The sequence below is a fragment of the Biomphalaria glabrata genome, chromosome 4, assembly GCF_947242115.1.
Source record: "Biomphalaria glabrata chromosome 4, xgBioGlab47.1, whole genome shotgun sequence".
In the NCBI taxonomy this organism is placed as follows: domain Eukaryota; kingdom Metazoa; phylum Mollusca; class Gastropoda; family Planorbidae; genus Biomphalaria; species Biomphalaria glabrata.
In genome coordinates, this window is record NC_074714.1 from 56,022,928 (window position 1) to 56,095,016 (window position 72,089).

The following is a 72,089-nucleotide window of genomic DNA, read 5'->3' on the forward strand; positions in this document are numbered from 1 at the left end:
AGCTGGGAAGCCATTAAAAAACTAGCAAGAGACCGTGGATGTGGTGTGCTTTTACTGAGGCCCTAGGTTCCATGAGGAACGCAAAGGAAAGATGATAATGATGATAGACCATAGTATCACTTATGATCTAATGGGGTGCTTCTTCCTAGTCACGTCGTGGTTGTGTTTACATCTCACCCCGTACTTAGTTTTTGTTTGTTTATAGTGGGAATATGAAGCGTTTTATGACAATATTTAGTGGTTTTAATTTTTAATTAATTAATTAGCGCCAAACTATAATTTGTTAATATTTTAATAATAGGAAAATCTAAGATATACATCTTTTTATAATTTCACTTAAAAAGATAGTTAAACAATTGACAGATGGTTCGGAAGCGTTGGTCTATAGGTCATATAGGTCATACACTGACATTACTAAAGCTATATGCTCAGAGCATTCAGGTGATCAAACCTAGAAAAAAAAACAGTAACACTTTCACCCACACCCATCCCTTTCTGCCTTAAAATAAACAGGCTAGATCGCTAAACGGTGGAGAGTTGACCATTAGTTTGTGTTGGATTGGTCAGATAGGCCTAGTCTATCGTGTAGTCGGTGTCTCGATATGTCGACTAGTTGCTGTAACTGTAATGATGAAAAGACTGCCGTCTCCTTGTGCATAATAGGGTTGATTGTCTAGCGAATAAATAGCACATCTGAAGGTCAAGGATAATTATAGATCGACTACAACACAGGCCAAATTTGTCTTACCCCATCCTTTCATTGTTACTTGCCAAGTAGGCCTACAATGTCTTTAGATCTATTTCGTCTACGCATTTTTTAAACTTTGCTGTAACATTTCGTATAAAGTAACTTACTGAATTTCTTAAAAAAAACATAATAGGGCCTAATACATGTAGGCCTATACAACACACATTTTAATAATTCTTATTATGTCATTGATATGCATAATATATCAGGAACTATCGGTATATGAAATACATAAGTTGAACTAATAGCTGAAGTTTATAAAAAAAGGGGATAGGACCGGAAAAACACACACACACGCGCGAATATATATATATATATATATTTGTGTGTTTTGTGTGTGTGTGTGTGTGTGTAGTTTACAACCAGCCTTTTTTTTTTTATCTTGCAAGATCGTTTGTAAACATCGTATTTCTGGATTTATTGGATATAGATTTCACAAAAAATTTAAATAAATAAAATAAAATAAAAAAAAAGAACTTCCATTCAAATAGATTAACTGGGTTTAGACCAAATATGCTATCGTTTGTTGCATCAGTACTTTTGACAGAGGCTAGTTGGCTTATACTGCCTACATCTCAATGGTAAAGTGACATTGAGATATACCACAAAAAAAAAAAACTAATTTTAGCAGCAGTTGTTCCTTCTTTAATACGCTTAAAATAATTGAACTATTCATACATTTATTCAGTTGACTTTAGCATGTTATATATTATGATATTAGCAGTTGAAAAGTAATGGAAATAACAAGGCCTAGCCTCTGTAAACACGCCACAGCGTGACTTTTTGAAAAGTAGATCGAGATTCGGAACAACCCCATTACAACCAAAAATGTTTAAGATACAATTCCATTTTATTAACATGAACAAGAAGAGAAAAAAAACTAACAGAAGACTGCCAACACACTAATAACACGTGAACCCACTGAACATTTGAACAAAGGAGACTACAAGAACCCCCCCTCCCTCACCCCCAATTGCGGTAATACCATCAATTATTTTATCAAAATGCAGGGGAGGGGGAAGTCATACCGACGCACGTGTGCAGTGTGATTAGGGCTAGCCACTATTACGAAAAACCTGATAGAAATATTTCCTCACACCAAAGAAGTCCAAACCACTGGTAGGCCTATACAGCTTGGGATCAACATTAAGAGGTTTGATATAGTGTAGCGCTGTGTGCTACAAACTGCCTAATGGTCGCCTACGCCGTCTCCTTATTTTTCCACAGGGTGACCCACAAAACCTTTCCCACGTTTGGGTATAGGTGCAAGGCAGCAAAGGTTTGAGTTCTGTTTTCCGTCTGCTAGGTGGGTAGCAAACCAAGGTTAATGAAAACAGTCCCGCAGATTCAATATTTGTGCCACACGTGAAAATCAAGAAATACATAAGAAACTGCTCTTTGCGAAACCTTTTACAATGATATTTCAAGAAAATTAACTAATTAATATATAATGTTGGAAGGACTACTTCATAGAACAACAAATTCCTATATGAAACATTATATTCATAGCAACGGAGGATAAGCCTTAAAAAAAACACATTTCCAGTGTGTTTAGTGATTCCAGCAATACATATAAATTGTTTTTTTAATTGGTTTAAATTTCAATATAAATGTTTGTTTTATATGTTTCGGATGTTTCTTGAGAGTTGAAGATAATTACTTCCTAGTCCAAACCTACCGCAGGAAGACGAGGGATGGGAGTGGGCAGGGTTTGAACCCTGGACCATCGATAAATCTTGATCGACAGTCCAGCGCGCAAACCGCACGACCAGGCAGCCAGCAATAGTTCTATATGACTTCATATGTAGTTTTACAATTTTCACTCTTCAACTAACAACATTTAGAAATTATTTTTAAAAAATGTTTATGAATTTGCAAAAAAAAATTGCAAGTTAAGCAATGGATCTACCGAAAACCGAAAAAAATGGCAAGGGGTCTACGAGACAAAACAGTTTGGGAACCACTGCTTTACATCTTCTGCTTTAATCACATAAACTCACTCTCAAATGATGAATTGAATGGGAGATAGGTGTGAAATATAATCATGTGTGTGACCAGAACTACACAAATCAATGACACTTTTCTTAAATAAATAAGTTGCAAAACTTTTTTTTTTAAGTTTTATTTTCATTGTCCTCCTTTTGAAGGCTTTGTCCTTCTTTCTGTGCTCCTTGGGCTTGCATGTATAAAGTGACCCTAATCTAGCCGGACATCTTATAAAAAAGGACCAAAGTCTTACGTAACAATCTCTTATTTACTTCTACTATAATGAATTGGGTTGCTATAAGAATACTTCTTATTTTATCTTATGAATTACAGACGTTTCTCAAAAATATAATTACGTCCTTATCAAATACATGTGTTAATCTAGTTACGCATGTTAATTAGGGACAACCGCTAAACTCTTCCCACCGTCACCATATTGTAGTAACTTTAGTGGCGGACTGAAAGGGTTAATGTATGTGCGGCCTACTGACATACATTACTCATGCCAATCACACAGGTCAAGGGCTAGTGCACGCAAGTATGACCTGTGCTGAGGTCATGTGACAGATAGCCTTTACGGGGGAGAGACTCGTGTGTAAAGAAAGACAGTTGAGTCCAAGACAACAAGAGAAAGACTGTGCAGTACCTTGAGAGTCCTCTAAGATGTAGCTGTGCGAGCTAGAGAGACTTGTAGGGATTAGTTAGGCAGTTCTGTTGTGAAGAAAAGCATTTCAGTTAGTGTAGCCAATTGTGTTTATTGGCTGTTGTTGATGTAATTTGTCATTAAACCGCCACTTTGTTTATTGAAGCTTTTGTAGTCAAGTTGTTTTAGTTGTGTTGTGTTTTTGGCAGTGTTTGCAAAAGGCCTGATAGAGAAGATCGTAACAATATAAACACACACACATACACAATCCATATTAAGGCCACCAAGTGAAAAAAAAATAAGCGAAAAGTTTCGCTAAATACTCAGAACGTGCGAAGTGTTCCTTTCAGGAAAAAGTTTGGGAAACATTGCACTAGAGACACAATAGCGCTGACTTTTATCTAGGTTTTCTTTCAGTGGACAGTGACTTGAAATTCCCATCGCTTAAAAATTAATATATGAACAAGAAAATTTAAAAAAAAAATACTTTTAGAAAAAAAAAACTACAAACTTTTTGACCAGACAGACAGAGTTGATATAAGCTTTGTAAAAACAATTGGTGAAGGGGAGGGGGAGTATTTGCAAATTCCCACGACCCCCCCCCCCCAATTTGGAGGGCAACCAAATTAGTGTGTTTTTTTATATAAAAAAAAATTACGCAAAATGCGGAGGCCTCAAAGGAGGTCAAGCCCTGGGCCCCCTAACGATGAAAAATTCCTAGCTACGCCCCTGGTGGCCGCCTGTTCGAGCGATATGCACTTCAATGCTCGTCGTCAATGACGTCATCCCCCGACGTCACGCATGAGGTTTGGCCTGGAATGAATGATCTTCATTTCGAAAGAAGTGTCCGAAACTTTAAAAAAAAATTCCACATCACTTACACAATAGACCTGTTTTTTTACAAAGCGTATACCAAATCTTGTCTGTCTGGTAAAAAGTTTGAACACGTCATTTCTCCCATTCCCATTCTTGGATCAAGTTGAAACTTTAGCACAATTATTCTTTGGCGAAGAAAATACATGAATCAATAACAAAAAAAATTAACAAATTTGTACTGGGGAGGGGGGCGCGGTGGCATATTGGTTAAGCGCTCGGCTTTGTGAAGACTGGGATTTTGAATTTCGGTCCACCCAAATCTAATGGTGACCTGACTTAATTTGGGAAAGTAAAGGCGGTTGGTCGTTGTGCTGGCCACATGACACCCTGCTCGTTAAAAGTTGGCCATAGAAACAGATGACCTTAACATCATCTGCCCCATAGATCGCAAGGTCTGAAAGGGAAACTTTCCTTTTACAATATTGAAATTTATAGTTGCGAATGTCCAAAAAGTCCGTCACGCCGTTCCACAAGGGAGCCGTCATCAGTGTCTCGTTAGCTGGAGTGGCGGTCCTTGCACGGAACAGTGGCGGTTACAGTATAGGAATATGAGACAAGCTCCCCAAGTTAGCACTGTTCTCGGCCACTTGTAGCGAGTGGGGCCCAGGAACGGGGACGGTGCGCTGTGTACACGTCTAGGTCCGGTCTGGCCCAGTCAATCGATATGGCCGTCTACCGTTGGGAGCCCTCAGACCAGTGGCGTAGCTAAAGTGGGGGTAGGAGGGGGGAGCATTTCAAAATCCCCCCGGGTCCCCACTTGAGGGGGGCCCCCTAATGAGTGTTTTTTACATTGAAAGTTTAATATTAAGCAACTGCAGGGGCCCCCAAAGAGGCCAAGCCCCCCGGGCCCCCAATCGATGAAAAATTCCTAGCTACGCCCCTGCCTCAGACAGGACAGAGGTGAAGAGCCCTACGTCCAGTACTGGTAGTTAGATAAAAGCCTTTCTAACCACCAATGGGATAATGGCGCCTACGCCCTTCTGGACTTCACTGTAGGTAGACAACTAGAGCGTGACCGCTATGTCGAAGGCGCCGATTAGTCGCCGATTTTGGGTTGTTTCGTTTACGCACGCACTGCTAGTTTTTAAATAACGATTTATACCTTTACTAACTCTGACCTAGAAGAGCGATAGTGAAGCTATTTTTAGGTGCTTATCATCATCATGGCTTATGATTATCTCATCTCTATATCTTATCTTATCTTATCTTATATAATACAGCATGTTGGAATGGATTTTTTGAAAGCCTTCAAAATGAAACATATTTAGACTTATGAATAAGATTCTAATGGGAATATTAATGTTTCAGCTGTAGAATATGGATATAAATAATGATTGGGTAAGTAATTCTAGTAGTAAGTAGTGAAGTAGTAGACTAGTCACTAGACGTCTAGACGTGACTAGACTAGTGACTAGTTCTACTACTACTACTCTAGTAGACTCTACTACTAGTTACTAGTAATAAGTAGTACTACTAGTAACTAGATCTAGTTAGTAGTAGAGTTATAGAGTAGATCTAGATCTATATAATAAGTATATTACTATATAATAAATAACTCTACGAAATAAATTATAGACTATGTCATCGGCATAAGCAAGGTATTGTAGAGGTTAGCTGTATATCGTCCCTGTTGGTTGTGGACCCACAGTTGTAGATCTATTTGATCTGAAATCAGATTACTTGTCACCTAAGATTTCTTCTGAGTATTTTCCTAGCCTCTTAGTTATAAGCCTAGACAGGATCTTATAAGTCACATTTAGTAGAGAGATTCCTCTGTAATTGCAGCACTTTAGCTTGGATCCTTTTTTTGTGTATTGGGATTATAAGAGCTGTTTCCCATTCTGTTGGTATTACTTCTTCTTCCCAAATTCTTGATATTAGTCTGTGTATTTGGGAATCTAAGTGTTCTCCTCCATATTTAATTAGTTGTGCTGTAATTTGGTCAAAGTATTCAGCCCATTCCACAATCAAAGAATTCAAATAATTCAACCGTTTTACTAGAAATAGTTTTACCTTTCAGCAAAGGAAAATGTGAAAATCTGTTTTCACTTGCTTGCCTGGAAAAATGGGAAAGTTTTGTTTGAAAAGATTTAGCATGCACATACATTTCATGTGCAATACCTCCGCAGAAAAAAAAAGTTTGAGTCTTCCACTCTTCATTAGAAATATTAGTAGCAAAGTCATAGTCAATGTCCTTCAAGGAACGTAACAATTTCTTCCTTGAGATCCAATATTCTACTCAATATCTTGTCCATGTTAAGCCAGCAGACACTACTGTGGTACCGATCATTGGAATGTTTTATTTCCAAATCTTCAAGTACTTCTCCCGAGTTTCAATCTTTGACTGGATCTTTAAAATATTGCAAATAAGAATTTACGCTAGGTTTAGTTTAGGCTTTTTAGAATGATGTGTAGAGACTATTTCTTTCACCTCTTCATCATAACTGATAAGAATCAGAAATTTCAATAATTTATATAGATATTTAAAATTAGTTATTTTTTATATATTTGCATTCTTTATATGTATAATCTATGAGCTCACCTAATTTCTGTAGGTATGCGCAGGTCGCATAAAACAGTTAGGCGGGTCTCATGTGGCCTGTGGGCCGTAATTTGCACACTTCTGATCTAGCATATCCGATCCATGTCTCTTATCTATGAGTATATGATCTATTTGATTCTGGGTGTTAAATCGAGTGAGATCCAGGTTACCTTGTGAATACTCTCATGTTAAAATTTAGTGTTGCAGATAGACATTCCTTTTCCTGATGCAAAATTCACTAATCTTATGCCATTATTGTTGGACTATTCATGTAAGCTTTCTTTGCCAATTGTTGGCCTGTATGCTGGTTCTTTTCCAATTTTTGCATTAAAATCTCCTAGGATTTATTTTGATGTTATGCTTTGGTGCTTCATCATAAATTCTTTCCAGTCCATCATAGAAGGCTTCTTTTGTGTTATCATCTGCATCTTCAGTAGGGGTATGGACATTGATGAATAATATGTTGAAGAATTTTCCTCTCAAACGTAGTGAGCAGAGTCTATCACTTACAGGTTTAAGTCCAATGACATTACCTGCCATTTTCTTTTTACAGCAAAACCTGTACCTAAGTTAATGCTTCCACCACTATAAAATATAGTATACTCCTTAGTTCTGAGAATGTTTTTCCACCTGGTTTCCTGTATGGCTACAAGAGGTATCCTTTATTTCTTTAACACTTCAGTAAGTTGGGCTAGCGCACCTACTCTATAAAGGCTTTGCACGTTCCATGTTGCAAAACAAAAATCATGTCTTTTCCAGGCCAAGGCTGTTTTCCTTTGAGATCTGTCCAGGTTTTCTTGTGAGTAGAAGCTTTTAGGACAGTATTTGTTTTTTATATGACAAAGTAGTTAGCCCTGCGCACAACCTTCTGGGGGACTGCCCCTTTCATCTCTCTGGATAGCTGCCTTTATTTTCGGGTAAGGTGCCATAGCCTTTGTTGATCCCTCCACAAATTTCTCACAATTTATTGAATTAGAATTAGAATTAGAAAAAGCTGAAAAGAAAGAGAGGGATAAACTAGAAACATATATTGGGGAATAAGAGAAAGAGATGAAAGAGCAGCTCAACGAGCTCATCAAAAAGAATTAAAAGACTTAGAACTCAAACAAAAACAATTAGAAACCAAACAAAAAGAAAGTGAGGAATGGATAGAATTAGCAAAAGTAGAAGCAGTCAAAGTAAACCCTAATATATCGACCCAACAAACATCTCCAAATTCCATAACTTTAACATCAAAGAGGAAACTCTTGAAAATTACTTGGATCAATTTGAACACATAGCATCAACCTACACAATGTTTAGTGAAGAAATGGCAAAACAATTATTATTCTGTCGGGAGAATCTTCTCTCGATATTAATTGGAAAAAGGCTTAGAGTCCACTAAACTCTAATGCCTACCTTATATGGGTTGCCTAAATCAGCAAGGGAAACCAATGACTTAGCAGAGTAATCTGAGTTTAAGGCAATAAGAAACAGTCGTAATAAATATAGTTTGTTAAGATGTTGACCATTTGTCTATATTTCAAAAGAAATTGGACTGAAAACTTGATTAGTTGTAAAGAAAAAATTTAACCCAAGAAACTTAAAAATGTTTAATTCAGCTATCAGAATGCTTAACCTTATATATCTTTCTTTTTTTCAAGAATAGAGATGTAATTCTGCTGTGTCCCCGTGAGTTGGAAACCAGTAAGCAAGTCTTCTAATAGAGGTCTGATAGAGTCATGTACATCAAGCGATCAGCACTAAAAGATGTGGACCTGATGTGGTGTCAAGATGATGAAGCTTTTGCTTTCTTCTTTTGGCTGTTCGTTTAACACAAGACAAAGCACAGACTGTAAGATTTTTTTCCATTTTATGTTAGATTTTTGTTTTAAATTTCTTTTTAAGATTAACTTCATGTTTCTTCACTTAACCTCATGTAAGTAAGACTGTCTAAAACTTTGATTCCATGAGTGGTACTCAGACATTGGTCTTTGAATGAAGCTTGCAATCTCCTGGTTAACTGAAAACACAAATTGCAGTCTCACTTCGAAACTGAATGATGCATACATATTACATATATAAAGACTGTTTCTGGGGTTACTGGTTATTGCCCTGCTTGTTACAGTCCCTTATTGTGTTTATATAATTCACTAATTTCTCTTATAAAAATGTGGACCCTAGTGCTTCACATTTGCTATATGTATGTATTGTTCATTGTTTCAGCATTTAGCGTCATGTTGAAACTGGCAACAAAAAAATAAAAAATTAAAGAAGCAAATTTGTTCAAGCTATTAGCCCATAATATTTTTCTTTCTCTCTTTCTTCCACTTCTATTGAACATGCCAAATATTAAAAAAACAACTCTTTGGTTGCTGAACTCCAACATAGCAAAAAAACTGTTATTCAATCGATACCAGCTCACATACAACTAGCAGGAAATGAGAAGGCTGACACACTCGTCAAGAGTGGGAGAACAAACTCACAAGTAAACTCTGCACTCTATCCAGAAGAAATGAAGAAATTAATTGTAGACAAAATAAATGAGAAATGGACGAGCTCTCATCCAAATCACAAGAAAGATGACGATTACTATAAGCTATCCCGACAAGACCAACATATAATTTTTCAACTCAGGACCGGACACAACAGAATGCGACAACACATGTTCCGGAAGCTCAAAATTGGAACCAGTGAAATCTGCCCATGTGGAGTATCACCAGAAAATGCCGACCACGTCCTCCAAAACTGCTCTCTCTACCAAGAGGCCCGTATAAGACATTGGCCCCAAATCGCCCCAATAGAAAGAAAACTATATGGAGAGCTCCCTGATTTGGAAACCACTGCACAGTTCATCTCATGTATTGGTCTAGTCATATGAACACTCCAACATAACAATGAGAATGATGAAGAAGAACTCTTTGGTGCTTAAAACAAGAAACACTGTTTTTGTGGCTGTTCTAAAGCCTGAGCTAGATTATGTACATTAAATAAAAATAAAATTCATCAAGATTTTCTAGTTTGTATGAGACTTTATTGAGTTTCTGAAATTTTTTCAATTTTATGCTCCAGACTTGTAGCAAGAACACTAAATTATTTATGTAACTACACTTGAACCACTGAGACATGATCTGACACCATTTTCCCTTTTTACTTAGAAATATAATAAACACAAAAAGTGAATTAATAAAGGAAATTTCACAGAAGTTAATTCATCGCAGACAGAACCAATTACCACAAAATAACCAAGACTGTATGGCAGTGTAGAACAGCTAAAAAGTAAACAGCACATTTTTTTCTATGGGACAGGTAGTGGTGACTAAGTGGTAAAGCACTTGGCTTTCAAACTGAGGGGTCTCGAGTTTGAATCCGAGTGATGACTGGGTTTTTAATTTCAGGATTTTAAGGGCGCTCCTGAGTCCACAAAACTGTAATGGGTACCTGGAAATAGTTGGGGACATGTAAAGGCCATTGGTCATTGTGCTGGCCACATGATACCCTCATTAACTGTGGGCCACAGAAACAGATGACCTATACATCATCTGTCTTATAGATCACAAGGTCTAAATGAGGAAAAGTGGGCAGCTAAAGAGCCTAAAAGTCAGCAACATAAATGTGGCTTGAAGAAGAATGAATTAAAGCTCTCGTTTTATAAGGTTACATCCTGACAAGTTGATTTTATAAAGAAACAATGTTGTAATACAGAAATATAAGATCACAATATAGTTTCTCAATACATTGAGCCTCTAATAAGAAAGAAATGTAACAAGCAAAATAAAAAATAAACAGCTTATAAAATAGCTGCACATTTACAGGCACATATCTCAATACTGTTAGTTCTATTTCACTTTTCACATTCTTCTTCTTCTTCTTCTAGCCAGCTTTATTGCTGTGAGCTCTTTTGTAGACTGTGCCAAGGAAAAAAAGTGTGCCGTTTTCTTCAGTTGTTCAGCACTGCCATACAGGGTGTTGGTTATGTTGGGCTGTAGTGGAAGTAGGGTCTGCCTAAGGTGGATTAGGGAGGGGCATTCAAAGAGGAAATGGTTTACGGTTTCAAAGGGGTGGGCGCAGTGTCTGCAAAGGGGTAGTTGTATGGAGTTTATTTTGTTCAGGTGGTAATTTAATAGTGGTGTGTGTCCTGTTCTTAGTTGGAAGATTGTAGATTGTTCTTTGCGGGGGAGGAAGTTAATACTGTCCAGTTTGTTAGGCGTAGTCATTTCTCTGTACATGGCTCTCCCTGTGTTTCCTGATGCCCATTGGTTGAGCCACTCCTCTTTGTGATTGTTGACTAACATTGACCTTAGGGTGAGGTAACAGGTCTATCTGGTTGTTCTATAGATGAACCTGCCTTTGATAGCTTATCTGCCTTTTCATTTCCCATGATGTCAATGTGTCCAGGGATCCACTGTAGTGTGATATTGATATTTAATTTTGATATCATCTGGTGGATTATCACAATGAGTGTTGTCAACTCTCTTGGGATGTTTGAGGTGCTGCTGTTAAGTGCTTGCAGAGTAGATTGGGAGTCTGTAAAGACAACAATATCTGATGGTGGTTGCACTCCTTCATATAATTTGTTTTCCACTGTCTGAAGTGCTATGGTAATTGCCTCAATTTCGGCTTGGAAGTTTGAGCAGTAATCGCCACAGGGTGCGCTTATCTCAAAGTGTTTATTTTTAGGGAAGACCAGGAAGGCACCAAGACCAGCACTGATGGTAGCTTTGAAAGCCGATCCGTCTGTATAAATATGGATAGCTGTTTTTTGATAGCTTTCGATTGTTTCAAGCGTGCCTACTTTGAGCTTCAGTGGATTTAATTTTTTGTTAAGGTGTTATTTAGTAAATGTATTTTGATGGTTGGTTGTTTGTAGTTTAGTCCGGGCGTAATGTTTGAAAACCTGGTAATTTTTTCTCTGTTATTGGGTAGGTGGTGTTTTAGGGCTAGTTCATCAGTAAGTTAATTCAGAGTCTTTTGCTTTTTTGGTTGTTTTTCCTATATTTCCTCCAACCTTCTGTATCTCTCAATAGCTTCTAATGCTGCTCTGTTGCGCCTTAACTTAAGAGGTTCAATATTGGAGTCTATTTCTCAGGCTGCTGTGGGAGTAGTTCTCATACCTCCACTAATTAGCCGCAAGGCTTGGTTTTGGATTGTATCTAATGATGATTGATAGGTTTTGTTGGCAGCTACTTGAATGGAGAGACAGTTATCCATTACAGATCTGACATATCCAGTGTATAACTGTCTTAAGGTTTTCTTTTCAGCTCCCCAGGATGTTCCTTCTAGGTGTTTTATTATGTTTAATCTTAGTGATACCTTTTCTTTTAAATCTGCCATAAAGTGTTTTAGAGACAGTCTTTGGTCTAGTTTTACACCAAGATATGTTGGATTTTCTTCTTTATTTATTGGCTGAGAGTCTATTTTTAGGATGTAGTTTCTTTTTGCTGTTTTGTTGCTGTGGCTAAAGATTGAATAAACTGACTTTTCTTTGTTGATTTCCATTTTCCATAATTTTGAATATGTGGAGATAGTTGTGAGGGCTCTATTTAGTTTGGATCTAGTCAGCACTGGATATTTCTCTGTAGTCCAAATTAAAAGATCGTCTGCATAAAGTGCCTTATTGACCGAAATGAGGTCCGAAAGGTCATTCATGAAGATTAGAAAGAGAGTGCAGCTAAGGGCTGAACCTTGTGTAGTCCTTCTTCCAAACTTTTTTTACTAGAGATGGCACCTTCGAATTGGGTTTGGATGGTTCTGTTTTTTAAGAATGCCCTGATCCAGCTGTACATTTTTCCATGGATGCCCATTTTTTTCATCTTCAAAAATAGACCTTTTCTCCACGCTCTATCATAGGCTTGCTGCAAATCTATAAATACTGCTGTAGTGTGCTTGTTTTCATGAAACCCTTCTTCTGCGTCCTGGATAAAACGAAAGAGGTGATCTTCTGTTCTACTTGCTTTCCTAAAGCCAGCTTGTGCATTGTGGAGTGAGCAAGTACTTTCTAGCCACCAATAAAGTCGGTTATTGATCATTTTTTCTGCCATTTTACCAATGTTGGATGTTAGAGAAATTGGTCTATAACTTTTTGAGTCTCCAGGTGGTTTATTTTTCTTTAAAATGGGTATTATGTTTGCGGTTCTCCATTCCTGTGGTATGTCTCCAGTTTTCCATGTTTGGTTGATAAAGTTAAGTATACAGTTTTGGGCCTGTGGTCCTAGTCCCTGAATCATTTCATTTGTTATTTTATCGTTTCCAGGGGATTTTCTTGACTTGAGGCTTGAGGGCAGTATTGAGCTCATGTAGAGTGAAGGGAGTGTCAAAGATCTGACAGTTGACTGTTGGAGCTTTTTCTTCTTTCTTTAAGATATTACTGAAGGCCTGGTCCAGTTGTTTTCTTGGCTTTGACTTGTTAATGCTGGCAAAATATTTATTGAAGGTTTCAGCCTTTTTAAGGTTTTCTGTTATTATGTCGTCAGTGCCTTTTATAGGTTGGAAGTTTGTTATTTGTTTCTTTCCTGTTAACCGGTGCAGAAGGGTCCAGGCCTTTCGACCATCCTTGTTTAGATGTAGTTGTTCGCATGTTGTGGTCCACTTTTTCTTTTTTTCTGTTTTAATTTTGTATCTTATAAGCCCTGTCAATTTGTTGTATGTTGTCTTGTTCTCTCTAGTAGGTTTTTTTTCTATAGTCTTCCTGGCCATGTTTCTTTCTTTTACTAATTTATCTAATTCAGGTGTCCAAAAAGGTTTGTATTTCTTAACTTGGCCTCGAGGGATGTGTTTTTTTGCTGCTTGTAAGATGTTGGAGACTATAGTTGTGTAGATTGAATTGACGTCTGTCTCAATTATGCTTGATAGTCTTGTGTCTGTTTCTTGTGAAAAAGCTGCCCAGTTAGCTTTTTTATAGTTCCATCTAGTTGTTTTGTTGGATTGGTATCTACCTGGCATTCCAATATTGAGGAGTATAGGCCTGTGGTCACTACCTATGTCTTCAAGTACTGTTATTTTAGAAGAGTTGGTAATGTCTGTAGAGATAAAAGTTAGGTCAGGTCTGCTAGTTGTGTTGTGTGCTCTGTGGAGGAAAGTTGGAGGTGAAGTTTTGTTTTGCAGAAGTTGTAGGTTAGAGGCATTTGTTACATCCTATATTTCTTTGCCACGCTTGTTGTAGTGTGGGTAGCCTAGGGAAGGTGTGTGTGCATTGATGTTGCCAGCTATTATTGTCCTTGTGTAGTGTGGTAGTTGTATGTCTATTTCTGCTGTTGATGATGGTGGGCAATAGTAGTTTTTGATGTTGTTCCTCCTCTCCAAAGAAGTATTTCCTGCGTGTCGATGTCTGTATTGTTCTGTATTTGTTTTACTGTGGCTTGTGTGTTGTTTCTTATGATGGTCATAATTCCCTGACATTTGGTGCAAAGGAATCTGTACTGTGTGTAGCCTGTGATGTTTATTTTTTTCTTGGGCAGTAGTGTTTCTTGCAATAGCGCTATGTGTATATCATGCTTCTTGAGTATGTGTTGGAGTTCTGTTGTCTTGTTTTGTAGGCCTAAGATGTTGAGTTGCAAAAGGTTTAGGTGTTTGCTGCTAGTCTGTTTTTTATTTCCAGTAGCTGACTTATCACAGGCAGTCCTGGAAGAAACTGCCATGCGCAGACCTTTTACGAGGCGACGTCTGAGCTCTAATGGATTTTTCGTTAAATTCCTTGGCATTTAGTGTAGGCTGGCTGTTTCCTCAGGCTTTTTAAAAATCTATAAATATATATAGTCCCCGCATTTTAAGGGAGTTTTCGGTCTTGGCAATTTTCTCCAATACTGACATAAAAGGAAACATCTAGGTCTGAAGACTGTAACCGGAATATCCATGGGACAAGGTGGGGTTGGCCAATGGTCCATTCTCCGCCATCCATAGAGCTCTCCAAATGGAACTTTTCTGCAGTAGAAAGCTTAAAGTGGACTGTGCCTTGGGTATGCCCTGTGGAATCGTCACATCCTGGATCCAGGCCCCTTCACGATATCACATTCACCAGATCCAGAAAAAAAACACTTCATGATGGATTTATATCTAGTATTAGAATGTAGTGAGACAAGGACCTCTGTCTGGTGTAGTGCAATCCAGACCTCCGTCAAAAAGCACCTAGAGGGGGGGAAGGTCCACTATTATTCACTTAGTGAAATGCAAGTGGAAAGGCAGTGGGGTTATTTATTTCTCTTGGTCATTTCCAAGCCCCGATACCCACACGGGGGAGTATCGCCACAGAGTGGAGGTTTGGAGAGTTTTCCTTCTCCTAGATGGGTTGCGTTATTTAGGCTGACGTGCCCCATCAACACGAAGCTAAACTGGTTTTGAGGCGCCAGTGTTCCGCCTTTCATCCTTTCTCCTGTCAGTTTGTAACAACACATCAAAAAGGAAAGTTCCCCTTTCAGACCTTGTGGTCTATAGGACAGATGATATAAAGGTCATCTGTTTCTGTGGCCTATTGTAAGTGAGGGTGTCATGTGGCCAGCACAATGACCAACCGCCTTTACTTTTCCCCAATTAAAATTACATGTAGCCAATAATCATTTAACTCTTTGGTTAATTATGTTTTGTTAAGGACAATGAATAATAGTGCTCTGTTTCAACTTGATCTGAGTATGGGAAGTGGGAGAATAACATGTACACAATTTTTATCAAAAAGTCAGTCAGACTTGATAAAAGCTTTATAAAAAGTATATTGATATAGACTAGTTTAGGTAACCAAGTGAGCTAAAAGATAAACAAAAATTGTGATGTTTGTGACTCATGGAGTTTTTATTTGTATTTTAAGGATCGTCATACCATTTTAAGATCCTGGGATGTGAAAGACTTTGCACCGGACTGTCGTCAGTATCTTTACCTCTTCCATGCCGGCAATAAAATACATCTGAAACTTGTTGGTAAATATTTATTTTTTATTATATTGCTCTAGATCTAGATCCTAGAGGCTTTTTTTGCAGTCTGTAAATGTTTATTTTTAATTTTCAAACATTAATATAAAAATAATTTTTTGTTTTATTATAATTGCTTTGTGCTATATTATAAACAAAAAATTTATAAAAGTCTAATCAAAGCATTCTTTTCACCCCGAATGGCAAAAAAAAAATTAATTCCATCTAAACGTGGAAAATAATTAAGGATTCAAAGAGTTCTAATGGGTACCTGACTTTAGTTAGGGAATTGTAAAGGTGGTTGATCATTGTGTTGGCCACATGACACCCTCATTAACCATGGGCCACAGAAACAACATCTACCACATAGACCGCAAGGTCTGCAAGGGGAACTTAACATACATTTAATGCTTTACTTTTTGGTATAAACTTAAGTTTGTTAGCTTCAACTAAATAATGACTTAAGGGGAGACTAACGCTCTGAAAACAATAAATTGGGAAAAAAAGATTTGAATGCTGGGACAAGAAGCCCCTGGATGAGGCTGCCAAGTGATTGGTTCAAATTTCACACAGTTCAGGCCAAACTCTTAGGCCCTTACTCAAATAGAGTAATGTTATTAATATATTTACATTTTGACATCAAAGTTTGTACTTCACCGATCATATTGTGCGTAAAGATGGGTTAGGTTAGATGAGTTCAGCTTTGCCTTGTTAGCCAACAACTGTCTGTATCCTGGACTGTCCACACTTGTATTATTGCTGGTACACTTTCAGCAGTAAGTTGACTTTAAAACATTCCTAAGTTATGACTGTTTTAGTTTTCAACTTCCTTTTAAAATAACTCTAGAACAAAATGGTGACAAAATGAGCCTTATAAACTCAAGAACCCTACATATAACAAATAATTTAAAAGTTTTTAAAAACAATTTTTGAAATTGAAAAAAAAAAAAAAAGCTAAACATGTTCTCAGTGTGTTTTACAGCTCATTGCATTGCACTATTAGTTCATTCTAGATTTTTCTTTGTTTCTGGCATTCATCAAAACTGTATCTAGTTAAACTACCAACTATGTCATTTCTTTGGGCAGCTGCTGGAAAGGGTGGGTGCCTAATGTAAAGCTTGGCATTTCTTAAGATCAATAGAGAGGCAATAATGTTTGGGCAGCCCATGTTTTTAAAAAATCTAAAGCTAAGGAACTAAGCAGAAAGATGGTCAACAGATCTTTGTGGTGCCCCAATGGTCTAACATGCTAAAGGATAGGTAAATGTGATGAAGGAATGCAGCTTGGAAAAGAAATATTGTCTCTCTCAGCAGATGAAGATTAAAAAACATTTCATTCTGAAATTGATTTAACATTTGTAATGTGTCTCTCTAACACCAGAATATAAAACTCTATATAAGACTTGGAATAATCTAATTAGTTTCTTACTTCCAATGCCACACCAGGTGAGCCATGGCAGCAGACGTATAGAAGGCATGCTGGGAATGAAATTCATCACATACAGCTGCAAAAAATATTTTCATTGGTAATTATGTGGGCTGCACAAGCCTCAGCTGATGCTCACCAAAGGTCAGTGTATGCAAGTATAGTTTTGTACATTGATACAATAGATAAGCAGTTTTTATGATTGCTTTATTATATTAAGCAGATCCCTTTAAAAAAAAAGTTACTTCAAAATGTATTGGCCCATCAGTCATGTGAATAATAATGTTTTCATAGCCAAATGACATAATTATAAAAAAAAGTTCCCCTTTCAGACCATGGGGCTGATGATGTAAAGTTCATCTGTTTCTCTGGCCCATGGTTAAATAGGGTGTCATGAAGCCAGCACAACAACCAACCACTAAACCCAAAGATCCCAAAATTAGAAATTCGAGTCTTTGACAGGATTTGAACCCGGGACCCCTGGTTCAGATAGCTAAGTGCTTTACCACTCAGCTACTGCGCCTCCAATAAACAAAAGAGCGTAGTAGCAGAATCTTGTCTTGTTTTTCTAAGTACTATTCATGTGGCATTGTTCTGAATACGTTGCATCTTTTGTCATCAAGTATACCTGCTAGCACGGTGTTGCAGTAGTCAAGGCGAGAGAGTATGAATGCCACAGCGGCGTTGTTCTGAATACATTGCATCTTGGCTATTTTGTCATCAGGTATACCTTCTAGCACGGCGTTGCAGTAGTCAAGGCGAGAGAGTATGAATGCCACAGCTAGCATTTTTGTTGACTCAACACATTTGGATCTACTAGTGGACCTCTTTTAATAGTTCATTTCACATAACACTTTTTCATTAATGTGGCTGTAGAGAGATGTTCCTTTCCACATGTGTCCCAGGTTAAGGTGACATTTGGCATGCTTTTTTTTCCAGAACTGAGGCAAATCTTTTTCGCTGTCCATACCTTTCTTGGTTACCATTTCTTTACATAGTGTGTACATCTGGAACCTGTCGTGAATTGTCCATAAAAATAACACTTGGTATATGATTGTCCTGCAGGACCAAGCCAGCTCAGACGTCGTTGTCTGAGGATTGTAAAGATATTTGGAAGACCAATTTTATCAAGTAACTTTATAAATGTTATAATATCATTAGCTCTTGGAAATCCTATGCCGAACTGGGAGTCGAACACTTAGTGAGGTTGTGACTGAACGTCGCATGAGGTTTGCGGGACATGTTCTACGTCAAAATGAATTACGCACACCAAGAGTTGCGATAACATGGAAGCCAAAACAAGGAAAGCGCAAACAGGGACGTCCTCGTATTACCTGGCGACACACCTTCATGGAGGACCTCAGAACAGTGGACACCAGGTGGGAGGAGGCTTCAGACATTACCAGTGACAGATCATTATGGAGACAGCTTGCCGCCCAATGCGCCGAACGGCGCCGGAGGACCTATGTCTAAGTAAGTAAGCTCTTGATACCTCAACATCATCAGCAACTTACATCATTCTATAATTTTAGCTACATTTTGTAACTTTAGCTATTAATGTTACTAAAATATAACATTATCAGCTATTGATGTAATTATATTGAAAGTTACCTACATCATGATATCAACAGTGATGTTATAATAATACAAGATACATCAGTATCTGGTCAGCATGAAAGAGAGATGAGTGCTGATGTTGGAAAGCCCAGCAATCACACATTTTATGCGCAGATTTTTCCCCAGTAATGGAGAGGTTAGTCCATATCAAATAGAGGGCAGTAGAGCTTCTCTATTCCATTTTTAAATGATTCTTGGCCTCCTTCAGTCATAAAGACAAAGGTTCATCTCATAGAACACTTTTTCAACTTAACAGTTTTATTCCATAAATCCATGGTGTTGTTTTTTCTGCTCTATATGAAGCTTTTCAAAATCAACACCAATAGCATGGAGAAAAAAAGCAAAAGCACAGGATAGACCCTCATGGAAAGCAAACATAACAGAAATGACCTGGATCACAGTTGAATATGATGCAATGTTTAGTGATCAAAAATACCAAGCCTGTGACTGCAGATGTGTATCTAGGATTTAGGTCTGGCCTCTTAAGTCATATGAGTAGTTGCAAAGAGAAAAGATCATCTATTGAGATGTTAAAGGATGTAGACAGACAAGCTTCATCCACAACAATATTTCTTGCAACTTATAACATTTTTATCTTGCACATCTTTGTCACACTTATTATAAGATTACTCTCTAAACCACAATAGTACAAGTTGCCTTATTTACAATACTGTTTGCTTACTGTCAAAATACTAAAAATAGCCATCTATGTTGTAAAATCACTAGCTATTGATAACTTATTATCCATGGTTAGATACCAACTTCATTATTTAAATAAGTACCTTCTATTCATTATACTCATTAAAATAGAGAGGCAGGATAATATTTAAAGAGTTAAAACAAATGAACATTTTCTGGGATTTTTGAAAGTTATTAGGAAAAAAAATTACATACTACACATTTTCAGTGTCAGAACACTAAAGTCTGCAGAAACTGAAGTAAATCCTTTTTGTTTCAACTTACCTGTTTTATGCCATAAATCCATTTTTTTTCACTCTGCGCTAGAATGTTGAGTCAGATATTGAAGCCAGAGCTTGTATCTAAGTCAAAGACCACTAGTATTTGACAGTGTTTACAGAGGACAAGATGTCCCAGCTCAGTCCAAAATTCATAAAGTAAGTATAAATATTTATTAAATTATTAAAAAATTTTATGTATAGAATTAAATAAGCAAAGGGTTTACAATAGGTCTAGTGCAAGATACATTCTAGGATAACAAATCTATATACCAGTGATTATAGGCATGAAGAAAGTCAGTATACCATTGTTCTTAGAGGAAAACTTTAAAGACCAGCTCCTACAAATAAATAATATTTGCTACTTTGTCAAAATGTGTTTAAAAAGAAAATTTGTTTACAATTTCTTTCTGTTCTAATTAGGACTGTGTCTCAGCGAAGCATAAGAGTTGGTCTTGGATTCAAACAGTCAATGAATGTTTAGGCATTCATAGTGAAAATACTGCTAACTATCATCAGGTAAATATTATTCCTTTTCCTTTGTGAAAGTTTGTGTATTAGAAATTGCTAGCTAGAATCAAAAGTTATTGATTCTCAGTAAATAATTGTGTAGTAAATTTTCACCCAGCCAACATAGATTAAAAATAAGTATTTCAAGACTTTCATCTTATATAGAACCAGAGAAATAGAAAAAAAATATGGTAAAAGAAACATTTAAAATGCAATATTATGAAATGAGCTGGGCTCAAAACTGGTCATTGGAAAATGCAGAAAACTAAAGTGAAATCTAATTAGAAGCAGTAGACCAAGTGAAACATTATTACAAGAAGTAAATGAAACTGACACTAAAGTTTGAGTAGTTAACCAAAGTGTCAATAGCTGTAGAAGTGGACAACCAGATGACAGTTTAATACAGGCAGAAAACCAAAATTGCATGCCAATTTTAATACTAAATCAAACATCTCAGTACAATCAGTAAGACATGCATGAAACCAGGTCTATGTCTACAATAATTGCATCTTAATTGTACCAAGATGCTCTGATATTTTGACCATGATGTTCTTATAGATGTAGTATAATGATACGACATTTCTATTCTAATGTTCTGTAAGTTCTACCATGATGTTCTGATAGAAGTACCTTAATGATTAGGCATTTCTATTCTAATGTTCTGAATGTTGTACCATGATGTTCTGATAGAAATACCTTAATGATTAGGCATTTCTATTCTAATGCTCTGAATGTTGTACCATGATGTTCTGATAGAAGTACCTTAATGATTAGACATTTCTACTCTAATGTTCTGAATGTTCTACCATGATGTTCTGATAGAAGTACCTTAATGATTAGACATTTCTATTCTAATGTTCTGAAAGTTCTACCATGCTGTTTGCCACCTGGAAGAAGACATGCTTTCATTCTTGCTTTGGATGGACAGTTCAACAGCTAGAGCTCAAGTCAAGACTCAAGATCCTGATGTCATGTTAAAACATTTCAGTGTAAGATTATTTATTATTCAGCTTTGTTTAGATTTAGATTATATATCATAAACAAAACACATATTTTTTTTTTCATATTGTAGTTCAAGATTATGTCCTTTTTTTAATTACTTTTTTTTATATTCAGAGCAACATATTTCATGTTAAGATTACTCTTTAGCAAAATTGTACAGGTTTTTTACAGCACTAGAGAAGGTTTAATAAATATAAAGAAAGAAAGTGTCAGATGCTGATGCACAAATAGGAAAATAATTCTTTTGCTAATAATTTTTATTTCAGTTAATAAACAATTGTTGGACTATCAGGGCTAGTTAGATCTTCTTACAGAGCAAAGTTGAGATATTCACCCAGTTCATCACCGCCAAGAACTGCCAGAATGGCATTTGAAGGCTAGAGCTCTTGTCCAATATCAGCACAAACATGTGAGTTTGCCATGGGACTTTTTCATTCAGTTTCCTTGTATGAATCTTTATTATTCTGTAGGAGAACCAAATTGTTAAAGTTGCATCTATAATTGTTCTGTATAGCTGTGTCTATAAACTAAAGCCAGTTATCATCATTGAATTGTTTAGACGATTTTTTCAATGGTTAACCAGATAGTTGCTAATATCAACCTGATCTTGTACAATGAAAATTCTACAGCTACAAAGGACTTGTTTGAAGTCTTATGACCTTTGATGCACTTAAACTGTTAAATGGCACAAGAGTGATCAAAGCTAGGGCCAATTATGTCTTTGTCATTTATCTTTTGTACATTCTTTGAAGTTCTACAAGAAATTCCTTGTTAGCAGCATTATCAGCCATTCCCTAAAAGACACAATGATTTAGCCACTGTTCAAAGATTTATTTTCATGTCTGTTAAACACATTTTTTTTCTTTGTAGTGACACACTTTTATTATAAGATAAGATAAGATAATTTTATTGATCCAATCAAATGGAAATTCAGTTTGACTACAGTTGACAACATCAGCGTAACTACTGTACAATAAAATTATAGATGAAAAATTCGAACAACATTCACACACGAAACACAGCGCTTTATGAATTTGACTTCTATATACTTCTCGATGACGACAGCTGATCTTGTAACACTCCGACCGAAAGTGGGATAAAGGAATTTTTAAATCTTTCTGTTTTAGTCCTAATGGAAAGGAGATGACCACTTCGTTCAGATCTTATGTAACAGGGGTTTAATGGGTGCAGGTTGTCCTTATTTCTTCATTCCCAATTAAAAGTCAGTCTGTTTTTGAAACAAAAATAAAAATATTATTCTCATTTAAACATACAATTGTTGTTATCAAAGATCTTGTTCTTTTTCATCATTCCAAATTGATTTCCTTGATTTTAAATTATCAGTAAAAGTTAGGTGCAATAATTGTATTGTTCCTGTTTGTTCATGAAATAGTTGGGAGCTTATCCATATATCTTGTGTTAGGACTTGTCCCTGGTCCATGTGTACCAACATCATATCATAGTCACAGTTTTAAAATGCTTGAAATAAAGTTCATCCAAAGACCTAAATAATAAATAACCAGACAATATTTAAATTTGGAAAGCCTCATAAGGAATTGTGTGGAATGAAATATCTTAATTGTAATATAAAAAAAAATGTTCCAAAAAGGTTTGATGTCACTTAGATCCCATGGTACCAGAGCAGGTTTAATTAATGATTAGTGGTAGCTAAGTCTTCTTAATGTGGTTGTATTTGTTGGGATTAATAGTAAAGATTTTTGTTTCTTATACATTCAGGTGTCATTAGCAAAAGGGGACTTTGTCAAGATTTTGGAAAATTCTGATGCTGAAAGATGGAAGGTAATTTTTGTAATTTTTTTCAGTATAAATCTAATTCATTAGCGATTAAGTATCAATATAGTCTTCTTATAAATATAACAGCCTAAGTGAAATCTTGGCCTAAACTGTTAATACTATCTCATCTTCTGTGTGTTTCATATCAAAATTTTAGATGGAATAGAAAGTGAAGTCCCTGCTATTGTGTTGGTCATTCCTTCCTGCTTCCAACAGATTGATAAGTAAGTGGATGAATGTTTACATGTTAGTGAAATTAAAACTAGTTGTAAAGTAGGTCAAGCTTCAAAATGATTTTTATTTTCTATCCACAAACCTAAATCCTTTGTGAAGTAGCTCTAATAATCTCTTATTATTAAAGATTCACACTTTCATTGAAATACTGTCTATTGATTAGTATGCACTTTCAATGAAGTCATTTTCTAATCTTTTGTTTTGTCTTTGTTGATTTTAGATTAGAACAAATCAAGGTCAATAGTTCTATTTCTGCTGATAAATGGTCACATTTAATCCAGTTTTTAAGTGCTGCTATTTCCCAGACACAGTTCAAAGATGTAAGTACACAGTTGGAATAGGGAGTTATTTATCTATTAATCATCTTTTTTTTTATTTCTGTATGTGGTAAAAGCTCATAAAATAATATTTTGTTATTATTCATAGTTATGTTTTTCCTGCAGAAAGAGATTAATTTTTTCCTTCTCATGATTAAACTATTCTTACCATAATAATAATAATGTTTTAATCTGTGAGGAAATGTGTTTTACATATGTTTACTGTATATTGGAGTGGGGGCAGGGCTGGGTGGGGAATGTGGTCATTGACAGAGCATGTCAAACACAGAATATAGAATCTTGAATGAGTTCTTTAATTGTGGTCTTAGTTTTTGAGATCTTAAATAACAGACTGCACAAAACAAATGCCATGGGTGCATGGAACAGCTTGCACTAATTTGAAAATGTGTTATGAATAAAGTTTAAATCACTAATGAACAACTATATTTCCATGTACATATGTTGTTGTTTTTTTAAGAAATATTTGAAAAATGAAAATTAAGTTGTTACTAAGTCCATATATCCAAAATTAATTTGACTTGTTCTTATTTAGGTGATGATGGAGTCATAAACAGTAGGATACAGAGGTGGAACAAAACTGGAGCTTTAGTTTGTTTGTTTGTAGTAAGTCATTTTTCTTTTTTTGAAGTCATTTCGTTGGGACAAATCAACTAATTTGTTTGAATTTTTTTTTTTAAGAAAAAGTTAGTTTTTGAGTTTTGTCAACACAAGTCAGTTACTTTAAAGCTGTAATTCTTTCTACTGTACAACAGTATTTCTGGATTAAGGCATGCAATAAAATTTTGGGTTATTTCTTGTCTAGGAACTTGGCATCTACTCCAGACATTATTTTGAAGAACACTCAAGTAAAAGAAAAGAAGAAATGTTAAAGGTTAAGGACTTGGGCACCAATCATACTTACACTTCAAAAGCTTTAATTTGAAAGGTCAGTACTTAGTGATGGGAACTAAACTAAATTTAAAAAGTTAAACTAAAACTAAGTTTCAACTAACAAAAAGTAGTTAAACTAAAAGTTTATCATGAATTTCAAAATGTAGTTAAACTAAACTAAAGAAGATTAATCATACCATACAAACCTTTTCATAACGGGGGGGGGGGGGGGGGGGATCTAGACCTATCTATAATCATTCGACTCTATGCCTGCAGCTTGAACTAATTCTTTTAACATTGTAGAGCATAATAACATCAGTATTAAGGAAGATGTTTCTTACATAAACGTTAATGCACAATAAAATTTTTAAAAAAAGATGTCTAAATAAATATGTGTGCTTGTATATTTGCCTTGAATTAAAACCTTTACCTGGTACTTTTACAAAAAAATTATATTAACTTATTATTATACCGGTAAAGTTTAAAATCTCATTAAATAACAGATTTAGAATTTCAGATTTAGATCTAGTAACGAAAGATATAGAAACAAAATTTTGAAGTGTTATTTTCTTGTCTGACCACTCACCATACACCACTCACAAACACTATTGCATAACCGTTCAAAGTGTGCATAGAAAAAACCACGGGGTGGTCTTGTCACTATGGGCCGCACACTGCAGTACACTAGGCCTACATGTGTCTATGTCTATCTGATCAGGTTGTCAAAATCACTGTCTGTTTACTTTTTGGGCAGGAAGGGTGTGTACAAATTTCAGTGTAAAGATAGATCTACGAACATGCTTGACTAAACATGGGCCAGTGTGTTATTTTCTTGTTTGACCACTCAACATTAAGCAAACACAATTGTATAACGTGCAATGAAAAAAAAAACGCAGGGTAGTCTTGTAGTATCATTGACTACACATGTACAGTACACTAGGCCTACAGGCTGTTAAAATCAGTCGGACACAGTCTATTTACTTTTTGGTCAGGGGGGGTATGGATAAGGATGTTGTTTTTTTCTAGAGTTCATTATGCTAATGCTTTTAGATCTATAATTTGTCAATTTAGACATAGATCTCAATAATAAGTCTTAAGACTAGAATCTATTATATGTCTCTGCTTCATCAAAGGTTTAAGCTATAAAAAGGTTGTACTTGATGTTCCTGCAGTTAATAAATTATTGTTTGCAGAAAATGAATTGACTAAAACTACTAAATATTGACCTAACTTGCTAATCAGATTCCCACTATAAACAGACATTAAACACCAGAACATGATTTTAGAAAAAACTCGGAACAACTCTATTCATAATATTGCATAAAAGCTTTTGGTAAACAAATGTTTAGCAACATTTAATACTACTGCTAGTTTCAAGTGCAGATATTGACTCACGGGTAACTTCTACTTTACCCTCTTCAAATGCAGACTGACAAAATAGTTGTTAACTGCATCACTCTTTGATAATCAAAGGTTGTTGATATCACAAGACCAGAAAACTGGGATGTGCTTTTCAACCGCTACTACATGTTGAAAAGTTTTACAAATTTTAGTTAAACATTTTAGTTTGTAACTAAAAAAAATAATTAAACTACGATTTTAACTAAACTATTTTTTTCTAGTTAAACTTTGGCCTTAATTAATTTGTTTTAGTTAAACTAAAAGTTTCTAGCTTTTTAATTAACTCTTGCACAGTGATATATAATGTCTGATTAGATTTAAGTAGTTCAAGATATAGATAGATCTAGATCTAATGAGACTAATAAAAGTCCAACTACAAGTCTAGATTTATCTAGAGTTCTAATCTAGATTCTTGATCAAGAAAATGTCATCTAATGAGTGATTTATAGTAGATAAATCTTTACTAGGAATTACTAGTGTCTAGAAAATCTAGGTTTAGTCCTAGATTTTAGTGATAATGAATGATACATTATTTAAAGAATATAATAAATATAATTAATTCTACATTATTTTAAAAAATTCAGCGACATCTTTTTAAAGTCGCTGCAACAGGCCAGTTAAAAAAACGCTGGTGGACAAAATTTCCTAAAATGTTTTCAAAGTCTGTTCCCATCACTGATTGAAGTTAATGTTAAACTATTGGTAGAGTTAGTGAGACAAAAAATTCAAGTTCAAAAATGGAGGCATGTGTTTGTGCGTGCTAAATAAAAACTTGAATGTAATAGCCACTAACTATCAGAAAAAATTTTTTATTCTTCTTCTTGAAACTGTCAGTTAGAGTTGAGCCTTTGGCTATTTGGAACTCTAGGCCAGCAAAAGTGAACAAGAGCTCTCTCTCACTGGCCTGAATGAGAACAGTGTACACTGTTCTGTCTGGCGGGTGGGTCAGACTCACGGCAAGAGGCCGTGTACACTAAGACACCCCATCCCCCCCATTTTCCTTTTCTATACCAGGCTAACCATGCGGGACACACCATTTATGTAACAGCCCCTTGAGGAACAGCGCCTGGATTGTGACAAGGTTGTGGGAGCTTTTTTACAACTCTGCGCAATGCAAGAGGATGCTCTCGCACCCCCTTAGGCACCCCCACGGGAGTCTTGTTTTGCTACCCTTTAACCTCATTTCCTCCTACGATCGTTTCCACCCGGGCACCACTATGAGGCAGGGTATCATGCCCGGGAAAAAAATTTCTATCAAATGATGATTAATTTATATGTCAAGATAAATGTCAAGATTTTGTAACCACTTATTAATCTGCGTGTCATGTGTTTATCACAAATAGCAACTATCTTTATTTTCCAACAAAGGAACCAAGGCCTTCTGAAAATCCTATTTTGAAAATTGTTTTATTTGGATTCATGTCAAAATATTTAAAAGGTCCATTTTGTATAATTGAAATAATAATTGTGAAATTCAACTTGATATAGCCTAGATTTTAGTCCTACTCATAATATTCTGTATGTATAAATGATTATTTTTTCAATGAGGTTTATAGGCATATTAGTCAAATAGTGGATATGTAGCATTAAACAATATAAAATTTGTTTATAGTAGGGGTGCACCGGATAGTACTTTTTTATATCCGGCCGGAGCCGAATACCTAAGTGTCTTGTAAATAGCTTGTATTGCTGAGCATTTTACGAAACTGTTAATAACATACCTATATTTGTGTTTTTTTTTCTCCTTTTATATACCTTATTGTTTTAAACTCTGTTACTGATTGATTTATAAAAGATTAACAGTATAAACAAAAATTAATCTGTGTAGCATGAGCGTTTCTGTATGTATGTACAAGGCCACTAACTATAAAGGCTGTGTGTTGGAGGGTCAATGTAAAATATGTTAGTAAATATTTAACTAGTTACTAATGTAAATCTCTCATCTGGCTTGTATGGTGGTTGGATGTATGTGTTCAAGAATTTCTGACCAACAACTGGTCATCAGACTTGTAATTTTAAGTCCAAAGACTGCTTCTGGATTCAAGGGCTTAATACTGATAGCTGTTAGTTAATAGTTGGAATCTGAAGCGTTGTAGGTCATATATTTATTAATCCATTTGCGGCAAACGATATTTTATTAACAGCAGGAACATCTATTATACCTACTCATAGCCAGAGCCTTAAATGTTGCGAAACATAGATTTAATTGTAGTCTGTAGGCCTTTTATTGATATCTATGTTTAGATCTACTGTTATATAGATCTAAGAGAATTAGGAAAACCAAAAAAACAAAAACATATTTGTTTTATTTTCTTGTGCAACGAACGTGTGTTCAGCGCCCTAAATGACATTTCTCTCCAAGTAAACAAACTTAGTCTCATCATCTAGTCACCTCTAGACAGTGTCAATGTTTCTCAAAAATCTGTGTTAATCCATTCTGGCTTAAGAATGGTCAATGTCTATTAATACATTGTCATGGATTAAACAAATAAGAAGTTGAGCGTGTTGAGTCTCTTGAGCCCTCCCTTTAAAGATACCCCTGGTCAGTGTCTGTTTGGCTTGTAGTCCAGCCTCCTAATTGAGACTTAAAGTAAACAAACTTATTGCCCCGGCCAAAAGTATAAAAGGTGTGGCATGTGGTCCAGACCCTTGATTGACAACCTATCTCATAATAAACAAACTCATACCAGATTAACCTTATAAAGATTTGGCTTGTAGTCCCGCCCCTAATAAAAATTCTTCTCCAAGTAAACAAACTCAGTTCCCTCATAAGATGTGACCTCTGGAAAGTGTCAACACGTTGACATCTGGCTTGATGTGGTAAGCTGCCTATCTGTGAACTCAATGTTATGGACTATACAAACAAAAAGAGGTGGGGGTTGCTCATCTCTACCTCTGGAGATATACCCGCACATCTAGACAGATTATCAGCGTGGCGTAGTTAAGGAATATTACATGTTTACTAGACCACTCAAAAGTCAAGACAAGCTTTTAAAATGTGCATGACATCGTTGCTATGTATGTAATGCGAATTTATAATGTAAAGTCTTATTTCTATTTATATTAACACGCCTTGTCTTTGTACTAAAAAAATATTTGGTGCATATTCATAGTTTTTAGTTTTAAAAACAGATTTTTTTATTTGAAACAAAAAAGTTAATGTATTTCAGAACTGACATTATTGAATCATGTCCACTTTATGAGTATTGGTTTATTTTTATTAACATGGAGATTTAGTTTAAACTTCTTGTTGGACATCGTTTATCAGCATCGACTACCTTTATATTGTTTGCCTTTCGCCTGTGTTGTTTCGATATTTAAGTGTTACCTCCGTTTGGCGTATCTGGAAAACACTTAGCACGGAGGCGCATAACAATATTCATAGAAATACAGGTGTAGCTTTTACTATCCGGTAGTGATATCCAACCGGAGCCGGATAGTGAAAAGTGCAGAATATTCAGCAGAAGCCAGAGCCGGAGCAACTATCCGGTGCACCCCTAGTTTATAGGCATATACATCAAATAATATTCTATCTGCATGATGACTGGGTTAAGTTTAGGGATTTGGTTAGGTGAACCCCATGACAAAAGTCAAGGAACAGATGATATATAATATATACAGTTAAGCATTCTGTATTTAAAAGATCTCTAACATAAAAAGTTACTCACTAAAACAACTTAAATTTCCTTACTAAGTCATTGCAGTGTGTTAAATTAGTCTTTCTGATTTCATGATTAGCCATGTAAGCTGTCCATTTCACACACTAGAAAATGATTTTTTAAATATATTTAGTTACTTAACTTTATTTTTGATATTAATACAATAAACATTCTTTTATTTTACAGGTCTTATATTTTTGTGGAAATAAATTTTACTAGTGGAGTTTTTGTAGCTGCCAGAGTGGATCAAGGTGGATGTGATATCTATTTATAAACATGTATACCAGTATATTGTAATCAGTGATTTTCATTTTTTGGTAACAGTTTGTTTCCATTTAGATTGCAGTCTTTCTTATGTGAAAACAAGATGTCTGCATAATCTTAGAGGACATTTTTAAACTCATTTAAATTTATTAGATGAAATATTTATAAAACATACAATGTAAATTGTTTTGTAAAATGATTATACATTTGAGTTCATAAAAATGTGTAATTTTTTAATGGCATCATGTTTCTGCTTATCTGTATCTGATACTGATGATGTGTTTTCTAAATCTATTACTGCTTCACCATTGAGGAAAAACTGCACATGTTTAAACCCATATCTGAAGTAACTTTCCAGAAAAAAAAAAGATGTATGTTGGACAGTGTCCAAAATTTCAAATCATTTCCTTCAAAATGTTATCAATTTCCTCCATAACTTCATAACATTATTGAATTTTTTCCTTCAGAACACAATTGTAAATTATCTTTTTTTTTTTTTTTTTTTGTTAAACCACAATGAGAGTCTAATAACTAATAGTCTAGCAAACAATTACTTATAATTTGCCTTATTATTATACAATATTAAGATTTACTTCTGCAGGGATGAAAAACTTTTTTTAAAATACAATAGACATGTATAATAATAAAGTACATTCACACCTGACTCACTCATAATTTACATGTGAAAAGTTTATATCAGATTGTTTCTATTTAATGATTTGATTGCCATCAGTGTCTTGTATCTCTTTTGTGATGGTAAAGTCACAAAATGTAGGAAACCCCACTGTGTTTGGTCCAGTATGTGGGTTATTATATGTAAGTCTATTGTATTTTCTATATTATTTTACAAATGTAAAAAAAATAAAAAGAAATTGTTACACTGTTGATGTTTTTAAACTAACATTTTTATTTATTTATGCTTACATATCTGTTGTGTTTTAGTTTGTTCATAAATATAGATTCTTAAATTAAATTGTTTGTTTCCGCACTTATAAACCATGATCATCTGTAAGCCTATCTTGACTCTTTTTTTTTTTTTTAAGTTCCAGAAAACATTTATATTTTTTTTCTTGAAACCACTCTATGGAAGCCTCAATTTTAATTATATTAACTTTCATCATAAACATTGGATAGCTGCCTGGTTGTAATGTAGCGGTTTGCTACCATCTCAAGAAGAGCTTTTCCATGAAACATGCCTTTCCAAAACACTCACTATTCTTAAAGATAACCTTCACCCATTAAACCACTGTTACATAAGATCTGAATGAAGTGGTTGTCTCCTTTCCATTAGAACTAAAACAGAAAGATTTTAAAACTCCTTCATCTCACTGTCGGTCAGAGTGTTACAAGATCATCTATCATCATCGAGAAGTTCATAGAAGTCTAATTCATAAAGCGCTGGTTGTGAGTGTGTCTGTGTTTTGTGTGTGAATGTTGTTCGTATTTGCATCTATAATGTTATTGTTACAGTAGTTGTGCTGAGGTTGTCAATTGTTGTCAAACTGAATATCCATTTTCTGGACTGTCGATCAGAATTCTCAATGGTCCAGAGTTCATACTCTGGCAGTCTGCCCAATGACATCCCCGTCATCTTGCAGGAGGTTTGTACGTGGAATTATGTTATCCTGAAGGTACATCTGAAACATGTAAAGCAAACATTTCTTTAGTCTGGCACACAACTTGCACAAGCTTGGACATATGTCGAATACCAGAATAGTTTACTCTAAAGAAAAGTGTAAATATTTGAAATCCATAAATCTATATATGAAAGTCAAAACATGGACTCGCTCTTCTGTGATTCTCCTATTTAAAGATAATTTAAAATTTTACCCAGTTTTTCATTACCTCTTCCTTGGAATAAGTGATCACTTTTTGCAATCCATTTCTTTACTAGAACTGATTTGGTACTCTTTCCTAAATGTTTTTTTTTTATTTCTGCACATAAATTTGTAAAATGTAAAATGCAACTTTTTATTCAACACAATATTTTTATGTTTTTAAAAAACTGAATATCACACTATAGCTTTTAGCCTTTATATGAGCCAATGCATGGACTAGATTGAGAATGGTAATGCCTTTTGGCAATGGTGAGTGACTACAAATTGAAAGATGTCGTAATGAACTTAAAACAGTTTACAGCCATTAAAAGAACAATAAATACAATAATATTTTTAATTACAATTTGACTAAGCCAAACTTAAAATACACTCAAAAGTACATTCAGCTTAATGCCCATGTTAACATTTCGGAGAAGAAAACAACAAATCTGTTTCATTATGTTATTAGTAGAGTTGGATCATGAGTTCTCCGTAATGAAGAACATCCTGTTAAAGGGAAAGAATCAAACTAAGGATCTATAGTAATAAGGCTTGTCTTCCAGTCCGAAGATTGATGAGGAATACAGTATTTCCTGTTGCTTCGCAGCACCAGCTATGACCTATATATTTTGCCACTCGCAGCACAGCATTACCATTGTTCATCTATTGTGGTTAACAAAATGCTTCTCATTCATGATCAAAGATGTCTACAAAACATCATCATGTACCGGTTAACAAAATGCTTCTCATTCGTGATCAAAGATGTCTATAAAACATCATCGTCATGTACTGGTACTGAGCACGAATCCCTCTTAGTTCACACACACATAAAATCTCAATGTGTTCGCAAAGTTTAAGTATATTCTCATTTTGAATGTAGCCTTCACTAAGATGGATGCAAAAGGCGAGTTTATCTGGATCATTAAATTAGTCATGGCCTACGGAAGCCTATACCTTATTAAATTAGCTCTATTCTACGTTTCTTGTTGCAGCTGTTGTCTTTCTTTCACAGCAAGACAATTCCGACTACAAGAAATCGATTTTAAGCTACGTTTTCCCAGTCCGATATTAGTTCCACATTCTTGGATAGAAATCTTGAGTGTAATTTCATAGCGTTTTTAATGATCCCCTTGTGTCTTCCTCTGCAGTCAATCGGCCATACGCTTAAGGCAATCCTTTTATTTTGGGTGAGCAGAAAGGTCGGCCTAACATATGTTCACCCCCCCTCTCCAATCCCAAGAAACCATTTTAAGATCAGCTTAGAGCCAGCAAGCTTTAATTGACATAGAAAACACCTGGCAGAAGCGACTTCAGAACGAGACTTCGAGACTTGTTACAAAGGCTGCGAGATACACTATTGAGACAAAATATATCTTATTATATTATATTATACAGTCGATACTTCAAAAAAGAAGATGATTACGTCCTACGCGTCATGCATATTAAACAATGACCTAAAATTCTTCTAAGAAACGTACTGGTTTTTCCTGGCTAGCTCAGGCAACCCATTCCAAGCACTAATAGCACTAGGAAAGAAGGAGCATTTGTACTCATTTGTCCTAGCATACGGAACGAAGAATGTGCCTTTATCTTTGTTTCTTTTTGAGTATTTTATTAAATTTTGTATTTGAAGATTATGGATAAAAAATGTTTTATGTATAATTGCTACTTTACTTTTGAGTCTTCTATCCTGAAGGTTAATGAGGAATGCAGTATTTCCCGTAGCTACGCCTCCTCAGCTGCGACCTACATGTTTTGCCACATCTAGCGCAGGCGTAAACATTGTCCGCCGCTGGTCTATTTAGATTTTCATTTCGCTGTCTACAACAGTCCTCGGCAGCAGATTTTCTTATGGTCTCAAATGTGTATCCCGAGGCCTTTGTAAGTGACCTCCACCTGTCTCGTTCTGAAGCCGCCTCCAACCAGATGCCAGTAGGCGACTTTTAGAGGTATCCTATCGACTCTGTTGCGGCTAGTATTTAGTTAGCTATTTATCTAAAATACTGTATTGCCTCTAATATATTAGGCTATCAATTAAGTCTAATATTTAATTTCAACACTGATGTTTAAGATGCAACTCAATTTTATTGACATGAAAACAAGAAGATGAAAAAAACAACACACTAACAGGAGACTGTAATACACAATTATAGGCCTAACATACTTGAGAAAAACACGTCAACACACTAATAAGGCTTGTCCTCGAAGATTAGTGAGGAATGCAGTATTCCCCATGGATGCGCTGTGACCTACATACCCTGTCACACACAGGGCAAGAATAACCATTGTCCTCAGGTGGTCGAATTAGATTTTCTTTTCGCCGTCTGCGTCTGTCCTCGGCAGCAGATTTTCTTTTGGTCTCAAATGTGTATGCCGCGGCCTTTGTAAGTGACCCCCAGCTGTCTCGATCTGTTCGAACGTGAAAACACTGAACAGTAGAATAAGGGAGACTACAAGAAAACAAACACACAGCATACACAGATACACATATAAATCTAACACCCTCCTTTATAACAATAATAATGTTATATTATTACAAGCAGGGGCGGACTGGCTATATGGACATTTGGGGAAATGCCCGGTGGGCCGGTACTCAAAGGGGCCTAAAGCAGGCATATCAAACACGGCGTTCGGCAACACTTTGCATGCGGCCCGCTTGGCCAGCTCAAAAATTATCAAAATAATATTAGACTATTACGCTGGAAAATAAGAGATAACAAGTTACTTGAATTGAAACAAGTATTTGTTAAGCTGAAAAACGAGAATGAGTCTGCAGTGAAAGCAAGCTACATTTTGTTCCACTCTAAGGCCTGCCTAGCGCTGTTGCTGGTATCTTTTCTAAGGGTCTGACCAATCCATCTCCATTTCCTCTCTATTGTTTATAATTTACATAAAACTAGTAGGCTGTTTTGCAACTGATTTTTGGCTGCGGCCCCTCAGGTTATACTAAGTTTTTTATGTGGCCCATACACCTTAATGAGTTTGACATGCCTGGCGTAAATGGTCTCATGAATGCCACTATGGCACGCATACAATTTTTAAAGGTTTTATAATATTCTCTTATATAAGGGACTATATGAGCGTCAAGTTAAATACATCTTTTACAGACTACAGTGTAATACTCATTTAATCTCACACATGTTCAAAAATAATGTAATATACCTACATACGTAGACAGTGCTATTAGTAGGCTTCATTCTTTATGACAATTCAAAAGCAACATAAGTCCTATATTTCTTTTAAAGATGTAGAGTATTATAGAGCATGCATATATTTATCGATACGTCATTAAAAAAACCCAATGATTTTGAGAACAGATAGGCATATAATTGGAGACCCATCAAATGATATACAATTTACGAAATGTACTGTTTAGAAATGCCTGGACCGATTTTGACATCCAATCCACCCTTGATTACAAGTACAAGTTCTTCCCTAGTGCCATTAGAGTCTGGAATGGGTTGCCTGGATCAGCCATGAAAACCAACTTAGAGTTTAAGCCACTTATTAACATGCATGACTAGATTGACACATTAAGCGCATTTGACGTAATTAGCATGTCTTCTTGAAGACGTGTCTGTAATTTAAAAGATAAGATTAGCCTATAATAAAGTCACCACACTCAACCATTCCCTGGCCACTGCCAACAAAAGGTAGGTAGATAAGGACTCCGCGGATTTTACCGTAAGTAGATCTAGATCTAGACGAGTAGACAGATATCTAGATTCTATATATATTAGAATTAGATTGTTAAATCTTCTTATCTTATAAAATACAGACGTTACTTCGAAAAAAAGAAGATGATTATGTCATGCATCTAGTCATGCAATGACTTAAATTCTGCCAAGTTGAAACTAGAATCTTATCATTTTTATTTTACACCATGAGTGACCATGTGACATGTCATAATTATAATCAATAATAATCAGATTACCAGTCATCATAACATGTTATGAATTAAAGATTAATAGACTCTAGATCTATATATGCCAATATATTGTTACGAATCTCACTATCCAGGCTCTCTGCAAACTGCACCATACACCACCAACTTAAAGAACTTAACAAGTCAGGGCTCCAAAATAACGTAAAGGTTTAATGTCCATAAATAACAGCCAATACTGTACAATTGGCAGCACGTAGAACAGTACAAATAGCTCTGCGATAACAAATATCTCTCCGCCGTATCAAATCTTGCACTGGTCTCTCCGTCTCGTTCCGGGCTTGCACTGGGTTCAACAGTTCGGGACTGACTTCACACACTTGGGCTCGTTGTGTCGGACTCGATCACAGACCAAGATCAAGACGCCGTTCGTCTCAACTGTACTTGACAGTACTCCGCACTGAACCGTCGTAATGCTCCGTACAGAACCACACCGCTGAACTGTGCTGTAGTCGACCGTGTTCTGAACTCCTGTCGTGAACCCGCTTTCTGAACCTTGCTGTATTGAGCCCCTTTTCTCGACCGTCTTGACTGCGACACCTCCGCTCTTATATAGGGTCCCTACTGGCCTTCTCGAACCGGACAGAACGCCCCTCGACGTTTCTAGGTGGTCAGATGACTATAACTCTCGTGACGCTCCTGAGCTCTGTTCACGTCGGCGATCCTTCCCGAACTGTCCTGTTGACCCTCGACTCGGACGATCGTTGTAACTAGTCACGGTTGACCGCTCGTCTAGCGCTGGCCTGGGGCGATTTGCGTCGGCTGACTACACACACACCACTACCCCCATCTGTGCCACCACCAGGTTTATAACAATATGCACAACAGAGCAAATCTTAAACCTCAGAATACTCTGTGAGAAATATCTCCAACACCAAGAGAATCTTTTCCATGTCTTTATTGATTTCAAGAAAGCTTTCGATCGAGTATGGCACAGAGTGAGCACTCTGGGCGACAATGGAAAAGTACAACATTAATAAAAACATAATCAAAGTTATCCAGAACCTCTACAAGGATGCCACCAGTGTGGTGTACTTCAACAATAATATTGGAGACTGGTTCAAAACCACAGTTGGAGTAAGACAAGGCTGCCTACTGTCACCAACACTCTTCAATATCTTTCTTGAAAGGATAATGGAAGATGCCCTTGAGGGCTATGAAGGTACTGTTAGCATTGGAGGAAGAAGAATTACTAACTTGCGCTTCGCAGATGACATTGACGGCCTAGCAGGGACAGAAGAAGAACTAGCTGACCTGGTGATGCGCATTGACAAGACTGCCGCAGCATATGGCATGCAAATAAATGCCGAAAAAACTCAAATTATGACCAATAGCCATCAGGGCTTTAAAAGAGGCATCAGTATTGGAGGTGAAAAGCTAACTAGTGTTAACAGCTTCAAATACCTCGGAGCTATTGTCTCAGATGAGGGAACAAAACCCAAATTATTGGCCCGAATAGCACATTCCACAGCAGCCCTTTCGAAACTTAAAATAATATGGAAAGATAAGGGCTTAGCCCTCGGCACCAAAATCAGACTGATGCGCTCTCTGGTCATGGCCACATTTTTATATGCTTGCAAGTCGTGGACGTTGAATGCAGAGCTTGAGAGGAGGATCCTAATAATGGAATTGAGATGCTACAGAAAGATCCTAGGCATCACATTCACAAACCAAGAAATCAGAGACAGGGTTACTGTAGCGATCGAAGCCCATGACAACCTGCTAACTATTGTGAAAAGACGAAAGCTTAAAACCTTTGGCCACATTACAAGATCTACGGGGCTCGCAAAGACCTTCCTTCAGGGAACAGTGCCAGGAAAAGAAGAAGAGGCAGACAGAAAAAGCGATGGGAGGACAACATTAAAGAATGGACAGGCCTGCCATTGAGAGAAGTTCTAAACAAGGCAAAAAAAAAAGGGAGGAAAGGAGAAAGACAGTCGACAAATCTTGCCTGGTGCCCCAACGGTCCAACAGACTAAGGGATAGGTAAAGGTAAAGATCTATATAAATCTAATTTACATCTTTGTCCAAACCTAATTAAATTAACTAATTTGGTAATGTGCATAGTGCATAATATCATTATGGCTTCTAAACAAAAAACTGCTGTAATTTGGAAGTTCAAAATATATAGAGATCTATGTAGGCCTATTAAAGAAAAACATAATAAAAAGGCAAAAAAAAAATTACATCAAAAAGATATTTTTTTCTTTATGTAAATTTGATGCTTTAAAAAACAACAACAACTAAGCAAATAAAAAAAAACAACAACATGTAAAATAGAATAAATGAGACTGCATAGAGTTGATAAAGTAAGCTTACACTGTTACACTAGAAACAAACAGATACGTTTAAAAGTCAGGCCACTGATTTTAGAGATTTAATGTTATTTAATTAAGAGAATTCAAAACATAAATGAAAAAATTACAATGAGACTAATAAAGCTTAAACTGACCCCATGGTACCAAACACAGGATTTTTTTTATAGTTCTGGTAACTGAGGAAGGTTTATTACAGGCATGAGTTTGATCTTTTTGAAACTAATTCCTAAAAAAATTTTTTCCTAGGCAACTTCAAAACTACTTTGTCAACTATCCAGAGATTCAGGGGAATGAAATCTTAGACTATTTATAATTAAGGTAAATTTGAGAAAAATAGTAATTTCTTGATTATGATTTTAAAACTGCTTTTTTCTATGACATATTTATTATAATGTAATAATGTTGTTTTTTTTCAGTTAACACTTTCAGTGCGGGGTTACTCTCCAGGAGTAACTTCCCTAGCGCTGTAGAGTGCGGCGTTACTCTCCCTGAGTAACTTGGTATATAGTGTTTGTTTCATTATATTTCTTTATTTTAAAGTTCGTTTTTTTAAATTCTTTATTACTTTCCGGTTAAGAGAGTGATTGTTCTTTCCTTTTATTGTAGATTGGACGCCATACGTACACGTTTTATTTTCAAATCTTTGTTTTAGTGACACTGTGTTTTTCGTTTTGAGTGGATTCTAAAATGGATTTAGGTGAATCTAGTGGACTTTCTAGACCTGAGACTAATTCTAGATCTAGGCGAATCACTGCTCAGCAAGCATTAGAAATGTTTAATAACTTTTCCTCAGATGATAATGATAATATAATATATTCATCAGATAGTGACTACGAGAATCAGAATGGCATTAGACCTAGATCTAGTGAAAGCAGTGACGATGAAGAAGAAACAGCTGGGGCAACGCCCACTTCTTTGTTATCATGTTTTCCAGTTGTTGGTAGCAAAAGCAAATAAAGAAAACTAAATGATAATCATAATGTTGTTATAAATAGATCTATCTCTGACTGGATAATGGTTGGAGATGGTTTTGAAACCAAAAACCTGTTCAGAAGTGTTCAGTTTTGCACCCAAGAATGAGCGTAGGATAAATGAAAATTATTTATCCCAGTCATCTTCTGTTCTGGACTGCTTCTCTTCCCTCTTCACATGTACCATCATGGATATTGTGATAGAGCACATCAATGCCTATGCTCTAAAAAAAGTGAAGCAAAACACGCCATTGAGGATAGGTCAAGATTTCAAAACTGGAAACCTGTAACCAAGTATGAGATGATAAAATTTTTGGCAACCACCATGGCTATGGGCTTGAACAAAAAACCAAGCATACAGGATTACTTCTCAACCGATGCTATTTTTTTTACTCCATTTTTCTCGGAAATGTTTGAAAGGGACAGGTTCTTGTCCTTATTTTGTTCAATGTTACATTGCGGGGAACCAGATGCAGAAGGTAAAAGAAAAATAGAGCCTTTTATCAATCTCTTGATTGATAATTACAACACAGTTTACACACCTTAACAAAATGTGGCCATCGACGAAATGATTGTGGGCTTCAAAGGCAGATGGCTGTACAAGCAATTTAATCCTTCAAAGCCTTATAAATATCACATCAAAAGCTTTGGGCTTCTTGACAGCTGTACAGATCTAAATTGTGGTGACCCATTCTGATTATTGTAAAAATGTTTTACATGTTTCAGATGTTCCTTCAGAGTTGAAAACAACTACATTCTAGCTTGAACGTCCCACAAGAAGATGTGGGGTGGCAGCAGGCAGGGGTCTAACCTAGGATCATGGAGACCACCAAATGATAGTCCAGAGTGTATATGATTGATTGAGTAGACAAAGAAGGGATGGATTACTGGAGCTAAATGAAGGCATAATTTAACAATAGACTACTTTGGGGTAAGTTTCCGTTGCCGCCCCTACACTTTCTATGGTCTTATGTATTGGTTTTCTCTAGACTGTTTTTGTTTTTTTGTTGGTCTCTATTACATACACAGTTTAGTTCATAATATAAAGATATTTATATTTAACTCTATATGAAAAAGTTTATGTTAATATGTATTACAAGTGCTATGCCCCTTTGCTTGGGTTTGAAATGCCCTCTGTGTCAAATGAGTTAGCCTTAGTCAAGATAGCAACATAAAAAAAAAACATTCTTGAAAATGAACTCTACAAAACGAATATTTGTTCTAGTTTCTACTAGCCTTAATTAACAGTTGACTGTCTAGATTTTACTTTTCTGTTGAATGAAATTTAGATGTTTATTTATTTATTATTTTTCTTTGGTTTATCATAACATAAAACTTGCTCAGTGCTCAGTTTAAGCTCTTTGGGGAACATGTGGGGAGAAGCAGTATTTGGGAGAAGATTTCCATGCTGTTTCCAACCCTTACTTAACCCTTTCTGCAACATAGCTCAAGCCAAATCTAAATTGAAAACTTATGAAAATGTATGGTGCTTACTGGAATTCTAAATCCAGCCCCCTTGAAAGGTAGCCAACTGGTGTATGCCCCTCAGCCCCACAGGGACTTTGTATAAATCTAACAACTAATTTTAATTTATCTTCATCAGATATGGAATGAGAGAGGCTATAGTGTTGATTATATAAATATGTAGGTCTCAGCTGGGGCTGCACAGCCACGGGAAATATGCATTCCTAACTTATCTTGGGACTTATTATAAAGGTAATTGTCTACATTTTATACTATACTATCTTTATAAGACATACTGTATAATAATACTTGTATATTTTTGGAAAAGGTGAAGATCTTTGTTTTTACCAGATCATATTGGATGTATCTGATAGTTGTCAAAGAGTTAGAATAGTTTCTTGTCATCAAAAGGCATCACTTATTCTATAGGGAATCATTGTAGAAATGATATAAAATGTATATTGACATTTTTTCTCAAGTGATCATAAGGACAATCTTCTATAACTTTTAAACTTATCAAAATATTTTTTGAATATATAATAAACCAGATGGTTCATAAATAAATTGATTATTGAAATTCAACAGATTGTATATTTAGGGTCCTATTTTCTAAATCATTTTTTGTTTTTAAAATTATTAGTTCTGTTAGAAGGCCTGCATACAACATTTACCAGACATCTTTGTTATCTCTCTCTTTGCAGACTTTGAGAAATGCATTAGATTTAAATGGCTTTTAAAAATATTTTAATTATAGCACATGATGGAGGATGGGATATTGCTCATGACATCTTAAAAGATTAAAAAAAAATGAGCTAAATCTGTTAATGTTATTGGGTATGTTGGTTATGTTTTTTACTCCCCAAAACTAGTGATGATGAGATAGAAACAGATAAAAAGACAACACCACATAATTATTTTCAATTTTCCCTAATGCCATTAGAGAGGGGAATGGGATGCCTCAATCGGCCAGGAAAACCAATGACTTAGTAGAGTTGAAGTAACTTATTAACATGCATGACTAGATTGATCATGAAATGCATAGGACATAATTATATTCTTTTTTGAAGTAATGCCTGTAGCCTAGAAGATATGAAGATTGTGTTGTCCTGTTCTTTTTGGTCTTCCTCTGTGCCTTGTGTCTGTGGGTTCCCATCTGAAGCCTGAATAGCTCTTTTGTTGGCATTTATATTTTAGGTGTAACTTATGTATTGTTCATTATTTATTAAGTTTTGAAAGTGGTTTTCTGAGTTTGGAAAGATCTAATCAACTTTCTAACAAACAGCTCTGCTAGCTTGTAGACATCTAGGTGAACATATAAGGATATCTAGCATGTAATAAATTCTATGAAACTTTTAAAAGAATAAGTATATTATTATGAGGTTGTTTTTAGAATAAAGGCATATATTAATATATTTAAATAGTTTGTACATTTTGGAAAGTGTTATGCAAAAGTGATTCTGTTCACAGCTGCCATTATCCAAGTACATATGATTCTCTGGAGGCTTACATCACTGGAAAAAGTCTTTGGGCCCCTGAAGATTACAGTACATGTAATGCTGCAAAAGGAGGAGGATGCTGGGCCAGGGTAAACACTCCATAACATAATGACATAGTGAATGAAATAACATTTTATTTTAGTGTATAATAGTTGTAATTTTAGTCTAAAATATTTAAATAAATGTTACAGTATAAGCCAGTTCCTGAATTAGCTTGTCACAATGCACATTCAGCCAAAGTTAAAAATTCTTGAATAAAGTTCTCTTTTGTACTTAAGCTAGCTATATCCTGTATAGTCAAAAGATTGGCAGCAATTCTCTCTGCAAATGATGATGTGCTGATTCATAATGGAACATTTGATTTTTTTAATGGGGGGGGGGACTTGCTAAGTGGTTAAGTGCAACTGCTTTTAAGCTAGAGTTTTCAGGTTCAAATCTTGGTGAAGATTGTTTTTGAATTTCAGGATCTTAGAGTGCCTCAAGTCCATGCAATTCTAATGACATTAGTTGGGGAAGTAAAGAAGGTTTATCATTGTGCTGGCCATATCATGATACCTTTATAAATGTAGGCCACTGAAACAGATGACATTTACATCATCTGCCCTATAGATTCATCATCATCATCACTCCTTTGAGTTCCTTATGGAACATAGGGCCTCGACAAAAACACGCCACTCTCCACGGTCTCTTGCTAGCTTTTTGATGGTGTCCCAGCTCTTCCCGGTCTTCTCTGCTTCTTCAAGTACACTGCGTCGCCATGTTCTTTTTGGTCTTCCTCTGCGTCTTGTTCCCTGGGGGTTCCACTCTAAGGCCTGCCTAGCTCTGTTGCTGGTATCTTTTCTAAGGGTGTGACCAATCCATCTCCACTTCCTCTCTAAGATCTGCACTTCTATATTTTTCTGTCCACTCATCTCCCACAGTTTGGTGTTTTCTACTTTGTCATACCAGTGTATTTTTAGGATATTTCTCAGGCATCTGTTGATGAAGGTCTGTATTATTTTGTTGTGGCTTCAGTTGTTCTCCATGTTTCAGAACCATACAGTAGGACAGCCTTGACATTAGAGTTAAAGATTCTTAGTTTAGTCTTGTTTGAGATGTAAGGAGATTTCCAGGTTGGTTTTAGCTGTGTAAATGTCTGACATGCTAGATTTATACGGCGTTTAATGTCTTCATCTGTTCCACCTGATATACTGACTACACTCCCAAGGTATATAAAATTTTCTACTTGGTCTATTGTCTGAGAATTCAATACTATGTCTCCACTTTGTTTATTGTTTACTTTAAGTACTTTAGTTTTTTGGTGGTTTATTTTGAGGCCTACTCTTTTTCCTACTTCGCTTAAAGCTGTGACCTTTTCTTGCATATCCTGTAGTCTGTGTGATAATAGGGCTATGTCATCAGCAAATTCCAGATCTTCCAGCTTTTGTATGAGAGTCCATTGGATTCCTTTCCCTGCGTTAGAGTAGGCTTCTTTTGTGACCCAATCCAGTACTAGAAGGAACAGGAGTGGTGAAAGAAGACATCCCTGTTTGACTCCTGTTGTGACTGGAAATTCCTCTGACAGCTTGCCACAGTGGGTTACTTGGCAGGTGAAACCATCATAAAGGTTCTTGATTATGGTTATTATTTTATTGGGGATCCCATAATGTCTCATTACAGTCCAAATAGATTCTCTGTCGACACTATCAAAAGCTTTTTCAAAGTCAACAAAAGTTGCATAGAGAGGAGATTGCCATTCGACACATTGTTCTACAATTATCCTGAGTGTAGCTATTTGGTCAGCACAAGATCTCCCTTTTCTGAATCAGGCCTGTTCTTCCCTTAGGTGTTCATCACATGCTCCCTTTATTCTGTTTAGTAGGATTCTGCTAAAAATCTTGCTTGGTACTGACAGCAGAGTGATGCCTCGCCATTTCTCACATTGTGATAGATCTCCACTCTTTGGTATTTTTATTAGCAAGCCCTATAGATTGCAAGTTTTAAAAGGCATTCTTATTACATATTAATCTGCAACTATTCTAAAAATTATAAATCAGACATTTTTTCTTTTCTGAGCCACTAAATTGATGAATAATAATAAAATAATATTTCTGATTTACTTTGATGCAAGAAAAGGCTAATATTATAAGCAATACTTACTATAGTCAAATTATGCACTTTTATAAAGTATGCTAAGCAGGCTTAAAAAAAGCATAAAAAAAGAATATTTGCTATTGATCTTTTAGAAAATGGGGCTATAGAATATACAACTATCTATTTGTTATAATTTTAATGAAGGTTTTTTTGTTTTTACATTTTATCCTCAAATTTAAATCAAAACTATGTCAATAGCTATATGTCTTCATAAGTTATAACTAATTTAACATGTATTTATCTTTGGAATGTTTGTAAATTGTTTTACATGTTTCGGATGTCCCTTCAGAGTTGAAGATAGTTTACTTCCTAGTCCAAACCTCCCGCAGGGTGACGGGGGATGGGAGCAGGCAGGGTTTGAACTAGAGACCATCGATAAATCCGATCGACAGTCCAGCGCGCAAACTGCACGACCTGGCAGTCATGATCGTTATCTGGGTAACTATTGTCTGATAAATTGAAATAATGATTAAGTCTAGAAGAAGTAAAACTATGGCATGCATCCTGTTTGGAACTATCTATTCACCTAAATTAATTCCACTTACTTCGATAGTAAAGCAGTTTACTTGCTATGTTGTGAGTCTTTTTTTTTAAAAAGATAAAAAAAAATGAAACATTTGTTGGTGCTTCTGCTCTGACACTGAAAAAAAAGTAGGTCTGTTGAAGTTAATGAATAATAAAAACAAAGAAGAATATCCAGATTATACATGATTACATTTTTTAGTGTCATTCAATAAGGAAATCTACTTGAATTGTAAGCATGTTTCTAACCCTAAATATTTACTATATAAATAAATTATGGCTTTCATATAGTGCTACTTTCATGCTTATAGCATGCTCAGAGCACTATGGTCCAATCTCATTTGTGGACCAGTGGGAGTAGGTTTTCTAACTGCCTTAAAGCACTCAGTAAACACAACTCAACTCGAGTTGTGTGTCGAACCTCTTGCCCCCTTCATAGGCAGCCAAGCTAAGCCAAGTTCAAGCATAGTTGGCCTCTTGACCACGCTTCCTACTAGGCTCGATTGGTTACCTTGGTTGTGGAAAAGGAAATATTTAAAGTTCTTGAAGTGTTCAGTATCCTCATTTTGTAATTAAACCTGATGCATGATGGACATTAATATTTTTACTATATATTTTCATATGTTTCCAACTGTGAATTGCCTCTTACTTTAAAATTTAGCTCTAGCTGGATAACTTTGTGCAATAGAAAAATTATGTTTAGATTTTGGAAATTATAATTTATGTGCTACATCTTAAATTCACTATATACTTGTAGAACTATTGCTTGGAATCTAATTGCAAGTTTCTACTGTCGACTGTCATACTAGATATGGTCTTATGACTGCATTAGAACCGAAACTATAATGGAATCTAATTGCAAGTTTCTACTGTCGACTGTCATACTAGATATGGTCTTATGACTGCATTAGAACCGAAACTATAATGGAATCTAATTGCAAGTTTCTACTGTCGACTGTCATACTAGATATGGTCTTATGACTGCATTAGAACCGAAACTATAATGTTTGCCCCCCCCCCTCCCTTCATATGGAAAGCAGGTAAATCTTTCATTTAGAGCCAAATTATATAACCCTTACCGTATTTATACAATAAAAGTGTACTGAGCATGTTATAGTAGAAAGAAGACACATTATAGAAATCTTATACATAAGAATTTGGATACCAAGAAAAAAAATCTTTCCTCTAGTGAAACTTGATCTGTATGGATAATGGTTTGCTTTTAATCTTTAACAATACAGCCAATCAACCTTACTGGTACATCTGGTAACAGGTACATCTCTTATGGCTAAAATGACCAGTGTGTGTGTTTTGTATCAAGGATATGCATGTTGTTGGTTTTGAAAAAATGTTTGATGTGACTGCCAAGGCTTTTTACAAATCTTTTGTATGTGTGTATGTGTTTTTTTTTTCTATTTTTTAAAATTTTGTATTGTAATCGGAATTCTTAAATGGTGGGAAAAAAATGTAAACCACTATTTTGACTGTCAAAAACAGTAAACCTAAAAAAAATGAATTTTGTAGTTTTAAACAAATTGAATCACACTTATAACATATATAAAATATAGATTTATAACATATTGAATCACACTTATAATACATACAGGCTGGCTGCCTGGTCGTGTGGTATATTGTTTGGACTTCTCGATGGTCCTGGGTTAATACCCTGCCTGCTGTCATCCTGCTGGAAGTTAGGACTAGGAAGTAAATTATCTTCAACTCTGAAGGAACAACTCAAATATGTGAAACATTTTACAAACATTTTTTTGTCTTCCTTTCTCAGCACATACAACTCAATTTACTTCTATTGGCTGGAAATATTTAAAGCATGACAGTGGCGTAGGTAAATTACCAAATAGTGGATCTTTTGTTGGATTGATCAGCCCTGATGAACTGACCTGACCATTGTAATTGAAACCATAGTGAGTCATAATTTCTTAAAAGCACTCTTCTTACCTCCCTCCCCTCCCCTTAAGATTCTAAAGAAAAAATTTGTAGCATGTTACATTACTAGACTGTAAGACTATTTATGACATATCTGTCAGACATACCTACAGGTTGGAAAACCTATCTATTTGACATACCTAGATGACATATTAACTCTGATTAATAAAAGAAAAAAGTTTTTCAGACACAATCACTTTATTTGTATTTCAGACTCATGACCACTCTATCTGTATAAGTCCTGGTATACCCTGGGATGATGTTCACCCACAACTTTTAACTTGAAATCTTAAAGGAAGTTTTGTAAGTATATTTCATTAGATTCTTCTGCTTAAAATAATTTATAACAATAAAGAAAAAGTTAAAGACTGCTATTGCATGAGGCTTGTATTAAAAAAAAAGAAAATATAATTACTGACAAATGAATTCAAAAGTTTGATGTCAGCTGGCAGAATATGAACCTGGCACCATTGTGAAAGATAATCCAGTGTGCATACTGCACAACCAGGCAGCCATCCAGTCTTAAATTAATCATTTTATTTAGTTTTAAATTAGACTGTTTTATGTTTTATTTGTATCTCTTTTCTATGGACTTTCTTTTGTTTTAACAATAATTTATTACCAGTTATATAAATTTAGTAGAATGTTTTGCAGCTAAATATCACTACCATTGTTATCTTTAGGCTAAACTAACAAGCATGAATGTCTGGTACAGTAAGATAGGGATAATGGTCAACCTGACATTATGGTTCATTCATTGGGACAGCTAATGGTGAGTCAATTCTATTTTTAAATATTAAATTAATCTGATGAATTCCTTTGACTCTTTTTGTATTAAGTATCAAACTTGGCAGTGAAACAAAGAGCAAGGAAAAGAAGCATAACTTAATTTATTTAGGTGATAGAGTAGCAGAGAAGGCCTAAAGTGTCTAATGCAGAACATTCTCAGGACATAAGCAATGTATTCATATCTTGTACCTTTGCTGAAATGTTAACAGACAGAAATTTAAAGTAGGGAATCCACCTGGGAAATAGTTTAAAGAGTGTTGGTAGACAAAAAGATTTTTAAAAAATAACCATAGACTTGCAATGAAAAAAAAAAGAGCCTACTGCTGTGCCACACCAGTTGGTTAAAAGAAAGACTTAGCAAAAGAAAATCTGGAGATGCTTTAGTAATAAATAAGTCAGCACTTTAATATTGTATTCATATATATATATATATTCATATTATCACATTCCATCTTTCACAGTTTGTGTCTGACCAAGCAGTTCTCAAGTTAGGGCTTGATGAAGTCTACAAACTGACCATTATATCTACTGGACAAAAAAGGATCTTATATGTATATTTTAAACCTGGTCAATGCCTATTTCTCCACTATTGTCGACATCTTGAGACATCACCATCGGCAGAAACCGAAGACGGCTGATACATTTGTGTGGGTGAAAAACTGAAGGCGTCGCTCGAAGACAGCTGATACATTTGTGTGGGTGAAAAACTCAAGGCTTCGCTCGAAGACAGCTGATACATTTGTGTGGGTGTAAAATTCAAGGCGTCGCCTGAAGACAGATGATACATCGTTTCCACGTGAGCGCTCGTCACCAACTTCTGACACGCTCTTGCATTGTCGAGGTTTCACCTTACATTGCTATACAGAAGGTCCTCCATTTAGACCTCTGTTCACTTATGGTCATTCTAATTTTTCAGAGACTTTACATATTTGGATTATCTAAGCTGAAGTTCTCCACTTAAGTACTGTTGGATTATTTATACGAATGTTCAAGTACTTTTGGATTATTGATCTTTGACGTTGAAGTTGGACTAACTTGTACCTATTGGCGCTCTCCTAGTCATCGTTGTACGACGAAGAAATAACACATGCCTGCATTACTACACTTACATTTTGGATTATCTTATTGGATTATTTGGATTACCTGTTGGACTTGTGTTAATTGTAAAGGTCAAGAGGAAATATTTTTTAACATTACTTGAGCATTTGAGCCATCTTATGGCATATGACTGGATTATTTTACTACTACTTTGATGCTCACATTGATGTGTATTCTCAATCGGATTACTTAGTTACCTTACCCATGGATTATTATTGAACTACTCAAGCTGTATTTGTATTTGACAAGCTACAAGAGAGGATTAATCTACATCAGTCTACAAAAGAAAGTCTGTAAGTTATAATTAAGGATTGAATATATTCATATGATTAATAAAGTACATTGATTTTGCTGTGGTATAGCAGTAATTGAAGTTGATTATATATAGAGTTAGTGATTGATAACTCTTGGAACCATATTAAATTGATTTTCATTTTTTATATTTGTTACCTTAAAGGGCGGTCGGCGTGGGTCTGTCTTATGTTTTGAGACTGAATCGGCACAATTTATTTGTTCCGTTCCATTTCACTTCATCTGATAGGGATCTTTAGGGATTTTCTTGTTGTTCTCCTAGTCCTAATAAGGTCCGAGTAGACCAGCCTTGTTCGGTAGGGACTTCTAGATCATTTAGAAATTTTTTGTTTAGTGGTATATAGTTTTGTTTGTACAATCGTAGTGTGATTTCTCTTTGTATTCATATTGTTTGTTTGTGTAAGTCTTGTATTTACATATCTGTGATTCTCTTGTCAAAGTCTTCTATTTATTGATTTCTTTTAAAGCAGACTGTATTGTTATCTATATTGTTTTTGTGTTCGTCACCTATACTTTAATTTATCTCTTTATTCTCTCATTAATTAATTTTTTTTTCATTTTTTCACTGCACATATAACATGTTACAAAGATATATTTGAAGTAATAATATTGTGTACATATATACTATCACTTGAATTAGAGCCTTATTTTTTGAGCTCTTGTACTTATTTTGTATTGACACATTTCTCGTACTCTGATTATTTTGTTGGTACATTTTGACGCAACACTTATTACTATTGACTCATTTGTACATTGTATTTGGCACACATTGATTACAAACTCAACACATTTATTGGCCATCTATTATTTAAATATCAAAGATACATGCAAAGTGAGACATTATTATTTGTATTTTGATAACTAAGCACTCACTACACAGTTAATACTACATACAGATTGGAATCCTATATATTTGTTGACTTTATACACGTTGAAGATTATTTAATATTTATTGACATTATGCACACTTGAAGCCTAAACCCATACCTATCAACAATGTCTACCTATGATAAAATCTTGGAGTTGGCCAGCGAAATGGAATTGAAGGGTGAAAAGAAAAGAGAATTTATCGAAAGAGAATTGGATGAATTAAAGAAGAAAGAACGTGAAGTAGCGGAACGAGATGAACGAGCGGCAGAAAGAGCGCATCAGAAAGAAATGAAAGAAATAGAGGGAAAAGTTGAGTTAGCTAAACTGGAAGCTGCAAAAGTGAATCCGAACATATTACAACCACTGACACAGCAAGCCAAACCATACGTCTCGAAGTTCCATAAGTTCAATGAGAAAAACGAAACTCTTGAAAACTACATTGTGCAATTTGAGCACATAGCCTCAACGTATGACATGTCTCCTAGAGATATGGCCAAGCACCTACTCGCCAATCTTGCAGGTGAACCGCTGAACATAATAGCCACCCTGACACCTGAACAAAAGACTGACTACAAGGCTGTGAAAAACAGACTCCTCGAACACTTTGGCAAATCCGAGGACCACTACAGAAAACTCTTTCGAGACATCAGATTGCAAAAGAACGGTGATTACAACAGAATTATTTTTGAAATTAAGCAAAATATCTTAAAGTGGCTTGAACTCTCCAACTGTGATATGATGAGACCAGACCAAATCATTGATATGTTCTTAATTGACAGTGTGCTATTGAATGTTACAGACAACATTTTCACTTTCCTGAAAGAGAAGAAAATTAAAAACGAAACAGAACTCATAACTAATCTGAATTTATTCAAAGACAGCCATCCCAATCACACCATCGACAGAAGAGACCATCAAATAGCTGCCACCATTAACACTGATTCAAGTAAATTCAAATACAGCAGCAACAATAAAACCTGCTTTAACTGCGGCATAAAGGGTCACATAAAGAGCCAATGTAGATCAATCAACAGAAGCACTATCCAGTATCAAAGTGGCACATATCGAGACAATAAATATGACAACAGAAGAAACAGCAGAGCAACCCAAAGTTACAGCCCTAATGATAGAAGAAAGCAATACAACACCAACAACGATAATTACAACTTCCAGAACTATCAAAGAAGACAGCAATACAATACCAACAACTTTCAGAACTATCACAGACAATCCAGACGTGATGGCTACGAACGAAACAGATACAACAGAAATACTTCAAACAGATGGCAAAGTAACAGCAACAATAGAATCCATAGACGCCCTAGCAGTTATGACAACACAGCCGCAACCATCGACACTCACGAACACGAACATGTAGCATTCATGAACTCAACTCCAGAAAATAATTCCTATCCATTACTTACAAACGGGCTGGACAACGCATCACGAAACAGTAACATTAGAACTGGAAACACACATGACACTAGTAGTTAGCAAGCTAGACATAGGGCAGCACAACATACAATTTTGTTTATTATACAATAGGATACAACACCATCACAAAATCACTAAATATCAGTAATATAACTAAACAATGACATTGTTCACATAAGTCAACAACTATAATTATCACACTATTTTACATAACACTAGCACCGTTAAGGACTCATTAGGCAGTACAAGTGTAATTCATTGAATCTGTTGATGCCATATTCTACATATAACTTTGATTGTATTTGTACACATGACACTTCAAAAGGTCATATGTGCCCAATTTTTGCATATGTGTAAATTATTTTTCCAAGAGTCCATTTGAACAGAACGCAGTCATATTAAAACCTGAGTATGTGACACTATTTATTGAAATGTATTTTTCATTTTTTCAAATGTACATAACCTTTGTAAATTGTATAGATATGACTGTGACATTGATCTTCACTGATGAATTTATTTTTTCCCACATATCAGTTTTGAAGACTATTTGAGCTTAATTCGAGGCTTGAAACGATACACTTGATGATATGTAATGTAAACAATGATTTTTTGAAAAGAATATTGTATTTAATTAGTGAGATCTATTTGAGCATTACTGATGGCTTGAAAAATAATTGATACTGTGTAATGCAAACTGAATCTTTGAATAGAAGATTGTACTTAATATGAGAAGTATTGGAGCATTATTGATGGCTCATGAAGTAATATATATAATGTGTGATGTAATCGCTGATTTTTTGAGGAGAAGATTGTATTTAATATGAGAAAATTATTTGAGCATTATTGATGGCTCGTGAAGCAATACATTTGATGTGTGTCGTAGACACTGACTTTTTGAGAAGATTGTATTTAATATGAGAAAATTATTGGAGCATTATTGATGGCTCGTGAAGTAATATATTTGATGATGTGTGATGTAGACACTGATATTTTTTGAGGAGAAGATTGTATTTAATGACAAAACTTTTGGAGCATTATTGATGGCTCAAGCAGTATATTTTATATTATATATTATGTGATGATAACACTAATTTTGAGAAGAATATTGTATGGATATGAGAAAACTATCGAAGCATGATTAATGGCTCGAAGTAATATACTTCATTTTTGAAAGAACATTGTACTTGATTCATGAAGACTATTGGAGCACTATTAATGGCTCAAAGTAATATATTTGATTTTTGAATAGAACATTGTATTTGAGTGATGAAGACTATTAGAGCACTATTAATGGCTCGAAGTAACATATTTGATGTTACATAACGTGAAAAGCTGATTCATTTTTTCGAGAGAAGATTGTAACTTACACTTATGTTAAAAGAACTTGTGCTCACAGTAAGACATATGAGCCAAATGAATATCATGATAACGACCTTGATGCTTTAATATGCTTATGACTTTGATGATTTAAATATGTTCCTCATAAATCATCATTAAAGAATATATTTTCTTGACTTTCATGATTTAGTAGCATTGTCAAAACATTGCCATTATTTTTGTACATAAACCATTGAGACAACATAAATATTTATTATAGATACATTTGACTTGCATTGATTTATTTTAAAGAACATTGTCAATATCTTTTCATTTGACCATGTAACCATTGTCAATATTTTTCATCTGATTATGTAACCTGATGGGATAAACTAAGTATATTTGTATACGAGCATTTTTCATGGCTGCTCATTCCTTTGTAAAATTAATATTGAAAGCATTCTTTTGATAAATTGAGAATTTACTTTGAAATTTTGTGTAAAGAAACACTTGCTTTTTGAGTAATGTTGTCTACACAGACAAATATTTTTTCAAATATTGTAAGGTCAAATGAGACCATATATTAGTCTCATCAAATTTTTTGATGGCATGATAAGACATGTGCCAGAGATTATAGCACACATTGTACATTTGTATGGATTATTTCTCTCTCAAAAGATGTGACTATACATATAATAGTATTATTACTTAAATTTCAAAAGATTTTTACAAAATCTTTTTTTTTTTTAGGGAAAGGGCGTAATGTCACAGTCTTAGTTGACATTGCATGATCTAAAGTTCACATCATGTTAATAGTTTAAAAGACACGTGGAATTCCTAATGTAGAAAACAGGAAGTAGAATGAATAAAGTTGACTTTGAAGTCAGTCAGTCAGTCAAGTAAAGCAGTCAAGTGAAGTCAAGTTAGAAGTCAAGTGTTATTCTTTGGACCGAGTGGTCAAGTATATTTTAGTCCGGGATGGACAGTAGCGACTTAGAAAAGTCTGTAGTAATTTCAGTTAGAAAGTAACTTGTGGGCAGTTGTTGCCAGTGGTCTTTTGAGACATGTATTAGTTAATCTATATTTCTACACAGTGTTGCCCGCTGAGATGCAGACATGATTTGTTGTTAACGTATTGGATACTTTTGATACCGCTGTTATGCGGATAGGATTATTATTTCTTGACTTGTAGCACTAACAAGGAGTGCAGTATATTATTATTATTATTATAGTAAAATAAACTTCATGTTGTCTGCTGAACGGACTTGAGTCAGTCGTATAGTGTTTGTCTTGTCACGTGTCTAGAGTACTTCAGGAAGTAAGAACTCAATATTACACCATTCAACGTTCATTGACAGACCCCCTCCCTCCCAACCATTTCCTCTGCCTTATCTTGATGACTTTGACTTTAATTAGACATTAAGCTTTCCATGTGCTGAAATTTAGCATTGTAGAACGGGAAATAAATTGTCTATGACAGTTCAAAGTGTGTATACATTTTTTTTGACGCACCCTGTAAATATATTGTATTCAGTGATTTTTTTATTTTACCATTTTCTAATATTAGTTTGTTAGCTCAGTAACTATTAACCTTTTAGATTGTTATCTTTCGTAATGTTAAGACTAGAAAACAAGATCTCAAAATTATATTTAGGACGATGATTACAATTACTTAGTCAATTACTTAGATAAAATAATTATAAAACAAAAGTTATATAAAGACATAATTATACAATGTTTATATTTTGTATGTTCATAAAAATGTGTATAGCAGTGTTATGGAGTGTGTGTGTGTGGGTGTTTCCAAGGTAACGTTGAGAAATTAGCGATTGGTTGGCGGATATGCAGTGAGGATGGTGAAATTACAAAAATGGTCTAGTGTAATGCAAATTACCCAGGGATCTGAAACTGTACAGACAGGTTTTTTGTAGTGAGTTAGATTTTGTTTAAAATACCATTTTATATTATTGCTACTAGATTTATTTCATTTCATCTAGGTTAGTATTAGGGTTAGTGTTATGTTGTAATAAAAGTTATATTTAGTTTTGTTTCAAAAAAGAAGTTTTTTCAAGTTTCATATTAAATATATATATATATATCCAAGCAGTAGTTCTCACCAAACTTTCATACACTGGCAGAACTACCTTAAAAAAATGTTCTGCTGGAGGCTGGTGTGGGTAGTATAGAAGAAATACTTATTCAACAGCTGTGATGGGTTGGAAAATTATCCCACATGGGGGGCGACTGCATGCCAAATGGTATCTTCAAGGATGGCGTAACGGGGTACTCCTGTAAGCACTATAAAGATTAACTCAGGCACCTTTTTGCCATAGAGGAAAGTAGGTTGTAATAGGGTTTATGAAAACACTGCACTCATCTTTTATCTTCAGCATCATTATTATTATTAAACCATTACTCAAATTTTGCTTTGTTATTTTGCCATGTAGCGATTTACTGCTGCTGGGGTGAACAATGCTTAAAAAAATAAAAATATGCTGTGTTTTTACTTTGGCCCAGCGGTGGCTCCCACATTTATGTCTTTTGTATTTTTCTATACCAGTTCTGTTACTATGCAAATGCAAAAAAAAAAATACAAGTTGTTGCACTATTGATATTTTTTATACTAATTTTTTTATTTATATTATTAATTATTTATTATTATCTAAGCATCTGTTTGTATTTGAGCTGGGTAATGAATATAGATTCTTAAATTTAATTGTTGTTTGTTGCTTTACTCACTTTTAAACTGTGACCATGTAAATTTTGTCTAGATGGAGAATGGTAATGTCTTAGTGTTAATGATTAGATTGAGAATGTTAATGTCTTAGTGTCAATGATAACAGTGAGAATGGTAATGTCTTAGTGTCAATGATAACAGTGAGAATGGTAATGTCTTAGTGTCAATGATAACAGTGAGAATGGTAATGTCTTAGTGTTATTGATTAGATTGATAATGGTAATGTCTTAGTGTCAATGATTACATTGAGAATAGTAATGTCTTAGTGCCAATGATAACACTGAGACAATCATTAGATTGAGGATGGTAATGTCTTAGTGTCAATGGTGTAACACTATGATTAGAGTGAGATGCACGAGATGATTTCAGTTCACGTGAAAATGGGTCTTACACATTGTCGAGCAAAGAGGTACCATTTTTGATCACATGACCACGATTTTTTAGTAAGTTAGCACCATGATGTATCAAGAGACGTAGGTGTCTCTGTTTTATAAAATAGGATTAAATAATATGAGTACCTAATTGGAGATATTTCTAAGGATGTACTTTGTATTTGATGTGAAATAATTCGTGATGATATTTTATGGCTGAGATTGCCTACTTTATGAACTATTATTTGATGTAATAAATATTTGTCTGCCAGAGAGGAGTTTGTAATTTTTATTTTATCCATAATATGTGATGTGTTTGATTAAGAATACAAGAACACTACATCAAGGCCAGAACAGGCCCTTATACCATTCAATCAACATTCACACCATTCAAGACGGTACAAATAGATTGAGAATGTTAATGTCTTAGTGTCAATAATTACATTGAGAATAGCAATGTCTTAGTGTCAATGATTATATTGAAAATGGTAATGTCTTAGTGTCCATGGTAATTTTTTAGTGTCAATGATTAGATTGAGAATGGTAATGTCTTAGTGTCAATGATTAGATTGAGAATGGTAATGTCTTAGTGTCGATGATTACATTGAGAATGGTAATGTCTTAGTGTCAATGATTAGATTGAGAATGGTAATGTCTTAGTGTCATTGATTACATTGAGAATGTTATGTTAATGATTAGATTGAGAATGGTAATGTCTTAGTGTCAATGATTAGATTGAGAATGGTAATGACTTAGTGTCAATGGTAATGTCTTAGTGTCATTGATTACATTGAGAATGTTATGTTAATGATTAGATTGAGAATGGTAATGTCTTAGTGTCAATGATTACATTGAGAATGGTAATGTCTTAGTGTCATTGATTACATTGAGAATGTTATGTCAATGATTAGATTGAGTATGGTAATGTCTTAGTGTCAATGATTAGATTGAGAATAGTAATGTCTTAGTGTCAATGATTAGATTGAGAATGGAAACATCCTAACCTCATTGATTAGATTGAGAATGGTAATGTCTTAGTGTCAATGATTACATTGAGAATGGTAATGTCTTAGTGTCAATGGTAATGTCTTAGTGTCAATGATTAGATTAAGAATGGAAGGTCTTAGTGTCAATGATTACTTTGAGAATGGTAATGTCATAGTGTCAATGATTACATTGAGAATGTTATGTCAATTTTTAGATTAAAATGCTAATTTTTTAGTGTCAATGATTACATTGAGAATGGTAATGACTTAGTGTCAATGATTACATTGAGAATGGTAATGTCTTAGTGTCAATGATTACATTGAGAATGGTAATGTCTTAGTGTCAATGGTAATGTCTTAGTGTCAATGATTAGATTTGGGAATGGTAATGCCTTAGTGTCAATGGTAATGTCTTAGTGTCAATGATTAGATTGGGAATGGTAATGACTTAGTGTCAATGATTAGATTGCGAATGGTAATGTCTTAGTGTCAATGATTAGATTGAGAATGGTAATGTCTTAGTGTCAATGATTATATTGAGAATGGTAATGCCTTAGTGTCAATGGTAATGTCTTAGTGTCAATGATTAGATTGGGAATGGTAATGTCTTAGTGTTGATGATTACATTGAGAATGGTAATGTCTTAGTGTCGATGATTACATTGAGAATGGTAATGTCTTAGTGTCGATGATTAGATTGAGAATGGTAATGTGTTAGTGTCAATGATTAGATTGAGAATGGTAATGTCTTAGTGTCGATGATTACATTGAGAATGGTAATGTCTTAGTGTCAATGATTACTTTGAGAATGGTAATGTCTTAGTGTCATTAATTACATTGAGAATGTTATGTTAATGATTAGATTGAGAATGGTAATGTCTTAGTGTCAATGATTAGATTGAGAATGGTAATGACTTAGTGTCAATGGTAATGACTTAGTGTCAATGATTAGATTGAGAATGGTAATGTCTTAGTGTCAATGATTAGATTGAGAATGGTAATGACTTAGTGTCCATGATTAGATTAAGAATGGAAGGTCTTAGTGTCAATGATTAGATTGAGAATGGTAATGTCTTAGTGTCGATGATTACATTGAGAATGGTAATGTCTTAGTGTCAATGATTACATTGAGAATGGTAATGTCTTAGTGTCAATGGTAATGTCTTAGTGTCAATGATTAGATTTGGGAATGGTAATGCCTTAGTGTCAATGGTAATGTCTTAGTGTCAATGATTAGATTGGGAATGGTAATGACTTAGTGTCAATGATTAGATTGAGAATGGTAATGTCTTAGTGTCGATGATTAGATTGAGAATGGTAATGTCTTAGTGTCAATGATTAGATTGAGAATGGTAATGCCTTAGTGTCAATGATTAGATTGAGAATGGTAATGTCTTAGTGTCAATGATTAGATTGAGAATGGTAATGACTTAATGTCAATGATAAGATTGAGAATTGTTATGTTTAAGTGTCAATGATGACTGACTAAGTTTTGGAGGATGTCAGGAGGAGCATACCAGTTTACAGCAACTTCTATTAGTGACCATAAAAAGAGCAATGAAAAAAGGGCCTTAAAAGTTATTCAATTACAATCTTAGAAGCCCAACTACAAAGTACTGTTAAGTAGTAAACTCACTTAAATTTTTTTAATAATACTTTGAAAAAGTTTTCTCTATTAAATCAATTATTTTATAAGAGTTAAACATACATTCTCTATGAAGAAAATATGGTTACAGGAGGCAAATCACAATATAATCATCTGTAGTGTAAACAAAATGTTACTTCGTTACCAAAGATTTGTTAATTTCACACAAAAATAAGCACAATGTCATTGTATTCACAAGAATTCATTCAATCTCGTTTTCACTATGCATGAAGATAAACATATTCACATTTTCTAAAGACTCTGGCGTTCAAAATTTTGCACAATGTCATTTTATATGTACACGAAGGTAGCTGCAAAGTCTTGAGAAAAAAAAAGACTATATCTAAATCATTAAATTAAGCTTGGTCTAAGACTACCTTGTTTCTCATTATATCTTTTATACTTTGCTAATCTACTTATAAGTCATTAAGCTGCTTGGCTTTGTAGCACTGGCAAAGATATATATATTGTAACGTTTCTCACTACCCAGATTCTCTGCAAACTGTACCAAAGAACTTGACAACTCAGGGCTGAGTAACAGTTTAATATCAAATATAGACATTACGATTAGGATTTTATAACATTAGCCAATTGCGATTGAACTTGGTCCGTGAACGAATAAAAAATTACGGTTGGGGTTCGATGCTTAGTGGAGAATCTTATTAGGGGGTTGCAGCACTTAAAAGGTTGAGAACCGCTGGCCTATCTCAAGAGTTGCCCTGGCTGTAAACGTCATTGTCTAGGGGGCTGGGTAACTGGAAAGCGACTCTAAGCCTTAGTTAGCTTCTTGACGACAGAAACATCTTAACTTGTAAAAGTGTAACATGAACATACAGGGCTAAATTTAACTATGTGGATGCCCCCGGGTAGAAATTTTGTAGAGCCCCGTACACTTTTTCAAAATCATAAATTAAAAAATCCACTTATTAATAATAAAACTATATGCCATGTTTTGGAAGAAAGAAAGAAAGTAGGCCTACTTGTAAATTTATTCTACTTTATACTTTATAGACTCTTAAACAAAATTTTTATTGTATTTTTTTAGTTAAACAAAGAAGGTACATTTAATTTATCTTTTAGTTTGTGGAGGGTAAGGTCCTGGTTTGACGCACTGCCGTAGAGATTCGAAACTGCATTTCTAAGTTGTAAGCATGATACAAGCATACACTTCTTTCTTGTCAATCGTAAAATTTAAAGTTTTGTCGGAAAAAATGTTCGAAACAAAAAACAACAAACATAAAAGTGGCTGAAACGTCAAAATTTTGAGACTTAAAATCTTGTGGAGGCCCCTTTCTTGTGGATTCACTGGGGCAGTAGCTCCACCATGTCCTGTCCTAAATCCGGCCCTATGAACATAGGCTACTCTTTAAAGAGACACATCTCAGAACTTTATAGTTAATGAAACACTTTATTAACTATTCTACGTATTAAGTAGTACGTCCCGTACGCAGATAAACGCAAAAGAAAATACAACGCTCGCCAACAAAGACTATCTACGATAAGACTTTCCTACTAATAAGCTCTCGACTTACTCAAACCCAAACTAGTCTAAACTAACCTCTGAAAGTATATGCACCCTCTCTCATTTGTGCCCCAATCACCAACTCGCTCTCTCATCTGGCCTTAGACACATTCACCTGGACCTCGTGCAACTATGAATTTAGCCCTACCATTATAATAACTAACACGGTTTGTTACACTGGTCTGTAAAAGATTAGTTACTTTATGTAAAACTGGGTGTGTATGATGTGTCTGTCAGATGGACTAGTAAGCAATCAATGAAATAATTACACGTAAGTAACATATCCGGTGGGGCTATGGTTGAGTAGTTAAGTGCTTGACTTCAAAACCTGGGGTCCTGGGTTCGAGTCTTGGTGAAGACTGGGATTTTTTAATTTCGGGATTTTTAAGCGGTCGGTCGTTGTGCTCTATAGCTGTTGGCGAACTATAATAATTTTCTCTGAGTGCTGTGCAAACTGCGTTGGTAACCTAATAATTTAAAGTCGTAGAATAAGCCAATCATAACTGTAATTAATCAACTTTTTACTTGACAGCCAATTAAATTAGTCCACCGATATCTCATCTGTCGAATCTACACCTGTTTATTATTTAAATTTGTTTTGAGGTCAATTAACAAACCTATTAAAGCACATCTTGTTTATTCTTTATTATGATATTGTGTTCAGATATGAGGTGATGAAGACAATACAATATTTTATTTTACAAAAACATTTTCTTTTAGTTTACAATCTACTTCACATTATCTTCCTTACTAACTCTAATATTTTCACATGCATTTAAAGCTTAAATATATATAGATTACAGACATAACTTCAAAAGAGAAGATAAATACGTCCTACGCATTTCATGTTTAAATCTAGTCAGTGGCGTCACTATGGGGAGAGGCGTGGGGTGCAAAGCCGCACCGGGTGGCACCCATCAGGGGGTGACACCCAAGTCGAGAAAATGCACTTTCCCAAAAAAAAACAACTTTTAAAAATACAAATTTCTACCTCGAATGTTTCTCACATTTTAGAATCAGCATGTACTAAACTTTCTGAATTCAGTTTGATTTGACTAGTAATTTTCCTATTATGAGAAAAATATTACGTTGTACACGCCACGGGAAAGAGATTATGAAGCTCAGAAATGTAGAAAAACGTTTGGCACCCGGGGATCCCCCCAGACAACTCTGAGTGAGATTAAGGCGCTCCTCCTTAACAAATTATATGATCAGTTGAGTGGCGAAAGTAACATTTTATTAATGCAAAATGTTGAGAAACACATTGACATAAGCGCTCGCGCGCTATTCGACACATAGGGCTGCAAGCTTTCTCCACAGCTACTTTCTGTAACGGACTTAGGTTAGTTCTTTGAGAGCTAATTTATGCCCAAACTGTAGTTCTCTACAAGCGTACAAGTATTATAAAGTACACTCAACGAAGGAGTAGAAAATTAGTATTTATTTACTGCAAACAATATAATATATAATATAATATATTACATAAGGGTATCATGACACATCATAGCATTACCCCAAATATTCAGTACGCACACATAGCAAGAATAATAATATAACATCTCCTTACTCTATGCATAATAACCGAAAAACAATCACCAACACCCTACTCAGACAAGGTCAGCTTTCTGACTAGACGGACCACAGGAAACCTTATTGTTCCCTCCCCCCCCCCCCCCCCGTGAAAAACCCCGTGCTAAAAACAATCTACAACTCAACTAATAAAATAAACAAACACACACACACAATTTCACTTTTTACACACCCCTCTCTTGACAATATACAATTGGGGCATTTAAATAGCCCCTCAAAGAACTAACCTAAGTCCGTTACACTTTCCTCTTGAATCGGTGTGACACCATGATTAAACGTTGACGGCATGTTTTTGCGCTCCTCTTTTCGGCTTTCGTGTTAAGGATGACTTAAGTAAACATGTTTCGTCTTGTCTAATTGTCACAGTCTTAGTTGACATTGCATGATCTAAAGTTCACGTCATGTTAAGAGTTTAAAAGTCACGTGGAATTCCTGATGTAGAAAACAGGAAGTAGAATGAATAAAGTTGACTTTGAGCTCAGTCAAGTCAAGTCAGTAAGGTTTTGCTCCCGGTCCAGGAAGGTTGGACGTTGCTTCCTGGACTGGTGTATATATATGTATATAGGATGAAAGTCGATGGACTAATGATTGTTGATTAATAATATTTGAGAGTTGATTTCATTATGTGCTTATTGAATATTAAGGTATTATTCGTATTTCAACGGATATCTATAGTTGAAGCTCCAGTGTCACTAGTAGTAATTGTTCTTATTGTTACCCGCTGAGATGCGGACGTGATTGATACATTTGATACCGCTGCTATGCGGATAGGATTGTTTATTATTTCTTGACTTGTAGCACTAACAAGGAGTGCAGTGCATTATTATTGTAGTAAAATAAACTTCATGTTTGTCTGCTGAAACGAGCTTCAGTTAGTTTATAATATTTATATAATATTCGTCTTGTCACGTGTCTAGAGTACTCCAGGAAGCAAGAACTCAGCATTACACATTGACACTAATGATATATCTCACAAATGTCAATCGACGTTCAGTCGCCTCTTTCCGTAGACGGCGAATGCCTGTGCTGGAAAATATTTCTCTATTTATTGGTAGCATTATCTCGGTATGTTATTCAAATGATCCTTCTCAGCCGTCACTGCTCAGTCTTTTTTCAAGGTGGCGTTGGGACAATGATTGTTTTGAGTAGGTGGATTTTATCTCAAGCTAATTGATTTGTTTGTTCAAATTGGCCGTGCTTTTTGAAAGATGGCTCCTGCTTTCCAATCCGTGATAACACTGCCTAAATTCGGGTGTAACAAATCAATAATTTAGCTTACAGTTTTATTGTTCAATTTTAAGAAACAAAAAAAACCCACAATAGTTGTTTGTTTTTAGGGAGAGATTTCGTTTTCCTGGGGGGGGGGGTGACACCGACCCTAGTGACGCCACTGAATCTAGCCATGCATGTTAATTAATAATATAAACTTTAGCCTACTAAGTAGTTGGTTATCCTGGCTGATACCACACTCTAATTTTTAGTACCCATTAGAGTTTGGTGGACTTAGAGGTATCATAAATATTCTGAATCTCAAAGCCCTTGTCTTTACCAGGTTCAGAAGTCATGTTTCAGCCATTAAATCACCTAATTAAAGATGTAGTGAAAGAAGTGTATACTAAAAAAAAAAAATGTATATGGGTTAAATACATTTTGTCGCATCATAACCTCAAAATGAATTTTTAAAATTTTTATTTTTTTTCGACCACATTTTTCACCTGCGGTCACATCATTATTTTTCTTTTTTTATGAAAATTAAACATATTGAAAATTTTTGCAGCCTATTACCTATGATATACTATCAATAAACTACATGTGAAAAATTATTAGTCTAAATTATACAGAACTAAAGATTTTGAGATTCTTGTGGACAACATGCACCTAAAAATACATTTTGAGAAAAACGCATTTAAAGTTTTTAAAATGATATAAAATATTTATTGCAACCATAAAAATGAAAAAAAAGGGGAATATTTACATAATATAACATAATAGATAATAAAAAAACTATTCATTAAAATGGCCTGATTGATAGGTTGGACCTTCGAGAACCTCTGCCCGGTGCTCATGCTCAATTCTTCGTTTTTTCAATTTTTTTCTCCTGGACACTTATGTGATTGATCTTCTTTTTCTAACAACAAGCTGTAGTTTGACATTTTGCTTTTTCTCACTAGAAGAAATGTTCTTTAGTGTCCAGGGAACGCCTAATATGTCAAAAACTGATGCCAACAGGCTAAAACAGCAAGGTATGTCGCCGTCCTTAGTTTTTAATGTTGCGAATTCTGTTTTGGGGCATCTTTGCCAAATGAGGGAATGAAAAGATTCATTGGCGTTTTGTGTTCCCATTCTTGAACATGTTTTTAACAGATCTGTGTCTGTTATAGGAAATAACAGTTTTCCTATTTCTGATGTGATGGTCTGATTATGTTTTTTGTATGGCTGTTTTAGTGCCTCTGATCTCTTAAAGTGTGACACCAAGATGTAGTGCCATCAGGACACAACCTGTGGTTATGATCTAGGTCTGAGCTCATCATATGAAAAAATGAGCCCATAACAGCCAGCTTCATTTTTTTGAATGTCAGGAGCATTTTGGCGCAGAACTTTGGAATAGTTATTTGTAATTTTTTTCAATTTTTGGCTTTGTAAGCCTATAATTTAGTTCTTTTTTGTTAGACATTTTTAAATTGTTCAAAGTATTAAACATTCTTTTTGAGATGTGGTTAATGCAGTCCTCTTTTAAGATTTCTACATCATATCCTGAGCTGGTAATGCAGATGAATGTGATTTACTATCACCATCACACAGCATCATGCCATAAACAAGTTTTCTGATGCCACAGAGTGAGAACAAATTTTGGATGCTGCTGCGGCCTCCATTGCATTTGCTGAGCCACTGAAGTTTTTTTGACACATATGCTTAGAGGCATCAAAATTTAGTTCTGCAGAGTGAATCACAAACACAGCAATAATTTGATAGGACTTCGGTGTCGATGACGAGTCCAGTATCAAAATCAATAACTGCCAATTCCTGAATGAGATGAGTGGCCCCTTTTATGCCAAGTCCCATCAAAAGAAACTGTAATAACAGGACAGCCTGTTGAACTTATTCTATCATCTGTAGTCAGAGGTTGTGAAATGTTTCTTCCATGCACAACATCAGATGCCCTAATCATACATTCTTCACCAGCTTCAATTATAGCAGTGTTGACTATGTTAGCTAGATTGTTATAAGTATTTCTGTGCATGCAGGGCATACTCATAAGTCCACAAAACCTATCAAATTTAGAATGCGAGATTCCAGATTCTTTTAATGCAGCGACAGCGCGGACATTAATATCCAGATGAACATTATTACTTTTTTTTGAGGTCCAGTCAGGCCACAAATATGTTTCACAATTTAGGCATTTGATTTTAATCAAATGAGCCATGCCTTTTGATTGTGTGATGCACATGGTTAATTTTTTGTCGAAGCAATGTGGACAGCACAACAAGGAGACCATTGTGGTCAATTCCATTGAATTCATCATGACGTATATGAAATCTTCAGGCAGCCTCTTATTGGTGTTATCAGCGTTAGTAATTGCAGTTAGAATTATTTTTCGTTCAGCTGCACTTGCAGGCTGCGTTGTTGCTGCTTCAGATCCAGCTGTATCCAAAACAGAGCTGCAAACAAATAAAAAAAAATTAGAGGTTCTTTAAAAAAAAATTCAATAGTATGAAAGTACACGTCACATCTATTTATGTACAACATAAAGATTATTTTAAATTTTATAATGCATTTTAGGAATCATATATTGTATTCATCAAAAGTAAAAAAATGTAAAGTGACATGTTACATGTAGATCTATATATCATGGTTCATACAACTTTTGTGAAAATGAATTCCAGACATTTATGTTTTCCAGACTTACTAACAGTAAAAAGGATGGCTACCTGAGCATGCCATATGTGCTCTGGACTGCTGTATTCGTGATCTTGGGTTCAAACCCTGCCAATAACTAACCCCTGTCGTACTGTGGGAGGTTTGGACTAGGGTGTAATAATAATTTTCAATTATTAAGGAACATACGGTACAAGGGGGAAAAAAAGTCACTAATCTTGTAGCACTTAGACTTGGGAAATTTAATAGGCCCTATATAGTTCAATAGGCCTAACTTAGTTGTAAAATCTTATTCTTAATCTCATAACTAGTCCAACAGTTTTATAATTTTTATATAGATATTTAGTGGCGTAAACATTAGACACTAGTTAAAAAGTAAAGACTTATTTAGACTAGCCTAGGTTAGAGGGCCTACCTCTAGTAGGCCTATAATTCTATTGGAGGAGATAATTTTAAATAAAGATCTAGAGATAGATTAACTGTATTGAACTTGAAATTTAATTTGTAATAGTGGCTTACTTATGTCTAATTCACAATAGGCCTATGCCTATGTGAATACTGACTTGTTTTTTTTAACGGGGTAAAAATTGATAATATTGATCTAAATCTATATCATAACCATACTAGATTATAATTATAGATCTATATGCTAAGTATGCTAGATCTAAATCTAGACTTAGATCAAGACTAAATCTAGTAGTAGATCTAGTATTCTAAGTCTTTTTAGTTTTTGAGTTTTGACTCAAGATCTATATTCTACATTGAATAGATTTGGGGAAAAAAAAAAGGGGGGGGGGTAATCGTGCATAGATCGAGACTAAATCTAGTTGCAGACCTAGTAATCTAAGTCATTCTTGTGCTCTAGTCTTTTATCTTTTAGTTTAGACTAAGATCTAGATCTATATTCTATGTTGACTAGATATAATATAACTTGTTTTCTTTATTTAAATGGGGAGGGGGGGGGGGGAATCGCGCATAGATCGAGACTAAATTAGGTACTAAATCTAGTAGTAGACCTAGATCTAGTAATCTAATTTGCGCATAGATGAAGACTAAATCTAATTCTAGACCTAGTAATGGAAGTCATTCTAAAGGCCTAGTCTTTTAGTTTAGACTCAAGTGCGCATAGACAGCTGCCAAATAATTAACCTAAAAAACTAGGGGCATTCGATGGGAAGTTTTACCGATCTTATAGGCATATTCTATGTTGACTAGATATATTATAATATAATTTGTTTTCTTTATTTAATGTGAGGGGGGGGGGTAATCACACATAGATCGAGGCTAACATTAGGCTAGTAGAAAACCTTGATCTATTAAGAAGTGGCGCATAGATCAAGACTAAATCTAGTAATCTAGTCTAGTAGAATTTAGAATTTAGTAGATCTAGTAGACCTAGAACAGATATAGATCTAGTAATAAAAGTCGCGCATAGTCATAGATCGAGACTAAATCTAGTAGTAGACCTAGATCTAGTAAACTATCTAAGTCGCGAATAGATCGAGACTTTTAAATCTAGTAGTAGACCTAGATCTAGTAAGTCATTCTTGTTGCCAAATATTTTTGGTTTAGACTCAAGATCTAGATCTAGACTCTCTATATATATTCTATATTGACGTCATTGACGAGATATATTTGTTTTCTTTATTTAAAAAAAGGGGGGGGGGGGAGTTTCGCCCATGCATAAATAAATCTAGGCCAAAAACTTCCCGACCTTTGGTAGCCTAACTGAAATTTGATCGACCATCTAGATAATATAGAATAACATCTTCTAATCATCATCTTTTTTGAAGTAACGTCTGTATTATATAAGATAAGATAACAGCAGTCATAATAAACTAGTTACTAGTCTAGGACTAGATCTATTACTAAATCTGATTTAAGTCTACAGTACACCGTCTAGAAATTGGCTGGCATTTCACCGACATGCCGTGGATTGCGCATGCTTTCACAATAGATAGATCTAGTAGGCCTATTAATGGAAGCCTCTATGCCCAACTAGATCTAGCAGCCTAGCGTTTTACCGGTTACGGCGCCTGAGGGCTGAATGACATCGGATTATTTTTTTTTCAATTTCAAGACATTTAACAAAATTGCATCGAAAAGTAGCAATTTTCCAGACTTTTTTAAGACTGAAATCTGAATTTTGAAATTCCAGACCGCGTACGAACCTTGATATATGTATTAGATCTTAAAAAAAAAAGACCAAGTTGAAGTCCTACAACTACATGATAATCTAGATTTAGAATCTAGATGTCTAGATCTAGATGTAGTCAATCTAGAATATCTAGTCATTCTAGATTCTAGATCTAGTTCTAATGTGATCTATGTCCCTAATCTAGACTTATACTAGATCTAAAAAAGGATAGATCTCTATGTTTGCAATCACTTTCATGATATTTATTTAATGTCTAGATCTATATATATATAGATCTAGATGTGATTCATTGATATGATAAACACGTTGCGTTTGTCGAATTCAAAGATTGATGAAGCAAAGTGATTATCTCATTATTTTATGTGTAAGCACACGCTGGTCTAGTAAATAAAAAACTCTAGATTTAGACTTACCTTTGTAATTATGCATTTGTCTTTGAAGCATGTCTTCCTCTGGGCTTACAGTAACGTTTTTTCTTTCCAAACATATAACCTTTTGTTGGCATTTCTGAGTTTGAATAATGAATCGAGGCTTTCAAATGTTTACAGAAGAAGGACCGGTTCACGTCATGTGCGCATGCGTGTAAATTTTGTTGTCATAGTTACCAATGTAGCTTTGATAGTGCGCATGCGTAAATATGGCTTAGTGAGTGTATATATGAGGATATAGGGAAAAAAAAAGAGGTAGTGACGTATTTTGAAAGTTTATATTTATAAAATGAGAAACCATGCACATAATCGGAACTAGAAAAGTAGACCTTTGTATCGATACCATCTGTTAGGGATAAGAGCGTACATTAGCTTATCAACTTTAGCTTACAAAATGTTGATTTTTAACCAAAACATCAAAATTTTGCTTATACATCTACTTTTAAAATACAAAATTGATATATAAAGCGCAGTTTTTTTTAGTATTCTGATAGGGAATTCGTTTTCTAGACATTTTAAACTATTAAAATCAATTAATTTTAAAATATCGATATTTTTGACCTAGATCGATGTTTTCTCACTGTGCATCCCCCTTAAATAAGTCCGATTTTAAAGATCCATCTCCCCCAAAAAAGCACAAGCCGATTTCAAATAGCCACTACAAATAACAAACAGGTCGATTCAAAACAGAAACTACGAATAATGTTCATATATGAAAAATGCACAAGTCTATTCAATCAGCCACCCCCAAAAGAGTAGAAGTTGATTCTAAATAACCACAAAAAAAAAAAACAAAAAAAAAACAACATAGGTCCGATTCAAAACAGTCATTACAAAAATGTCGATTCCGAAAAAGCAATCACAAAAAAAAAAAAATGGATTACAAACAACAATTAATTTAAGAAATTTCTTGATTCGAAGACAAGCCTTATTAAGTCCTTAATTAAGATCATTCGGGAAATACCAAAAATAAAATACAAAAGCTTTAAAGCAAGCCTGCAGATTATCACTATAGGTTGTTCCAAGATTTCGAATCTGTCAACAACTGTTCTTACTAAGCATCTAGGAGGTAAAAAGAACCTGTGCAAGAAATTTCTTTTTAATAGGTGCGACAATGTAAGAGATTTCTTGGTTTTCGAAGACAAGCTTTATAATTTCCTTATTAAGTTGATTGGGAAATATCAAAAATAAAATACATAGCTTTCATAGCAAGCCTACGGTTTTTCGCAAATGGTGGTCCTAACGTTTTGATTCTTTCGAAACCCGTTCTTAGTAAGCATCTAGGAGTTAAAAGAAACCTGTGTACGAAATTTCACGTAAATAGAAGCGACAGTTTAAGAGATATCTTGATTTTCGAAGACAAGTCTTATAATCCCCTAATATTTATTTTAGTTGATTTGGGAAATACCAATAATAAAATACAAAGCTTTGATAGCAAGCCTGTGGTTTTTCGCAAATTGTGGTCCCAACGTTTTTATTCTATCGAAACCCGTTCTTAATAAGCATCTAGAAGGTAAAAAGGAACCTGTGTACTAGATTTCACTTGAATAGAAGCGACAGTTTAAGAGATATCTTGATTTTCGGAGACAAGCCTTATAATTTCCTTATTAAGTTGATTTGGGAAATACCAATAATAAAATACAAAGCTTTGATAGCAAGCCTGTGGTTTTTCGCAAATTGTGGTCCCAACGTTTTGATTCTATCGAAACCCGTTCTTAGTAAGCATCTAGGAGGTAAAAGGAACCTGTGTACTAAATCTCACTTGAATAGAAGCGACAGTTTAAGAGATATCTTGATTTTCGGAGACAAGCCTTATAATTTCCTTATTAAGTTGTTTTGGAAATACCAATAATAAAATACAAAGCTTTGATAGCAAGCCTGTGTTTTTTCGCAAATTGTGGTCCCAACGTTTTGATTCTATCGAAACCCGTTCTTAGTAAGCATCTAGGAGGTAAAAGGAACCTGTGTACTAAATCTCACTTGAATAGAAGCGACAGTTTAAGAGATATCTTGATTTTCGGAGACAAGCCTTATAATTTCCTTATTATTAAGTTGTTTTGGAAATACCAATAATAAAATACAAAGCTTTGATAGCAAGCCTGTGGTTTTTCGCAAATTGTGGTCCCAACGTTTTGATTCTATCGAAACCCGTTCTTAGTAAGCATCTAGGAGGTAAAAGAAACCTGTGTACGAAATTTCAAATAAATAGAAGCGACAGTTTAAGAGATATCTTGATTTTCAAAGACAAGTCTTATAATCTCCTAATATTTATTTATAGTTGATTTGGGAAATACCAATAATAAAATACAAAGCTTTGATAGCAAGCCTGTGTTTTTTCGCAAATTGTGGTCCCAACGTTTTGATTCTATCGAAACCCGTTCTTAGTAAGCATCTAGGAGGTAAAAGGAACCTGTGTACTAAATCTCACTTGAATAGAAGCGACAGTTTAAGAGATATCTTGATTTTCAGAGACAAGCCTTATAATTTCCTTATTAAGTTGATTTGGGAAATACCAATAATAAAATACAAAGCTTTGATAACAAGCCTGTGGTTTTTCGCAAATTGTGGTCCCAACGTTTTTATTCTATCGAAACCCGTTCTTAGTAAGCATCTAGGAGGTAAAAGAAACCTGTGTACTAAATTTCACTTGAATAGAAGCGACAGTTTAAGAGATATCTTGATTTTCGGAGACAAGCCTTATAATTTCCTTATTAAGTTGTTTTGGAAATACCAATAATAAAATACAAAGCTTTGATAGCAAGCCTGTGGTTTTTCGCAAATTGTGGTCCCAACGTTTTTATTCTATCGAAACCCGTTCTTAGTAAGCATCTAGGAGGTAAAAGGAACCTGTGTACTAGATTTCACTTGAATAGAAGCGACAGTTTAAGAGATATCTTGATTTTTAAAGACAAGTCTTATAATCTCCTAATATTTATTTATAGTTGATTTGGGAAATACCAATAATAAAATACAAAGCTTTGATAGCAAGCCTGTGGTTTTTCGCAAATTGTGGTCCCAACGTTTTGATTCTATCGAAACCCGTTCTTAGTAAGCATCTAGGAGGTAAAAGGAACCTGTGTACTAAATCTCACTTGAATAGAAGCGACAGTTTAAGAGATATCTTGATTTTCAGAGACAAGCCTTATAATTTCCTTATTAAGTTGATTTGGGAAATACCAATAATAAAATACAAAGCTTTGATAACAAGCCTGTGGTTTTTCGCAAATTGTGGTCCCAACGTTTTTATTCTATCGAAACCCGTTCTTAGTAAGCATCTAGGAGGTAAAAGAAACCTGTGTACTAAATTTCACTTGAATAGAAGCGACAGTTTAAGAGATATCTTGATTTTCGGAGACAAGCCTTATAATTTCCTTATTATTAAGTTGTTTTGGAAATACCAATAATAAAATACAAAGCTTTGATAGCAAGCCTGTGGTTTTTCGCAAATTGTGGTCCCAACGTTTTGATTCTATCGAAACCCGTTCTTAGTAAGCATCTAGGAGGTAAAAGGAACCTGTGTACTAGATTTCACTTGAATAGAAGCGACAGTTTAAGAGATATCTTGATTTTCGGAGACAAGCCTTATAATTTCCTTATTTTAAGTTGATTTGGGAAATACCAATAATAAAATACAAAGCTTTGATAACAAGCCTGTGGTTTTTCGCAAATTGTGGTCCCAACGTTTTTATTCTATCGAAACCCGTTCTTAATAAGCATCTAGGAGGTAAAAAGGAACCTGTGTACTAGATTTCACTTGAATAGAAGCGACAGTTTAAGAGATATCTTGATTTTCGGAGACAAGCCTTATAATTTCCTTATTAAGTTGATTTGGGAAATACCAATAATAAAATACAAAGCTTTGATAGCAAGCCTGTGGTTTTTCGCAAATTGTGGTCCCAACGTTTTTATTCTATCGAAACCCGTTCTTAGTAAGCATCTAGGAGGTAAAAGAAACCTGTGTACGAAATTTCAAATAAATAGAAGCGACAGTTTAAGAGATATCTTGATTTTCGAAGACAAGTCTTATAATCTCCTAATATTTATTTATAGATCTAGTATCCTATTATTTCCGACATTTGGATATTTCCGGTATTTGGTTTCGCCCTTACCAATATAAACAACCATATTCATATTGGTTTACGTTCGATTGACGACTGCTGATAAAGTTTTCTGTACACTACGTGTGGACTTATTATTCAACTTCTAAATCTATATGTAGGCAAAAAACTTAAAAATAAATAGACCTTGTAGATTTGTAAATCTAGATCTAGAACTTATAAGACCAAGACTTAGCCGGCAAGCTAGGCTGAGAGAGGCCTTATTCCGGGCTATTAAATTAATGTGGCAATTCGATGATCAACTAAACAAATTATCATTTTTTTAGTCCTTGCCATAACTGATGTCTCTCAATCAAAACTTAGAAATAATTAGAAAAGTAAAGCCTATCAAAGCTTGCAATACACATGTGATCTAATTCTAGACTAGATCTATAGATTTATCTAGATTATCAACAGTTCGCTTTCACTTTCAGTGGATCTGATTTCACTACTAGATCTATAAGTATAACTACTACAAGTTGTAGTACAAGATCTGATCTAGATCTATAGG

General features: G+C 34.9%; 2 protein-coding genes and 1 long non-coding RNA gene across 12 annotated transcripts; 2 read left to right on the forward strand and 1 right to left on the reverse strand.

Annotated features, from left to right (window-relative positions):
• Positions 1–5,398: 5,398 nt before the first annotated feature.
• LOC129925701 (uncharacterized) lies at positions 5,399–30,626 on the forward strand. Of its 5 annotated transcripts, XR_008777417.1 has the most exons (16): positions 5,399–5,591; positions 8,439–8,629; positions 15,572–15,680; positions 16,138–16,447; positions 17,117–17,240; positions 18,036–18,569; positions 19,719–19,828; positions 20,093–20,188; positions 21,046–21,168; positions 21,448–21,590; positions 22,919–22,981; positions 23,133–23,199; positions 23,430–23,529; positions 24,080–24,150; positions 24,350–24,472; positions 29,664–30,626. It is a non-coding gene; the product is annotated as an uncharacterized LOC129925701 (long non-coding RNA). The 5 variants fall into 5 exon arrangements; XR_008777418.1 differs by lacking the exon at positions 16,138–16,447 and having other exon boundaries at positions 5,400–5,591; positions 18,258–18,569; XR_008777419.1 differs by lacking the exons at positions 16,138–16,447; positions 18,036–18,569 and having other exon boundaries at positions 5,400–5,591.
• Positions 30,627–39,516: 8,890 nt separating this feature from the next.
• On the forward strand, positions 39,517–55,548 carry LOC129925694 (homeobox protein 2-like). 5 transcript variants are annotated; one of them, XR_008777398.1, is made up of 8 exons: positions 39,517–39,721; positions 40,394–40,506; positions 41,722–41,839; positions 46,189–46,327; positions 46,563–46,652; positions 47,033–47,121; positions 47,600–54,001; positions 54,105–55,548. XR_008777398.1 is itself a non-coding variant. In XM_056025767.1 (7 exons), the coding sequence occupies exon 7, from the start codon at positions 49,545–49,547 to the stop codon at positions 50,910–50,912; it is 1,368 nt and encodes a 455-aa protein (XP_055881742.1). In that variant the 5' UTR covers positions 39,517–39,721; positions 40,394–40,506; positions 41,722–41,866; positions 46,189–46,327; positions 46,563–46,652; positions 47,033–47,121; positions 47,600–49,544; the 3' UTR covers positions 50,913–55,548. The 5 variants fall into 5 exon arrangements, 4 of the variants coding, with proteins under 4 accessions (XP_055881742.1, XP_055881740.1, XP_055881741.1 ...); XM_056025767.1 differs by having other exon boundaries at positions 41,722–41,866; positions 47,600–55,548; XM_056025765.1 differs by having other exon boundaries at positions 47,600–55,548.
• Positions 55,549–62,924: 7,376 nt separating this feature from the next.
• Positions 62,925–67,699, reverse strand: LOC129925696 (uncharacterized). 2 transcript variants are annotated; one of them, XR_008777400.1, is made up of 2 exons: positions 67,467–67,699; positions 62,925–64,678 (listed from the first exon to the last, which is right to left on the reverse strand). XR_008777400.1 is itself a non-coding variant. In XM_056025776.1 (2 exons), the coding sequence occupies exons 1-2, from the start codon at positions 64,954–64,956 to the stop codon at positions 64,027–64,029; spliced, it is 660 nt and encodes a 219-aa protein (XP_055881751.1). In that variant the 5' UTR covers positions 64,957–65,622; the 3' UTR covers positions 62,925–64,026. The 2 variants fall into 2 exon arrangements, 1 of the variants encoding a protein (XP_055881751.1); XM_056025776.1 differs by lacking the exon at positions 67,467–67,699 and adding an exon at positions 64,949–65,622.
• Between the last annotated feature and the right edge of the window lie 4,390 nt (positions 67,700–72,089).

Coding starts and splice junctions, on each gene's coding strand:
- LOC129925694 (XM_056025767.1), top strand. CDS start 49,545: ATGTCTACCTATGATAAAATCTTGGAGTTGGCCAGCGAAATGGAATTG.